This window comes from Camelus dromedarius, chromosome 5 (assembly GCF_036321535.1).
Source record: "Camelus dromedarius isolate mCamDro1 chromosome 5, mCamDro1.pat, whole genome shotgun sequence".
NCBI lineage: Eukaryota > Metazoa > Chordata > Mammalia > Artiodactyla > Camelidae > Camelus > Camelus dromedarius.
Window position 1 is genome coordinate 68,527,791 of NC_087440.1, and position 52,156 is coordinate 68,579,946.

Sequence of the window (52,156 nt, forward strand, 5' to 3'; positions counted from 1 at the left end):
CTCAGGACATGCTTCCAGTCCCTCCCTCATCTGGGCCTCTGCTCCAGCTGTCCTCCACTCGGCTTCATCTATAAAAGGCCAGCTATTAAGTCTCAGCTTCACAGAAACCTCCAGCACTTGCCACAGCCAGACACAGTACACTGAATGAACAATTTCTGCCATCATTACTTCCTTATCATTCTTAGGACCCTATGAAGTAGGTGAAGGTCACTCCAATATACTGAAGAAAAAAACTGAAAAGAAAGCAATTTGCCCAAGGTCATCTACTAGTGAGTGGCAGAGCCGGCAGGGTCTCCGGCTCAAGTCCAAGAATGTATTAGGCCCCTTGTGTTTGACGGAATGGAATTTCTGCTTTTCCTCTGGAAGGAAACAACCTTTTTTTCACTTTATTTTTACTTAACCTCTGGAAGGTTAACATCTCTTCAACGTAATTTTCCTTTCTTCTTTCCTCAAGACCAGCCACTTCTGTCTCCTGCAGGTGACTTCTGGACACATCTCCCTGCTTGTTCCTATCACCCACGCACCTGCACTCCTGGCTTCATTTAAATAAAAGCTGCTGCAAGAGCAGGGAGGACACTGGATGTGCGGGCAAGAAAGGAACTGCCAACGGCTCTGACACTGGGCTACCTCCCCTTCTCTCTACTGGTCTGACCAGCGTAAGGGGGAGAGTTCAGAAAGCTTTTCTGCATCATTCCTATGTGGTCAGGCCAACTCAAATGCCCCCGGACAACAGGACCAGCAGCCAGGCCACCCTGTACACATCCCGCCTCCCCAGACCCTCCCCACCTTGCCCCCCTTGCCCAGAAAATAGAAGAGAAGGACAAGAGGAACAGGAGCAGGAAAGAGAAAGATGGGAGAAAAGATGGGGCACAGAAGGGAGGGGACAGTGACAAAGAGCAGACAGTGGAGAGCGGGGGCTGTTCAACAGGAGGTGGACAGACCAGGCAGGGCAGAGGAGCAAAGAGCGAGTGACAGGGGCAAAGGTGGAAAACAATTTCTCCCCAGTGTTTCCAGAGGTCACTAGTGACACCTAGTCTCTTCTGTGAGAGAGGTCCCCAGGGGATTGAGGTGTTTACAGTTAAAATATTACCGTCTCTCACTTGGCTTTTGCTCTGAGAGCCACCAGCTACTTTCCCATCAATTAGAAAGAGGCAGCAAGATGTGCTGATGGAGGAAAAAGGCAGCAAGTCCACATTCCGCAGAAGATTCCTTTATGACGGCGCGTTTGATAATACACGGTACTAGGGCAGGGCCTCAGCCACTGGGCCATGGGAGGCAGGAAGGGAACAGGTCTGCAGAGGACCGACACATTCCAGGGCTCATGTCACAGTGACACTCACATCAAAAATGACCGCCACATACCTCCCTGAAGCTCGGCCCACCCACCAGTCAACCAAGAACGATGTTGCTTTTAATTCTTCGTTTTTGGCCACTGAAGATAAACTCCACCATGCTCTCAAGACTTCAGCACAACAGTCCTTCCAGTCACGATAGATACGGATGTCCCAGCTCTTGCTGAGAAAAGTTCATTTGACTTCTCTTGCCACGACCAAAGAGAGAATTTTTTCTTAATGATCTGCTGAAATATTTATATATACTATTTAAAAAACCAAACAGCTAACAGTCCATTCTGTGCTCTGTTTCCCTGGAAGATTTCTCATGATCACCCCTCCAATGGCTAGAGGGGCCATGTGTCTGGGAACAAAGAATTAAGACACTTTGAAATAAGCAAAAATCCTAGTGCAACACTCAGTGGATGGTGGGCTCTAGGGGGCTGGAAAGGGAGAGAAGCGGGTGCTCTACGTCAGGGCAGGGAAAGCCAAGTGGTCGCACAGACAGAAGCATCAACAAGCAAGAAACACTGCTGGGGAAGGCCTGTCTCCCGTGATCTCCCCAGGAACAGGATGTCACGTCACCTGCTCCTGGACTCTCGGGGCCGAGGACCCTACCTCTCACCCTCCACCCACCTGTGACCTGCACACTAGGCTGAGGGGTTGCTGACTGAAACAGGCTTAGGCCAAGAATTGGGATCCGCCTCTGGAGGGCCCAGGGAGATCCCCTGCAGGCTGTTCCAAGCAAGAAGTACCTGGCAAGCTCCCTTCCCCCGGCAGCTGAGGGGCACGAAGGCTTCAAAGGCTCGGAGAGAAGCAGCAAAAGGTGACTGACTAGCAACACACAGTGGCTCTGGACCTGGCTCGGTTTTGTGGGGAAGACCTGCTGCCACTGCCACCTTACCCCTGTGCTGGGGACAGACTGCAAGTCTCTGCAGCCAGCAGCAGCCTGAATACACGCCACGTTCCTTTTATATGTCTATACAGGTATATGTATATATATATGTATTATTTTTAACTGACATAAAATGCAACGGATTCGGGTTCATTCCCCTTTGCTATAATATAAGCTGCTCGGTCCCCTGCCCTGAGGGGTTCACACCTTTGGGCCTGCCGCCAGGCTCACCCCAGCTCGCCACCTGCCCACCCCACACTGTGGGAAAGTGGCCTCAAGATGAGGGAGGACACATACCACAAAAGGTGACCAGGAGGAGGGCCTACCTCAACAAGACTTCTGTTTCTAACCCTGAGAACCTAAGGAATTGTGAAGGACTCGGAGAGGGAGCTGGGGTTAAAGGTCACCAGGCTTTTTATTGCAGTTAAAGCAGACTCGGACAGGATGGTCCCAGCCTCGAGAGGGGACAGCCCGGCGGTCATGGGAACACTCGTCACAGAAGCCCTGCCCGCAGGCCCGGCAGTGGTGCTTGGAAAGCTTGACGCTGAACTCCTTCCGGCAGTTGTGACAGTGCAGGATCTCGTGGTCAGGTACCCAGTACGCCGGCCTGGCTGCGTCCTTCACCAGACCTGCAGCAGGGAAGGAACCACGATGGCGGGGGGGACATGCGGAACCCAACACCCCGAGTCCCACCAGGCAAGAAGCCATCCTCGGACACTTCGTTCATTGGCTCCCAGTCTAACTGCACACAGAATCCCCTATGGAGCTTTTAAACGTGCAGACGCCTGACCTTCAGCCCTTCCGCCCAGGTCAGGGCCTCTGGGGCTGGGGCCTAGGCACTGACATTTGTATATGAAGCTCTCCAGGTGATCCTGAAGGGCAGCTGGATTAAAACCACTGGAGTAACGACAAAGATGTCTGGTCTCCGGAGTCAGGACTTATCTTCATCCCAGTTCCACTGAGCTTGAGTTAGTAGCTACGGGATTAAGAGAGGTTCCTTAACTTCTCCGGGCCTTGGTTTACTCATCTTTAACAACCCACCTTCAAAAGAGGTTACAGGATTACAAGAAGTAATGTGTCTGACACACTGGGATCTGACAGCCAGCGAGTGCCCAGCAGGTGAGCACCCGTGAGCAGCACTGGCAGGACTCCTGCCTCTCCCAGTTACCCCTGGGCATCAAACCTGGGCGAATCCACCTATCCCTGCACTCTAGAGTCAAAAGCTCATCATCAGCTCATTCTGTGAGCTACAGTGATGATCCAAGCAGTTTTCATCACAGCCACCCAGAAGCCCTTGGTCTCTCCCCGACAACGGGCTGAAATACCCTGGGCCTGGCCAACACTGCCTAAGCCCTCCGCACGCTGTGGGGTCTCCCCTCTCCCTCTTCCCATCCTGGTTACAAGTACCCCTCACAACCAGAGGGGGGCAGCTCTCTTAAATCCTAAATGAGTAAGAGCTTGGCAGGTATGGCAGAGTAAAGACAGCCACAAAGTCTTTGATACCTGCCTCTCTGTTGAACCTACGCAGACTCCGTGACTGTCGGAGGCTGAGGTACGAGAGCTAGTTTCCAGGCCAAGGCCCGTCTCCGAAAGCCCTGAGCCACCATGTAAGAAGCCCCCTAATGCTGGAAAACCACGTGGAGGGGCCTGGAGAATACAGTGGGTGAGGAGGGGAGGGTCCCCACTGGGCCCAGCCTTCCAGGCACCCTGCCAAGGCAACCAGCATGACAGTGAGACCAGTCCAGCTGCCCTGATGGAAAATCAGGCAGTGACTCCAGGCAGCGCCTCCTGAAGCAGAACAATTACCCTTCCCGTGACACATGATAAAATGAGGGGTTGTTTTAAGCCTTTACATTTGCAGGCAGCTTGTTATGCAGCAGTAGATGGTATCAAAGGATGGCCCCCAGGAATAGACATGAAACCACGAAGGTATTAGCAGAAGCAGCCGACAAATGTAAACTTTCAGTCACCTCCTTGCTGCCCAACTCAACCTAGGTCAGCAAGCCTTTGACAAAATGACAGCCCAGGGCCCTGTGAAAGCCCTCAACCCACACACACCACACCCAAATGAAGCACTGCCAGGCCAGGCCCACCTAGTGGTATGTCAATGGCTGTCACCACGGCTCCCAAAGTGTTCTGCACGGCCTCGCCCACCTTCCGAGCAATCAGCGTCCCACCTTCATCGTCCGCCTGGGCCTCAGTAACATCTGCAGACAAGGAGAAAGGAACAGCCATCTCCTCTCAGTCATTTCCCAGATGGGAAGCTCGGGGGCAGCAGCAGAGCATTCTGGACGCTTCTCCCAGGGTACCACTGTGCTGTTTTGCAGTGATGGCGAGGGTCTGGGCTGTGGGGGGTCAGTCCAGACACCGCAACCAGTGACATCCGTTAGTCCTTTACTTCAACCCTCTGGGGCTACTTTATATCATTCCTTCAAAGTGAGCCAGAAATGTTCTAGGACTGTGACCTAGAACCTCCTCCAGGGAGAAGATGCAGTCTAAGTCTGTGGTAAACACAGGACGGGTTTAACCACCCCCACACCCTGCTCCTGCCAAGGAACAGCATCCCCGGGACTCTGTTAACAAGGAACTTAGAGGAAGACTGGTCAAAACCCGGGGAGCAACTGCTCTCAGAAGACTGATGCGGGGAGGGACAGGGCTGGACAGGGGGGGAGTCCCGTTCCCAACACCCAATGCCACGGAGAGAGGATCCCCCTCCACCCGTGCAGCTCCCGGGCCCCACGTTACCTAACTGGATATTCCTGGCTTCATAGCAGTTGTCACACACCCGCACGGGTGCAGGGCCCCAGCCCCGCTCAGGCACTGGCCGGGTCTTGGACGAACAGCTGTCACAGAAGCCCTCCCCACAGGCCCGGCAGTGATGCTTCGTGTCGTTGTCTTTAAAGGATGTAGCGCACTTGTTGCAGCTCTGTTCCAAGCCCAAAATAACAGAGAGGCAGGTATCATTCACGTCTGCTCAGCTGAGATAGTCAGCAAGACCAGGGGAGGCCCACAGAAGCATCTCACAATGGCAGGACCCTGGAGGGCCCAACAGAGGGAACCTAAGGCCTCCAGCCACACAGAATGCCCCTCCTGAAGCACAACTGTCATTAACATTGTCTTTCAGGAAGTGCCTGGAAAGGTACCTCAGACTCATCTGGCTGAGTCACAGCGTTCTCAGAAGGGACTATGCTAATTCCAGCCAAAAGAGCAATGAGAATTCATTTTCTTTCACAGCTTCCCAAAAGAACCTCTGTGGGGGTGATGAGGAACGAGTTTCCTGTCACAAGTGTTTGGGTCAAAGCTGGGTGCTCCCTTGCTGTGCATGCTATGAGTAAGCTGAAGATGACCCTAATGACCTCTAAAGGCCACTTTTTGTCCAGATTTTGCATGTATGACCTCAGACATCTGACCAATAATAACTGGCCCTTGCCGGGAGGGAAACTAAAATCACCACAATGAAAACACTTGTGTAGTAACACAAAGGGAAATCAGTGAGCACAGAGGACACTGGCTGCCTCAGTGTAGCTCACCCTTTCCAATACTCTGGGAGCTAATCTGACTGGGAGAGAAATTCCGAGCCCCCCTCACAGCACAAGCTTAGGAGAGGGCGAAGCAGCAAGAGCAAAGGGGCCGTGCCAGGGATGCAGGGCACCCCGTCACACCATACCAGGATCTGGGAGTTGGGCCTCCAGTAGGCAGGGGCGATCTGGTCTGTCAGCCAGGACGTCACAGCTTTGGTGGGCCCAAGGCTAAATTCAGATACCGACTGAGCCATGAAGTTCATCCCGTCCAAGAGGCGCTGGGCAGCATTGTTGTTGTCCTTGAGAAATCCATCGGTCTGAAATGAAAATGCAGGCTCCCATCATGCTCTGAGCAAAGGGAGTGAAAGGAAGGAGAGGGGTCTCGGGTGAGTTGTACACTCATCATGGCCAACTCAGAGCTACAAATTTCCCCAGCACAGAAGAATGCAGACAGACCAGGAAGCCTGTCAGGCTGCCCGATACCTTTAGGAATCACCCAGGAAGGGGAACACCAAGGAAAATAAGTCCCCTAGAGAAAGTCACTTATCTTTTTTCCATAAAGGGAGAAAGGTTTTGGATGTGTTGTGATTTATGGGTAATTCCAAGTGTGAACTGTGGTTTAATGCAGAATGAAAGCACTGTATCACTGCCTCATAAACAGATTAGTTTTTCCAACATCTTGAATTCAAAAATCAAATTTAAAAATAATAAAGGTCTATAGTAATTCCACTTCTTAGACTATACATCAAGAAGAATATACTCCAAAACAAAGAAAAGGCTTTCATACATGAAGATAGTCACTACAGCAATTTCTTTGAAAATTTAAAAAAAAAATTATAAACAGCATGAATGTTTAAAAAAAAAGGGGCTAGGGAATCAAACTATAACATGAGACAGAATATTACAGTGATTACAAATAAGAATTAGGAAAAGTGAAAGCAATGTGGAAACAAAACTGTGGTATGAGAAAAATGCAGTTAAGTGGCACATAGTTATAACTGTATCTATACAAACACATGCGTATGGAAAATGAGTGAGGAGAAGATGAAAAAGTCAAGTTTTATTTGCTAAGGCAGTGTAACTATAGATCAATTTTTAGTTTATTTTATTTAAAGCTGTGCTTCTAATATTTATGCAAGAAAGATAAAGAGTGAAGATAAAGAGCAAGAAAGGCTCTCCAGATCATGCCTTCCTAAACCACCAATATACTGAAATTCATGGTTAAGCTAAACTGTAAACAAGTCCCACTTTTCCACATACAGGAACAACTGAACAAGAGAAAGAAGAAAAACAGAACAGCTCTTACTCCAGGCCACACGTGCACAATCTCTGTCCGCACCACCGTATCCACGGGATCTTGGTTCCCAAACCAGTACTGCCGGCTACGGTAGACCACACCGCAGTTGGGACATTCAATTACATACCTACAAGGAAGACAAATAGATGCTGTAACCCCACCAGGTGCCTGGGGAGACAAACACACCGAACAACCAGTCCTTGGAACTCACCCAGACCAGGCATATTTTGCAAGACCCATCCAGGGGGAGTCGGTGGAAGCAGCCGTCTTGGGCACCACGCTGACTTCATTGCCTCTCTCATAGCAGGCCTGAAACATGGAGCAGTCTGCCAGCTGCTTCTCCGAACACCAGGCGCCCTGGCCTCTCCACATCCCTGTCTAGGCCCACTCCCCGCAGACCACACCAGCTGAGGGTTTACAGACCCGAGTTTAGCACATCAGTAGAAAGTTTATTTCTCTAAAGAAGTCAGCACCCTGGATGATTAGAAGCTTAATGTACACCCATCCTGGGCCCCAAAACTGAGCTATAAATTCTATCCCTGTCACAGACAGGAGAAATCCATCAAAACTGGGTTCCTGAGGAGCATTTCTGCTCTCAAGAATGAATAGTCAATGTCAATGACCCTTGTATACAAGCTCAATAGAGTAAGGGGAACATAAGTTTAAAAGAATAAACCAAGGGGCCCTGGCAACAGACATGTATGAGTTCTTTTGGGCAGAGCTGGAGAGAAATTCCAGAGATACTCAATTTGATTTCAAATACTTTGGGATGCAGCAAAGCGTGGTCCCAAGCCAGTCTTTCCAAAAGGAGAGTGTGACCAGCAAGCCAGCTGCTGGAGAAGCGGGGCGGACTCACCTTGCAGGTATAAACGCGGTTGTCATACTGGTGGGAGTATCTGCAGCGGCTCTTGGCTTCATGAGGTACTCCTTCTTTCCCGTGATTCATGCTGTTCTTACATCCAGCTCTAAGGGAAGCCCAAAAGCTGACAATGAGGCAGCTAAAAGGACCCAGTGCCACTTACACAGAAGAGTCTGACCCTGAGCCAGATGCAGGGCCAAAACCAGACCTCCGTTACTAACTGGGCCCTGAATACTGAGCAGAGAGAGGGCAGTTTGTTTCAGAAACCTACATGCCTCTCTTATACTTGCAGTCAACAGCACTACACAGGTAAAGCAACTGTTACCCTTGAACGAGGAGACAGGGCAAGAGGAGGAATCCCTTCTTGGAAAACCACTTGGCCCCTCCGTAGGAATGGAGGAGCCAGAAGACACTACCTTGACAAGAGACAAAACCTGAATGGCCCTCAGAGAACTCAGAAATCCAAACAGCACAAAATGGGAAGTTTAACCCGAACAGGCTGCCAAGATGCAAAACAAAAACCAACCCTCAAAATTTGGCAATGCATTAAGAGGAGGCTTAAGCTGAACCAGAAAACCTTCCAAATGAACAGTGAGCTCTGCCATCCTGACAGTGCAAAAACAGAGATTGGAACATTAGAATTTCACTATGATAGAAGGGAAAGTTCTGGAAACCTGGTGAGGCTCAGTTAGAATGGAAAACCGATGATCCAACAGAGCCTAAGCCTCTCATGCTGGGCTCGTGGGGCAGGCCAAAGGAAGGTAAGTCACACTGGCAACTAACATCCCTCTTTCCTCTCCAAGATAATCCTTAGTTCTCCTTGCTCAGACTGTATAAACCAAGAGCCAAATCCTTTTTCCAAATTCCAAGGTGGTGGCCCACAAGGTTCAATGCAGAAAAGCCACTCATAACAGAAAAGGCTCAGGTCTCCTCTACATGGGCAAATGTGGAGGACAGGAGCAGAGTTCTGATGTGAGCAAAGACAATTCACTGGCGAAACAGGTAGATGGGTTGGGGAGTGACTACAAGACAGCCTGCAATCTGACGCTGGCACACTGCATTTAAATCTCCTGAGCTCCATCAGACAAGTCACTGACTGTGATTTAATAGCCATCAACAGATCAAATTAATCTAGTGAGCCTCAAAGTGTGTCCCTATCCAGCAAAATCAGTATTGCCTGGGAACTTACCAGAAATGCAAACTCTCAGGCCCTAAACTGGAACTACTGAACCAGAAGCTGGGGATGCTAGGCCCAACTATCTGTTTTAACATGTCCTTCAGGATTTTCTGATGCATGCTAAAATTTGAGAATCATCGCTCTGTTCCCCCTATAACAAAGTGTGATCCATGGACCAACAGCACAGGCATCACCTGGGAGCTTGTCAGAAATGCAGAATCTCACAACATTGTAAAATGACTATAACTCAATAAAAAAATGTTTAAAAAATAAAAAAAGAAATGCAGAATCTCACCCAGACCTGCTGATTCAGTATCTGCATTTAACAAAATCCCAAGGTGGTGCACGCACAGATTAAAGTTTGAGAACACTGCCCTAACTTGATTCAGGCTACATATTAGAATTGCCTGATGAGCCTTTGAAGTATACCAGTGGTGAGGCCCCACCCCAGATCTGTTAAATAAGGATCCTTGGTGGTGAGGCCCAGGCCTTGATAATTGTGAAACTCCCTGGATAATTCTAATGTGCTCCAAGCATTTGCCCTCATGGTAAAAGGAATCAGCTAGGATTGATAACCACCCCAGTGCTTTGCACACACTGGGCTATCAAATATTAGCTGAATAGACAACAACTAGAAAGCTCTGGTAGGAGAAACATAGAGAAACAGGCAACCTAACATTTTCTGCGGTAAAAACTACCCAAACCAGAAGCCAGTCAATTTCACATGTAAACTAGGTTGTAACCTTCAAGAGATCCTTCATAACCGTATGCCTTGGAATCCCCAGCAACCTCCAATCAGGATCACTGGGAATTTGTTGGAAATACACCATCTCAGGCCCTACCCGATCCTTAAATCACAATCTAATTTAACCAGACCCCATGTGATCCGCATGCACACTGGAGTCTGCTCAGCATGGTTCTAAGTGCCTTTTCCCAAGGTGGGGAGACAGCTGGCCTCACTTACCCACAGCTGAGGCACAAGGAGGAGCAGGTGAAGTACTCATCTGGAAAAAAGGAGCTGTGCGCCATCTGGTCATCAGGGATCTCACCACTGAAGCGGTCGCTCAGCGCCTGCAGAGGAGGGAAGATGACAGTGAAGCGACTCCGCAGAGAGCCCTGGCTTTGGCCCTCCCTGCTGGCCTTTTGAAGATGCCCTTGCTGCTGGCTTATTTCTCGCAGGCTCCACAGCTAGAAGAGGGAGCCCAGTGACTTCTGCTCCTACCCTCAACCTTCCCGGCCCAACTTGCACCAATCCTCACCACAGGAAACCTCAGAAAGAACCAGCCCATTTCCCAAGAGGTCAGACGTAATAAGCAAACAAACTTACCATTCTCTCCTAGTTATCCTGGAAGTTATAATCACCTCAACACCCTGTCTTTCATTCAAAACCACCAGATATTGACTAATCCCCATTCATCTTTGTGAAGCTGAGACCAAGAACCCGACACTCAAGAAGGTGGCTCGTTTTTGAGTCAGAGTAAGGCCAAACTGAGAAGTGAGCTGGGAGTTTCCTGGGTGTCTCCACCAGTTCTAACCACAGGCACTCGGAGTTTATTTACTAGGCCACAAAACTCTCTCAATGCAGAAAAAGGGTTATCAGCCAAAAAACATGGAGGAATTACTATAGTTTTTGGCAGCCTTTTATCAACTACAGTAACCTAAAAGACAGCAAGTGGCCAAAATAAATGCTAAGAAGAAAGATTAAAGTATTTGCAGAAACAAACGGAAATTTTTATGTTTAAAGGCAGCTTCCATTTCTAATCTTCTGTTTTTTGCTCAATACTTTATATTGAAAGTATTCTTCAGGCTGAAATTTTTCCCTCCAGGCCCTTAGTTATATGCAGATGGGAAAAGTTATACAAATTAAACAGAAATGGGCTTCCAGGCTTTAAAAGTTATTAAATGCTCAAAAGTTCCAAGCTTCTAGCCCTCAATCTCTCAGTCTGAGGCAGCCAGGCACTATGCAGGGGAAAAGAAGGAATAGTAGCCTAAAACAAAAGGACAAGAGGTTATTTCCTTTAGTAGAAAGCCAAAGAAATTTTAAGATGAGATTTGGGAAAAGGATAGATTAGGTCTTAAACTAAGGTTCTCAAGCTCTAAAGGGAATTTCGTTTAATCAGAACTTATTTATTAAAACTCCTTTTCTCTTTTTAATGACGTCTAATACCCTGAGTTGTAAACGTGAGTGTTTACAAGGGCACGTGCTACCAATGTTGAGTCAGGTCAGGTGTAAGACAAGAGTAGTGGCAAAGCAAGTATCAAACTAAGGGAGTGGGACCCACTCACGTGCATTCAAATGCAGCTTCTGGATTTGAAGGATAATGCGGAGGCCCACATAGTACCATCTGCCAGCGATGGCCAACCAAGTGGCAACCCTTGACTTAGACCCCAAAAAACGGTCTAACAATAATATATATACTTTCTATTCTCGTGGGCATAATTTTGTAAAGTGTAACTTAGGGAAAACTGAGATTTTGAAAGAGAATACAAATGAGCATAAACGAGAAGCCAGGCAAGTAGAATTACAAACGCGCCTACACCATCCTCCTCTCTCCTGCTTCTGAATGTGACCCATCCTTCAGGGATTGTCTGGTCTCAGCTCTTCCCAACCACTGTAGAAAACCGGGCTTTGCCTTCTCTGAATACCTGTTGTCCTCAACATCTGAACCAGGTAATGAGAGATTAGGCGATGAGGCAAAGCTATGAGCCTACTGTATGTATTTTACCTCCCAGACTAGTTCATAAACACTGTGAAAGACATTTCCTACATTTATATCCTCCTCTAACTCCTAGCAAAGGTCCTAACAGGTATTTAACTATGCCCTCTGGAGTGAAGTCCCCCAGCACCAGCCCCCATGCACACACCAACCCCTGCACTCCCCTCCTCACCTTGGCTCTACCTCCACGCCAGGCTGCATCCCAGGCCCACAGGCCTTCTCAAATATAAGGCTAACTACTCCCTAATTGGCCAAATTACTGATAATTCTTAAGGCTATAGTTCTCAAACAGTAGTTCCCAGAGAGTGCATAACTCTCTGAGGGGAGTTGGTGGCAAAATACAGCATTAATTCAATGCATCAGTTTACTAAAAGGTTTGGGAAGGAAGTTATTTTTATATTAAAAAAAATGAATATAGTATGAAACTAAAGAAAAATTGCATAAATGAGGCCCCCAAAATCATTTCAGCTTGTAGCTGGCAGCTTCGCGCTCTGTGACTCTATTTCCTTATCTACCAAATGGGGATTAGCAATATCTTCCCCTTAGGGGTCTTCATGGATTACACCGTGCAGATCAAATGAAGTTACCCATGTAGAGCACCTGGCATAGACTGAGAGTTCAGGAAACATTAGCGGCCATCATTAATATCATTTTTGTTTTTTGTGCTGGGAATTTTCTTCTTTTCTTCCTTAGATACCCTCACTCACTAATCAGGTAACACAGCGGATATAAGAACTTTTCTCTTTCCATGATGGCTCACTGGTCTTCAGGGCTACTTGCATTTGTGGGTGAATATTCAGTTGCAAAAAGATGCTTATGTATCTAATGAGGTGTTAAAATAAGAAAGAAAAGGGGGAGGGGTACAGCTCAGTAGTAGAGCACTTGCTTAGCATGAATGAGGTCCTGGGTTCAATCCCCAGTATCTCCATTAAAAAAGAAAAGAAAAGAAAGACATAACTAAGGTATGTAGAAGCTACAGAAGAGGTATAAGGAAATGCAAAGAAGAGCATTTTTAGCCCCAGAGTTTTTCCTTTTAAACAGGTAACTGAAAGGATAACCTAAAGACTAGTTTTCCTTAGGAAAAATACATCAAATTTAGCATGAATTCAACAGCTGGGCTGAATTCAGGAGGCATGCCACTCTCCAGTACATACAAAACTGCAGCCCAGTAACAGTGACAGCACAAGGTTTTTTCTGTTCCAAACCCAAGTGGCCTGGTGCACTTCTCTGAAAGTTCTTCAGAAAAATGGGTGCATTTGTAAGTATCTCAAGGCTTAGCATGAAACAGACTACAGCCTGATTCCCATGGGACAGATCCCCACAGACCCTCCGTCATCAAATTAACTGCTGGCTTATATTAGCCAGGGCAACAGGAACTTCTTATGACATCAGAAAGAGAACTCCTAGACCAACCGCCTCATCACTTGCAGATGCTGTCACCCATCCTCTCAAATGCTGGGTAATACAGTAAGCATCTCACTTCCCTCACAAGTCACTGAAGAGCTGGCAGTCAGTAATGAATCAGACGTTGACAAGCATCAGGAGGACTTGCAGGAATCAAGAGTATGGGAACAGAACAGTAATTGTTAAAAAAAAAAAAAAAAAATCTGATGCTCATGTGTTTTACATAGAGTAAGGAGATACTGCCTCCCTTCCTTTATAACCTGATTGTTCCTTTCCAGCATGGACACTACCACCTAACTGATATACTTTTGTCTTTCAAAAATTCCAAACCTCACATCATTCCAGGGTTTCTTGGGCTCTCCTTCTGGGGTCCCAAAGCTGTAAGAGGCAGGGAAGGACCTTTCCTGAAAAAGCTTGGGAAGCATTTGAGGCCAGTCTGGAAAAGACTACCTGGAGACCAGATGATTTTGAACTTTAGTTGCCTTGGCAACAGAATGGCTCTTTCTATTGAAACTGTTTTAAGGTTAGCCCCAGTCATCAAGGGCTAGCAGTGTACTTTCTGATTCAAAATGGAGACTCAAGTAATCCATGATGCCACCCCCCAACAAATTATAGTAACTTTATAAACACTTAATAGATGCTTCCTGATGTGACAGAATTGGAGAGTCAGAGTTTCTACATTTAGAGATCAGAAGCTAAAGAAGGTATTACGTAAAACCTGTATGAATTCAACTTTAAAATGGTTCTCTCAATTATACAGAACTGTAAATACAGACAATAGTTAATTCAATATTCAGTTCCCTTATTCAGTAGAGACTGAGCATCTCTTTTCTTTAAACAGGCTGACTTCACCAGTGAGAATATGCTCTGCTGGTAGATATCTGGGCTGTTGCTACCATGGAAACTGAGCAAAGGAGTGAGAGGTCAAGAAGTGGGAAATAACCCAACTGGGAAAAAGGGACTGGGGCCTGGACCACAATGTGGCTGAATGGCAGGAAGAGTGATCAGGTCGGCAGGATGAATCGGGAAACATACGGGCAAGCCACCAGAGCAGAAACTGACAGCAGGTCGATCTCAATCAATCCCTCCCTCCCTCTCCCTCTCTCTCTTTTTCTCTCCCTCTCTTTCTCTCACATACACACACACACACACACACACACTCTACAAACTCCTCAATCTTTCTCATTAATCAATCACATTTCCTGTTCAATAATGAACATGAAAAGTAGCACTTCGGTTCCCTTTGAATCTAACCAGGTGGAACCTCATAAATTAAGACAACTAATAAGTTTTAAAAGTATACTAATGGCATTAAAAAGAATGAGGTATGTATTATGAGCTAATACAGAAAGATAACTAAGATGCAAGATAATGTGGAAAAAAGGAAGTTGTAGAGTAGTATGAATGATATCCCATTTATGAGGGGAAAAAAATATACGTGTGTACATTTCTAGAAGCATATCCAAGAAACTATTACTAATGGTTATCTGTAGAATGAAAAGAGAATATGGGGGAGGAAAAAAGGACTTAACTTTTCTATGATCTGCTTCATTTATGGAGAAAACCATAGAGATGATATAAACATACTTCTGTATGAACTTACATAGCACTGAATATTTCTAAAAGCATATACAAGAAAGTACTAGCAGTTATTATATAGTGAGAGAGGGAGAGGAAAGGGACTTAAGTTACACCTTACATGTTTCTATACTATTTGAATTGTTTACCATGAGCACACACTGCTTTTATAATTTAAAAAGTAACTGTTTAAATTACAGTAGCCAAACACTCAAAATACAACTTACAGGAACGCCCTTTGTAAAGGTAGCTGGCAGTAGGCATCAGGAACCTTTAAAGATGGCCACAACTTCTGACCATCTTAAAAGTGGAGTTAACTCCTGAGACTAGGAATATAGCACAGGGTTAAAAGCATAGACTTGGGAGCCAGACCACCTGGTTCAAATTGTCCACCACTTACTTGATAAGTCATCCCAAGCAAATTAATTAACCTCTCTGTGTCTCCGTTTCTCTACCTTAGAGCTTGTATGAGGATTAGATGAATTAATACACGTGCAGTGCAGAGCACAGTACATGGTATACAGTAAACACTCCTGAAAGGATGGCCAGCAGCGGTACTGGGAGCTGTAATTCATCCTAAGGAAGTAGGCAGAATGTGAACAATATCTTTAAATACACAGAAAATATAATAAGGAATAATGGAAACTACTATTAAAATAAGAACAAAATTACTGAATATAAAAAATGACCCATCCATATAAATGAAAAGAATACCTCTGTTTTAAAAACATGTTTTCACAGAATATTTAATGGCATGGAAAAAAATACTGGGTTTCAATGTTCCATTAAAAAAAGCAGGGGAGGGTATAGCTCAAGCAGTAGAGTGCATGCTTAACATGCACAGGGTCCTGAGTTCAATCCCCAGTACCTCCTCTAAAAATAAATAAATCTAATTACCTCCCCCACCACCGCCAAAATAAAATAATGCAATGATAAATAAATTTTTTTAAAAAAGAAAAAAAAGCAAGGTTTACAAATGCACATAAATACATCACGCCCCAATTTTCTTTTTAAAATAAATAGCAAAGGATCATATAATACCCAATTTATTTATTTTTTGCACACTTAATTTGCTTTTTTTCTGCTATTACAAAGAATGCTGCTATTAACATCCTGAGATAGGTCTCTTTGTGTCCCTGTGGAAGTTTCTTTAATGCAAATTCCTAGAAATGATATGGCTAGAATGCACATTATGCACATCTTTATCTATACTAGATATTTCTAAATTGCATTGCAAAGCGGTTATACTAATTTTAATTTCAACTGGCAGTTCGTAAAAGTTTACGTTGCTTTTTGACATTTTATTGCCAAACTTGTCATCGTTTGCCCTTGCATGGTTGCGGTTTTAATTTTCCTTTCTTTGATTACTAGAGAGTTGAGATTTCTTTATTTGTGCATCACAGTTTTGATTGCCTTTCTTAAGTGATTTGTCTCTCCATTTTCCCAAAAGGTTTATATTTTTTTTCCTAACAATATTCCTGCATATTTATGTAAAATAAGGAGAAAATCATATAGGTAACAAAATCATATAAATCATATTAGAATATATCCTGAAGCTTCTTGAAATGTTTACGCAGTGAGTTAATGAGGAACTGGAAAAGGTAAAAAATAAACTCCAAGAGAGAAAGAAAAAAAATGGAAGAAACAGGAAGCCAAACAAGTTATTTTGGCACTGATAATTTATCTGTTTAGGACAATCCCCACTGTTTTATTCCAAAAAGGATTCAAAGCTACTTGTAAAAAACAACAACAACATAAAACAAAATAAAAAATAAGTGGAGGGAAGAGGGAAATAGCTCAGCTGTAGAGCACATGTCTAATATGCAGAATAAGGTCCTGGGTTCAATCCCCTGTACCTCCAATTAAAAAGAAAAGAAATAAAATTAAAAATTTTCTTAAAAATAGGTGAAGAAAAATAAACAGGCACTATATTATACACTTCTATGAACTCTGAGGACTTCTGTTCGAGTGAATTTTAACAGCAATAAAACCCTTCTGGGTCAATTTGCCTAATACAGATCTTACAGGTAGCTTTGTATTAGAATGATTACCAGGAAACTAACAACTTCTAATTTACAGAAGAGGATTAAAAACAAAACAACCACCAGAAAAAGACAAAAACAATTTTTTCGAGGATTTAAGTAAGTTGCAAGAACCCCACAATTCCCTGGGGAGAGCCCAAAACACACGTGTAAACAGACGACTCCTTCCAGCTGACAGAATGGTGGGCCCACAGCTCAGCCCCTACCTCAGAGAATGGAAAATACAGGGTCCATATGAAACTCTGAGGACAGAAGTTACCAAGAATCCTCAAAACTCCACGTGACCAGGCTCAATTTAATCACAGAAAGCTTCATGAATCATATCACCTCATAAGAAAACAGCATAACTATTTTTCTCAAAAGTGCCTAACAAATTGGCTTGGAGTAGGACATCCAAGACTTGCCTGAGGGTAAAATCCCTGAGCACTAATTACTGCTTACAGCACTCGGTGTCCCTGAAGGTCTTATTTAAACATTAAGCTGGGTTAGCTCTGAGAAACCCTGAGGAGCTCTATAACCCAGCCACTGGCCTAGGCATTGATATTCATGCTGATCAGATTTACAGCCCTGTGTGTAACACAGCATGGATTCAGCCTCTTTTAAGAATGCTTGCCATACCTGGGTGTAAATCTTCCACCTGACTACCTTTGAGCCATGACAAGGACACTGGCCAGACTCACAGCTCTCAGACATAGAATACAAACTTGTGGTTGCCAGGGAGGAGATGGGTGGGAAGGGACAGACTGGGAGTTCAAGATTTGTAGATCCTGACAGGTATATATAGAATAGATAAACAAGTTTATGCTGTATAGTGCAGGAAATATATTCAAGATCTTATACTAGTTCATGGCGAAAAAGAATATGAAAATGAATATATGTATATTCATGTATGACTGAAAAATTGTGCTGTACACCAGAAATTGACACAACATTGTAAACTGACCATAACTCAATTTAAAAAAAAAAAGGACACTGGCCAGTAAATCTAAGTACACTTTAACCTCAAATTCTAATTAGAAATATGTATTTCATGAATTATTCAACTATAATCACTTTTCATAGTTTTTTCTTAATATTATTCACAACAGTTAACTCTTACTGAACACTGACTATATACACAGTGCTTTGTTTCTTAAAGTATGTGTTCTTGTTTAACCCCTCAGCTTCGTCAGGAACATTCTACTTCTGCCCCTCTTTCACAGGCAAGGAGAAAGGCTTGAAGAAGCACTATAAGGGCAAAGACTTATTTGCCACTGTACTTCCAGCACTTCAAACTCTACCTGGCACAGAGACGCATTCATTCATTTGTTGAATAAATGAACGAAAGAACAAATTTCCTAAGAACAAGCAGCAGCTAAATGGCAGAACCAGGATTCCAACAGAAGTCAGTCTGACTGCAGAGCCCAAGCTTTTATAGTCCATTCAGGCTGCTGTAACAGAATACCACAGACTGGACAGCTTATAAGCAACAGAAACTTGTTCCTCACAGTTCTGCAGGCTGGAAGTCCAAGATCAGGGTGCCAGCGTGGCTGCCTTCTGGTGAGGGCCCGCCTTCTGGTTCACAGGTGGTACCTTCTCACTGTATCCTCACTTGGTAGAAGGAGCGGGGGAGCTCTCTGGGGCTCCTTTTATAAGGGCGGTAATCTCACTCATGAGGGCTCCATCCTCATGAGCCAATCACCTCCTAAAGGCTCTCCTAATATCATCACATTAGGCATTAGGATTTCAACCTAAGAATTTTGGGAGGATACAAACATCCAGCCTACAGCAACCACTATGCAAAAAACATAAACCTTTTTTGAGGGGTAACTTTTTATATAATTTCCAACGTAGAAAATTTCAAGAACAGTATAAGGAACTCCCTCCCATATGCAATTTACCCAGAATCACAAACTGTTTACATTGTGTCCCACTAAAAAACCTTCTTAACTCAATGGATTAATCAAATCAGCATGTGCCCAAAGTCTGTTCCTCTGAAAAGCAGGGCCAGCCTAGCTTTACACCAAACCCGCTTCTCCTATCCCCTCCAGTCTCAGGCTCTATGCCCTTACCCTTGGAGCATCCTCATAGCCCCAGTTGCAATCTTCAGGTCAACATTTCCGGGTCCTTTCTCCAAATCCCACACTCCCAGCACTGCCCAAAGGCCCTGCTCCCTTCCTATTCCTCTGTCCTCAGCCTGCAGGCATGGTAACACAGAGTGTACACAAAGCAAACTGCAAAAAAGGAAGCAGTATTGGCACGGACTGATTTGATGAATTCATTATAAAGAATAGTAAAATAAAGTTTTTCTCCAAGATGAGGAACTGTCAGTTTTTAACTATCATCCAAGATTCCTCCGTACTAGTGTTCCTGGCAAGATGAGGTCATTCAACAGGTGCAAACTCCACTTTTTTATAAAACTTCTCTTCCCAGCCCAGGTTTCTATCACCAACACTGGCCAAAGCTAGAAAACTGAGTGTTCTCACAACCCACTGGTACCCCAATGAGAAGCACTCAGGGCAGAAGCCCACTGACCTTCAGGGCTTTGAAGATGACCCCTGGGTGCCGGGGAGAACGGGTGGTGTTGTTCTCCAGTTGCTGCTCCAAAGCACGCCGAAGCCCGGAGAAGTCTGTGGGAGGGTTGTAAGTCCTCGTTCCCTTGTAGTGAATAGAACTGAAGGCTTCAGGGAAGCGGCCCAGCTTCCGAAACCGGTCCTGGATGAGCTTCTCGGGTACCTCAGATGGGTGATCTGGACAAACAGAAACAGGTACGTGAACAGTGACCTTTCTTCAAAAAAAAAAAGTTGCCTGTCTTTCACTATAAAAGGAGTATGTAGTCTGACTCCGTATATATAAAGTTCATAAACAGACAGAACTGATCTCTGCTGTTAGAATTCAGGTTACCTTTGCGAAGAAGGGAGCACGAGTGGGGCTTCTATGAAGTGGGTGCTAGAGTGTCATGATCTGGTACTGAATTCACGTATACGCTCAGGATGTGAAAATGCATCATGTATACACTTTTGATGCGATGTGCACTTTTCTGTAGGTACATTATACTTCAAGGAAGTGTCTTTTTTTTTTTAATCTGCTCATTGAGAAAAATTCAAACATGTCAAAGCCTAAAAGAAAAGAAATGTATGTCCTCTGCTCCCTCTTACTCCCCAAAGGTAACTACAGTTCAGTATTTACCCTTTCAGACTTTATTCTTCTACACAATTACCAACACATTATGTGTAACTTGCTTTCATCACTTAATAACATACTGTAAGTATGTGTCCTTGTTGTGATACATTCTGAGAAGTTCCTTATTCTTTCCAGCAGCTACACAGCATTCCATCCTATGGGCATGTTTCACCAGTCACCTACTAATGAGTATTTAAATAAAATAAACAGCTACTGTGAAGATGCTGGTCTTATGCTGGTGAAGCTGCAGACGAAGTGTGAGGGTGTTAGCCTCCCCACAGCTTCACCAACATCTATCCAGAAATTTGGGTGGTAGTAGTATAAACGGATTCAATAAATATTTTAGAGGTGAAACTTGGAAGGACGTTTTATTTAAATTTCCTTTAATATTTTAACAACAAAATCACTCCAATTAACACTGGAGATATGGCTTTAGCTCAAATTTAAAGGTAGTCATCAAAGACAAGTAGCCAAAATTCTGCAGTTAGTCCCTAAACCCATCTCCTCCTGAACTTTTCCTGCAGCAGTCACAGCTGGAGGCAGGAGCAGGCAGTATCTGGGGGCCGGCCATCAGTGGGGGGCTTCTCCCACCGCCGCCCAGGAGCACAGCCTGGCCACCTTCACTTCCTCCCAACGTCATCTCACAGCTTGTCCCTGGACAAGGGATCACTCCCAAGTAATTATGGGAGCTTGATCTGCTCATCTGTAAAACAGAGATAATTCATTTACCTACTAACTCTTACCTAGGAATCCTCTGTCCAGAAAAGGAACAGGATGGAACAAAATCAGAAAGTCTACAGGACAGAGAAATCTAATTATCAATTTGCCCACAATCCTGGGCCCTCACCTTCTGCCCTGCGTAAACTGAGGTTGTCTTGGTTCCATCTCAAGGTTTCAGGAAACAGCGATGGTATTCCAGAAACAAGGATTTAGGAGTTAGAAGACCTGTTCTGAATCCCAATTTTGCAACACATTAGCTGGAACCTCCTTGGTTACATAACTTAAGCTATCTGAGTTCAGTTTCTTCATGTGTAAAATAGGGCTGCTATTGACTGGGCTGAATACCAAAGATACATTATGTTACTATCTATTAAAAATAATATATCTTTGTTATTCAGCACTTATAAAAAATAAACACCTAGCATAGTGCAAGCCTCAAAGCAAAAAAAAAAAAAGTTACTTTTGAAAGGCTGGTTATTTCAAAATCCTAGAAATTAGAAACTGGAAATTAGACCTTCCGTTCACCAAAGTTGTAAAGATCCAAAGTGGCATAAAAATGCTGATCACAGGAGGCATCCTGAAGTCACTATTTCCAACCCCCTCTCCTTACCTTAGAGTCACTTGCTAACGAGGCTCTTCTTCCAGTGCACTTTTCATCTTTCCACTAGACCCATTAGAATCCTTCAGATTCTAACTCCTTAACACGGTCCCAGTCTGTCCACTTCCCTCCCACTGCAGCTGCCCTGGCTCAGCCCCCACCATGTCTCACCTAGGACCTCGATAACCTCCCTGCTGTCTCCCTGCCTCCAGGCATGCCTCTCTGTTCATCCTGCAACAGGCTGCCAGGGATCTTTTGAAAATACAGATCTGATCACATAACTCCCTGCTTAGAATCCTCAGGGGCTCCTGTCATACTTGAGAACTGGGTCCAAGCCATCCATGCATGAACTGATCCCTGACAATCTCCACCATTCCTTCCCATACAATCTATGCTTCAGACACACTAAGCCTCTTCATTCAGCAAACATCTGATGAGAGCCTACTATGTGTCAAGCACTCATCCAGGCTCTTCAGAGGCACCGTGAATAAGTCAGGCAAGGTTCCTGCGTTCATGGGGTTTCCATTCCAAGGGGAAAGGACCCAAAACAAGTGAGCAAACATACAGGATTTCAGACAGCAACAGGTGCCCTGATGCAGATGAACAAGGTGACGCAATAAGAGCGTGACCACCAGGGCACAGGAAGGATCCTTTAAAGGGGCCACACAGGGAAGGCTCCAAGGGGGAAGAGAGCTGAGCTGAATCTGAAAGAGTCTGGGAAGCTGGGGCAAGAGTGTTGCAGGCAGACAGAGCAGCATAGGCAAAGATGGGAACAGAGAAGAGACTTGGCATAGGGAGGGAGAGGGGGGGTGCGGGTGAGCACGCGTGCACACGCGCATGAAGGCGAAAGGGCATTCAGTGGGCCCGGGAGTGGATGAAAGCGGGTAACAAAAGCAGCAGCTCAGAGGCATAGACAGGAGGTAGAGTAAGGACTCTGTAATTAGAAGTCTGGATTTTATTTTAACATAGGAGAAAACCATTCGTAGGTTGTAGGCTGGAGTATGACATGATCTAAATTATAAATTAAGCATCAGGAGTGATGCTTTGGGGAGGACTTGTTGAAGGGGCTAGAATGGAATTCAGGAACTAACAGTGTCACTACCTGCTGGTCCATGGCCACAACAAGCTCCTTCAAACCACTGGCAGTTTGCTCTTCCTAGAGCATCCTTCCTCCCCTCCTCTATCTGGCCAAGTCTCTAGAGCTCAAATGTCACCTCCTCTTTCCTAGATCCCATTAGGAAGTGTAGAGAGTTCCTTTCCCAGAGCTCCAGTACCTGCATCCACTACAGAACACAACACGTGTGGTCTCCCCAACTAGACTATGAGCTATTCGAGGGTGGAAACTGGTTTTTGTTTTTGTTTTATTTCCAGCTTCAGGCCCCAGTGCTCAGCACACGCCATTTAAATAATGTAATTATTTTAGGGGCCAACACTACTGTCCCCACCTGCATCCAATCACTGTCACCGCACCCGCTCCCTCATCATCCTTCCACGCCAGTGACGCTCTTGCTTCCTATTTCTCTAAGAAAATGGAAACAATAAGACAACTTCCACACACATATCCACCACATCTACCTACTTACCTGCAACCGTGTCTGTGTAATCTGCCTTCTCTCCTGATGTTACACATGAACTGTCCACACTCTGAAGGCCAACCCTCCACCTGTGCATCACACTCCAACTGTTCTGCTCTCTCTCTCTCACAGTTGGATTGTTCCATTTCTAATGAATCATTCCCATCAGTACACACATATCTGCAATACCTCATACCTTAAATTTTTAAAAAAGGGAAAATTCCTTGCAATCCCACATCAGCTTCCAGCTATCATTTCATCTGTCTGCCTCCCTTTATAGAACTCTTTGAAAGAGGTGAGTATGCAACTTTCATTCTTCTCCTTCTGTCCTCTCTTGATCCTCTCCTTCTGTCCCCTCTTGAATCAGGCTTTCATGCTCACCATCCCTGGGAAACAGTCTTACCCAGAGCACCAGGACCTCTGTATCACCAAAACCATCAGCAAGTCTCAATCCTCATCCTGACCATAAGCAGATTCTGACACGGTTGATCACTCTGTCATTCTTGAAATACTTCCTTAATGCCTTGCCCAGGCAGAAATTTTTCTGGGCAATGTCACCACCAAGTTGCTACTGCAACCCAATGGCTGCCTCCTCCTACCCAGGAAGGTCAATCTGTGACACAGCACCCCATCTACTCACCAGAGCCCAATAGTTGAGTGTGCACAGTCTCATGGAAAATGATAACAGCAGGGCCCAAGGTGGACAAGGGGACATCCAGGCCACAGCGGGCAGTGGTAGCCTTGAGCTCCTTGGTGAAGTGCTTCAGATAAGCTTCTGAGGCGTCCCCAAGGAACTTGAAGAGGTCATTATGCAGCCGGTCTGCGTGAGTTCGATAGATGACGAGGTCTGAGATGGCCAGGACCTTAAGCAGCAGCCGTGTTCTCTGGCTTAGATTCACTGTAGCCCCCAAGAGCCCTTCCGTGTCTATCACCGCCACCTTGTGGACTGGGTCATAGGCAGCCCATACTCCCACAGTGCAGGACTCCTGGGCAGGAGAGGTTTTGAAGACTTCCCGGCCATAAAAGAAAGTGTGATTGAGTGTATGAGACTTCCCATCCCCAGTATTTCCAAAAATGGAAACCACTTTCAGATGCTGATCAGGTTTGCAGTCCAATTTCCTAATGAATTCCTCTTCATTCGTTACCTTCAAAAAAAAAAAAAAAAAAAAGGCGGAGGGAGACAATGAAATATAGAAACTGCAAAATACCTAAAAAGACCTACAAGAACAAGTGCTTCCCAAGGTCAGGTCCTCTGATTGACTTGTCAAGGTACAAAAGAAGCCCCAGGATAACAGCCTCCTACCCAGCGCTTGGCCCTAGCAAACAGCTAACGGGAACTTTTAAAGCCTCAATCAGTATAAGAGCTTAGTAGTCATGAAAGAGCTAAAACTACAAACTCCTAGAAGAAGACACAGATGCAAATTTTTGTGATTATGGATTAGGCAATGGCTTCTTACAAATGACACCAAAAGCAATACAACAAAAGAAAAGAGATAAAATGGACTTCATCAAAATGGACTTCATCAAAAAACTTTTATTCTGCAAAGGATACCATCAAAGTGAAAAGACAACTCCAAGAATGGGAGAAAATATTTGCAAATCATATATCTGGTAAGGGACTAGTGGTCCAGAATATATAAATAACTCTTCTAACTCAACAAGAAAAAAATAACTTAATTAAATATCAAGCAAAAAATTTGGACAGATATTTCTCCAAAGAAGATATACGAACAGTCAATAAGCACATAAAAAGATACTCAATACCATAGTCTACAGGGAAACATAAATCAAAACCACAATGAGTTATCCCTTCACATCCACTAGGAGAGCTACGATCAAAAAAATAACAGCAAGTGTTGGCGAGGATATGGAGAAATTTCAACACAAGAAACACTGCTGGTAAGAATGTGAAATGGCACACACTCTGGAAAACAGTATGGCAGTTTCTCAAAAAGTGAAACAGAGTTACCATATGTCTCAGTAGATCTACTCCTGGGTATATACCTTAGAGAACTGAAAACACATGTCAACAAAAAAAAGAAAAGAAAAAAAGAAAACACACATCAACACAAAACTTGAATACGAATGCTTGTAGCAGCATTATCCGTAACAGCTAAAGATAGAAACAGCCCACGTGTCCATCATCTGATGGATGGATAAACAAAATGTGGTACAGCCGTACAAAGGAATATTATTCAACCATAAAAGGAAGGAAGTACTGATATATGCAACAACATGGATGAACTCTGAAAACATTACAGTAAGTGAAAGAAGCCAGATACAAAATATTACATATTGTATGATTCCCTTCATATGAAATGTCCACAACAGGTCAACTCAGAGACAGAAAGTGTATTAGTGGTTGCCAGAGGCTGGGGGAAGGAGGGATTAGGGAATGACTGCTAATGGGTACAGGGTTTCTATTTGGGGTGAAGAAAATGTTCTGGAACTAGACAGCGCTAAGGGTTGCACAACTTTATGGATATATTAAAACATTGAATTGTATACTTTAAAAGGACAACAAATACATGGTATGTGAATTACATCCAAATAAAGCTGTTAAAAAAAAAAGAACTTATTGGCTAAACTTCATCCATCCATAATTCCTCTGTTTACAGTTTAAAGAACATTGCAGTGCATATAAAAAGTCAAGCCAGGAAAGAAGAGACTTGGTGCCAGTGAGAGTTCCAGAAAAATGCCCAGGTCCCCTCCTCTCAGAATATAGAGCCCCAGGGTCAAAGCTCCTAATCCAAACAGGCCATGTTCCACTCCTGCTACAGGAGTCATGAACCTTAACACCTCGCATCCTGATTCTCAGGAGTCTGCTGGTTTGATAAAGAGAAGTTAGAAAAATGTAGACAGACCACTGGGTGTGAAATAGGATAAGCCCTTATCTCCCATCATCTCATCAGGACGGTAAAGCACTCATTATTCTATTGATAACATCACTGTTGTTACATTAATAGCCTTAATGTTAATGATAATGTTAATAATTTACCGAATGCCCACCACTGTGACAGTGCCCTTCACTGGATTATGAGGGCAGAACCAAATCTATCTTTACGTCCCTAGCACGTGGGACAGAGCCTAGCACATGGGAGGAGCTCAGTACCTAGTTACTAAGTGAGTGAATGAATGCCAGGCCCCTTGCTAGGTACTTTAATCACCTTCTCCACCCTGCATCTTCCATAGGACTCAATACACAGCAGCATTTGATGAACTTGGTGATGGGCTCACTGATCTCCCAGGCAACTAAGAGGAACAAGAAGTTACACAGAACAGCCCATTTTGGACCAGTGTCGCTCAGCCAGCCTGGTTCCATGCTGCTAACAACTTAGCCATAAGAGAAAGCAAACAAAAGCTCCCTAAACTCTACCAGCAAGGAGTCAGATAAGGTCGAAGTGGCCGGCTACAAGAGCCATCCACCCCGGGAAGATGACAAGGCCTAGGGAATGTCTCCCCTGGAAATCTACTCCATCAGGAATCTGGTAGCCCACGAAACAACTGCTCTCCAAGCGTGGGCACCTGAAGAGGGGCCTGCAGGGGCCATCAGGTACAGATCTAAGTGTCTGAAGATTCATACTGATTATGAAATGATGTACATAGTATACATAAATAACCCGTCCAGGGTGAAAAATAAAACACTCCTGTCAGCATCTGGGGGGGAAATTACTTTGGCACCATGTGTCCCGGGCGTGTTAGGCATACACATTCATGTGTTGGGCGTGTGCAGTTAAGTCCAGCACAAAGAATTCCAGGAGGAGGAGCTCACAGCCTTAGGCTGGTTTTTCTACCAAGGAACCCCACATAATCATTTAACATGCACTGATGGCATTTCTCACATGTAAAATGAGGATATAACCATCTTTGCCTCCCCTGACTGGGTAGTGGTTGCTAATCAAATCAACAGATAAATGAGAACATGCCCATCAAACTGAGAACAGGCTTCATTTTTCCATCATCTGCCTTTCAACATGATTTTGCTTCCTGCTGTACTATTCAATTCACCCTTAACCTGTGAGCATTTTTTCCCCTAAGCCAGAATGAACAGCCTGGGTGGTAGCAAGACTGGTTTTCAGTCGGGAGGAGAAGGTCAAGCAAAGATACGAAGATTCCCTTTGATGAGGGAAGTAAGGGGCCAGACAGGGAACAGGGCTCCTGCTAGACTCGTTCGGCCTGCAGTCAGTGATCCTCTCTGCTCCACTCCTGGAGTTAAACAAGCTACCTGACTTCGAGCCCTGCCAGCTGGCCACCCCACCCAACCCTACATGTTCTAATTGGTCCTGGACCCTTACACAACAGCAAGAGCAGGAACAATACCCCAGAGCCACTCCTCCCCAACTTCTGCCTTCCTTACTCCCTGAGCTGGCTAGACCATCATCTCTTAGACTGCAGGCAGCAACACCCAAATTCCACTGCTGGCTTTGCCACTTTGTGGCCCTGGAAAAGTTACTTAATGACTGAAGCCTCAGAGAAACAAGATACTGAGTCTACAACCCCTAGAGCTACTGAGAGGACTGCCTGCTTGAGGCTCACAATTTGCTCATTCAGGGACTAAATCAGCAATGTAGTAAGATCTGAACTGATGCTACCTAAAAATGAAAGCTCTCACTGCTTGCTTTGGATAACTCCTTTCCCCTCCCTCTAATCAAAACAACACATTACTATTAATACTGACTTTAGAGCTGCCTCTTAGTCAAGGGACTGTCTAATATCATACCGATCCTGAAGATACCAAACAGTACATCTTTCTCTCTGTCTGACCCACCAAGCTTTTCAATTTCCACAGTTCCAAGGAGAGTTTCTAAAATGAAATATAACTACTCAATGATTTCCACTGTTCCAATTTAGAGTTGAGAGCAGTTTACAGTAGTGAACAGTCAACCTCTGGCCCAAGCGGGCAAGGGGGATGATGACATTCTCCCTTAAGAAACTGTCCTCAGCCCTCGGAGATCATTCCAGGAAGAATGAACACATGGACTTTGTTCTGAGGATGCCTGGGAAGGGAAAAGCAAGAGATGGGGAAGGAACTTAAGTAAAATGCCTTGGAAGGAGGGAAGTTCAACAGAGCACAGTCAGAGGCTCTTTAAAAAACACACACAAAAAAATCTCTGAAGACAGCAGAAAAGATTCCAAAGGAAAGAAGCTCAGCATTGAGGTCCTTTCAGTTCTGACCTCTGTAGATGAAGAGGATCTAATTTGCACCGATCATGCAGTTCTCTAAATTTTTATAAAGGTGTTCCTTGTAGCTGAGGGCACAAATCAACTTCTTCCCCAAAGTAATGGGTGCTCCCAAATCACAACCTAACGCTCATAATAAATCCCACTCCTGAGCCAACAAAGATTATCTTCTACCCTTCCATTGAGATTCTAAAACAAACATAAATCGACAAGTTATTCCCAAAGCTAAGCTGCTATTAATTACTTTTATGTGATGGTCTCTGGTTTATTTTGCTTTCATTCCATTTTTGCCTGAGTTCAGAGGAAGAGACAGAACCCAAAGAAACCAAGCCAGATTCTCAATCTTTTCAGAACTGGGACCACTATCCTAGAGGAAACTAGAACTTGATTATTTCATTTAATCTGGACCAAAAAAATGTTGCCTGCCATTTCAGTAAACAGAGAATGTTGCCTACCTTTCTGGCTGCCCCCATCAAGCCATCAGCCACTGCAGCCTCCCCACCCTCCACAGCCCGCTCTGGGGGAATTCAGGATGGAGAAAAACAGGATACTGGCCCTAGAGAGTTAAGATGCATATCAAAGGAATAATTTCAATGAGCCCAGACTCTTGCATCTTCCCACACATATAAAAGCATTAAAATCATTAACTTGAGATGTCTGTTTTTCAAGATTAGTGATAATCTTTAGATGTTTTGCTGGAGAAAAAAAAAAAAGATACATCCCCCACTCCACCCCCGCAAAAACTCCTCTGTATCCTGGCTCCTCCTTCACCCCTTCAAAAGGTTCCTCAGAGCTCCAGTTCTCAGTAAGGTCGCTGAATAAAGCATAATTCTCAACTTTCAGGCAGTGCGGTTTTTTCTCAGTGGACAAATCCACAGACATGTATCAAGCTTCATCCAGTGTCTGGCACTGACCTGATGATGTCAGACCAGCACAGGTACAGAATTTAGGGAACATGTTCCCTCTTCTGTGGGAAGGAAAGCAGAAGAGGGAAGTGAGAGAACTTCTCCTCGAAAAATCCAGAGCGACTTTCATCACATTAAACAGAACTCCAGGCAATGATTTAAGTCCATGGCCTAATTTTCAGACAGGACTTGACTTAAACAATGTCAAACGGATCAGTAGCCAGTCTATTTTTAAAGTCCAAAACCAAAGGAGGATCCATTCCAATAGCAAATCCCTATTGCCTGGAAAGTTCTAGTAAAACCCAGCAAAGTTCAGAAAATTTCCTTTCATTCTATCCTGAAAGGAGTGTATAGCTTTGTGTTTATCCATGTATGTATCAATAGAGTTTCATGTAAAAACGCAATTGTTTCTCAATCAAATGTTTTCTTAAGACCACTGAAGTCACAAGGCTGGCTTCACAAACACATTGAGTACATTTGGTAAGGGCAAAGGTCACTTTCTTCCACTCCAGTGTCCCCAGAGTGTTTCATTACTTGAGAGATCGGGAATCCTCCTCCCATGTCTTCTAACTACCAGTGGTGCTTCTGACGCAGGGCCTCTCAGCACTGCTTGCAGCAACCCTCCTCCTCCAGCAGGAAAGAGAATGTTCCTATACAGAGATGATCCACAAAACAAATTCTTTAAAAAGGATCATTTTTAGCTCCACGGTCAGTTTCTTTGACTTCACCCAACTCACTCAGTTCAGCTCTCCATTTATATCTGAATCAAAAACTTTCCAAAGCAATGCTGAATTCTGAAGACAGACTGGAAAGACTGAGTCATCCTCAAGACCACATCATCCTCGTGGGACCCTTCCAAGCAGCTTCCACCTGGAAGATGCAAGCCCCTCCTTTTAAAAAGTGGCATGGCAGACCCGTATCTGGCCAGCTATAAAAACAGATATAAGCTCGGGTAAAGGCCCTGGGATGCAGGAGTAACAATCACAGGCTAGACAGGAAAGCTAGGTTCAGGTCCACCTCTCCCTGGATCATACCCTGGACAACTTACTCAATCCTTCTCTTGCTCACAGCCTCCATTCCCCACCCACCAGCTCTGTTAACATCTTCCCATTTTCCTGGCTCTGGACTTCCCACTAGAATGTACTCCCTGCTGGCAAGAGTCTGGGCTGTGTTGTCCACCACTGCAGCCCTAGCACAGGGCATGACATAGTAGAAAATCTATACATATTTGCTTAAAAATAAAAAGGAATGAACATAGCACTGAATGTCTAGATGCTATACTCCCTGGGGAAGGGAACAGTGTAGTATGACCATTAAGGGTTCAACCAACCTGCCTCTCCCACTTACTGACTTTAGAATAACCTTAAAGAGGTTATTTAACTTCTTGGGGCCTTCGTTTTCTTACCCACAAAATGAGGATAACAATACAGTCAACTTCACAAGGTCACTGCGAGGATTAAGTGAGATAATGCACTCTGAGCACTCAGCACAGTGGAGGCTCGCAGCAAATGCTAGACAAGTGCGACCCACGTTACTACAGTTGCCCTGGTTTGCCTCGAGGCCACACTCGGCACCACCACCACCACAGAATTTCATTCCATTATGCCCAGTAAAAACCCTCTTGAGAGATGAGGTTTCCAATAGATGCCTCATTAGAGAATTAGGGATAATGGGACAAGGAAGATATTTATTCAACACTTACCACTACTCCCCCTCAAAAGGATGTATATTTTTAATTTTTTTTAAATGCTGTTATAAGATTACATAATATATATATTATGCACAAGAAAGTATTCAGTCTTCAAAAAAATGATGTGACATAATTCCAAAAATTATTACTTCATCAGAGACTCACTAAAGTGCTCATCTCACAGTTTATGTCACAGAACTTAACTGATGACACAGCTTTATAAGGAGGTCTTTGGTGTCTGAGGTAGAGGCTGAAAGGGGCCTGGTTTCTAGTGGAGCCCTGATGAAGTAACAATACGGCATATATTACAAATTTTTTTAATGGAGGTATGGGGGTTTGAACCCACAACCTCGTGCATACTAAGCATGCACTCTACCACTGAGCTATATCCACCCCCCTATTATAACTATTTAAAGCCAATGACAATAGTAACCCTCCTCTGAATTTCCATAATATCCTCTCTACACTGCTCTGACATCATCCACCTTATTTCTATGTATTTATCTTCAATTACTACTAGGCTGCCCTCTCCCCAAACGCAAGTTCAGTGTCTAGCGCCAGTTTCTACCCCCCTCAGCTGTCAGCACATAGTAGGCACTCACTAAATGTTTGATGAATGGTTAAACTGATTAGCACATGTCAAATGAGACACGTGCTGAACACTGTTCTTGATGTGGATGAACAGAAGAGATAAAACAGCATGGGTGACCCTCAAAAACATGACAGTGAGTGAAAGAAAACAGACACAGAACAGTACTTCATTATCCTATTTATATGAAACTCTAAGAAAGTCAAATCTATAGTTACAGAAAACAGATCAGTGATTACTGCAGACTGACTCCCTAGGGGCCCAAGGGAACCTTTCTGGGGGATGGAAATGTTCTAGTTCCTCACTGCTGTGGAAGTGGTCACAGGTGTATATACATTGGTTGAAACTCACAGAACTTACAATGTATACATTATATTATGTGCAAATTATACCACAAGAGTTGATTTTTAAGTACACATGATGTCAAATGGTGCTAAGTGGAATGAAGAAAAGCCAGGAGAGCACTAGGACTGTAAGGTATGGGCAGAGGTTACTCTTTTAAATATGGTGGTCAAGGAGGGCAACTTTATAGTCAAAACCTCTTTAGGTCAATTCTTTTTTTTTTTTTTTAAGTAGCAAACTCAATTTTCTGTAGTAATGAAAGGAAGAGAAAAGTATGAACAATTCAAAGCAGTAGATAAGCCTAAAATCATTTGCATTTAATCCTAGAAAGAAATCTTTTTCCCCTGGCAGTAGTAGATTTAACTTAATTCATGAAGGGGGAGGGGGGAGAAGGAAAGAGGAAAAGAGGGAGAGAAAGAGAGGAAAGGAAGAGAGAGAGGGAAGGGGAGAGAGGAGGATTCAGGAAAGAAGAAAAGGAGAAGGAAGAATAGGGAGGGAGGGAAGGAAAGAGAAGAAAGAGAAAGAAAGGCAAAGCAGGCTATCTTTCTGCCTGTCTGTCTGTCAGATGATCCAGATCCAAATAACAGAGTAAACTGAGACATGGGGGAACAACAGCGCACCCTGTGACCTGCTGGCCACAAAGCTCACAGTCACCAGGACCAGAAAGGGTGTGCAGAAAGAACTGTGGGATCCTCAAACAGCCCCTACTCAGAGACAAACACAAAAGAGAACAGGGTTTTCCCAGGAACAAGGGTTTCTACCATCCCTCCCTTGTCTTGCTTAACCTCTGAATTTTCATTTTGAAACATGTTTCACAGAGATTGCTCAAACTAATAAAGCACATAATTGACGCTCAAGAAATGTTTATGACTGCTGCTGAATGATACATGTAAACTGAATTAAGCTCTTTTTAAAAGACAAGGTTACGAGAAATTAGGGAAAACAGATTATCCATGGAGATGACATATTCACCAAGCAGAAGAGACTGGGCTGAGAAGTAGAGGAATTTCTAGAATACTCTATGATTGCTGAATTGCTGAATTATGTTCTCTCTTAACTTGAACCTGGGGTGTCGGTAACTACATGCCAGAATAAGGCTTTGTCTGTTCAAGTATTCTAACATCTAGAGTCAAATTCCCTGAGAAAGACAGCAATAATCCAGCCACAAGTAGAAGGAAAGTAGGAAGGAGGAAAAAAAAAAAAAGCAGAAGCTACCAGAAAATAGAATCAACCTCCAGTGAAGTCAAGCCAGAAGCCAGGTGCTTGTGTAAGGCACACTTCTCTGCCCAAGAATGCCCGCCACCACCAAGCCAACCTCACAAACCGGTCGAAAAGGGCCTCTTAATTACTGGCCAAAAGCCATTGGAAAGAGGGGCAAAACAAACAAAACAGCCTCCAAGGAAACCTCCACCCTTTCCTGCCTCCAAAAGTCCCTCTGCGCCCCTTCCCATAGGTCTTTCCAATTATTCTTACCTGGAACTTTCTGTATCCTTGCTTTCTTTCCCTTCTTTGTGGTCTCGCCCATTAGCTTTCTTCTGGTTGCCCATCACCAATCAGATGTGCTCACTACAATGAGCAGTTCTAACCTCAGACAGAAATGATCTCATGGGAGCTCCTCCCAAAGCAGGCAGGACTCCCCAGAAAAGTCCAGCCAGCCATCAGAAGGCTTCCAAGCAACAGATACAATCTCCAGGATAAACTCAAGGGCGGTACAGCCAGGAGATGCAGCCACAGGGAAAATACACACTGTCAACTTAATAAGAAATCTGCCTGTTACATTAACCCTGGTTCAAAAAGCCAAATATTTGCCCAATTCCAGAAAAAAAAATCAATCACTTCAAGGAATGCACAGACCAGAAAAAAGTAGAATCACACAAATTAGAGGTAACTTGAAATAGTTAAAGATAGGTTCCCTGAAAAGCTGACTCACAGTAGTTTTAATGACTTGTATGGGTCAAATTTTAAACAGCGCTGTGCTAAACAAAATAGCCTCCCAGGTTAAGTGCCAGGAGCCTGTTGTAACCGAATGAGCCCAAGGCTGAGAAAGCTCAGAAGATGCTGAGCAAAACTGGAGGCACATAATAGGGGCTCTTTCATCCTCTGTTTGTCTGAGTCACCCTCAACCCTGGTTTCCCAGTAACACCACACAATGCCCTCCCCCTACTACCATTACTAAACAAAAGGGCTTTTACTTGGGTTCCTATGAGTAAAAGGCAGTGGAGCAGGAGGGCGCCTCTGCTGCTCATCCAATTATAACTTATTATTTTGACAGACAGCTCCTAAGCAGATCTGTGGGGAATGTTTTTCCTGCATTTTTTTTTTTTTGATGGGGGTAGGTAATTAGGTTTATTTATTTAGTTTTACAGGAGGCACTGGGGATTGAACCCAGGACCTCATGCATGCTAAGCATGTGCTCTATCACTTGAGCTATACCCTCCCTCTCCTGCATTTCTTAATATAGCACCTGACAACCAATAGCGAACACATTCAGATTCTGACCAGAAATTGCCAAAGGGCTAACCAGCCACAGCACCAGAATTAGTCCTTACATTATAATAGTTCAACCATTCGAAGAAAAAAATGGGGAAGTTCCACAATTTAGAAGACTATGCTCCCCAGGCTCCTGACCTACGGAGCAAAGTTAAGACCTGAGGGTGTTCTGCCAGCCTGTCTGAAAGAGAGGTCCTGGAAAGAGCAAGCCCCAGAAAGGTACCCTAGACCAGGAAGCAGAGGACAGGGCCCAGGGGTCAGCAGCAGATGAGGCTCAGACAGAAGGAGCACAGGAATGGGGCAGACCAGCACAGCCAGTCTGTGGTCAAGGATTCCCAACAGTACAAAAACATCCTCTGCTATTTTCCATTCCTGAATCCCACTAGAATAATGTCTCTTTTAGCCAATTAAAAAAAAAAAAAAAAAAAGCCAAGTCACAGTATTTTGAGCCACACTATTCTGGGACTGTAAACAAGGGAAGCAGCCAAACAACGTGATGGGTCTTCTTAAAGCAACGGTCTCAGTGAGATGAGGTCCACCACTGACAACAGAAGGAAGGACAGTGAAGACTCACCTTGGCCTTCCATTTCAGACAGGGCCCAAGGCTATCTATTTCTGACTTCAGGAGGGCCTGCCCCAGGGGACACTTTCTTAGCTTCTCATTGACCCCACTGCTGGGCTACTGGGCTTCCCCATCCCCCTGCATGTTCAGCAGGAGGGGATTTAACTTTAGGAGTCTTTTGGAATGAAAAGCTCCCTGGTTCTCCTGTTGTCAGGGGTCAGTCAGCACGAAGATGAAACAGGTGCAACTGCTGGTCAGGGTGCTGCTCTGGTCCCCTGGAAAGAGGGCAGCTATAGGACGTTCGTAGAAAAGAAACAAAGTGGAGAATGGGGTGGTTGTGAAAAAAAGAGCAACTTGCATGGGGTTTAAATATGTATATATTTATAAAGTGACATATATAAATTACATGCATATAATTTTATTTCATATAAACATGTTTTTCACCTTTTTTCTCTTTGACTAGAAATGTTCTGATAAGACAAGATGTCAGGATCCCTCACAAGACCCAACAGATTGGAAAACACTATCCCCTACGTCCACTGAGAACTCTAATTGTTAGAACTTTATTCCTCTAACCTTTGAGTTATTTGCTAAGGGTGTGGTCTTCAACTTCAAGAGATTATAGATGACTTGTCAGTGTGGATCATTTACCTACTGCGGGCTCTAAATAATGGATCCCTAAGTCCTTTGGTTTTCCAAGTACTGTTGCACTGAGGTCTAGAAAAATCAATGAATACAATGCAGAAAGTCTAACCATTTCACCACAGAGGTTGCAAAATACGCCAAATAAGAATATTGATTTCAGTTAAATTACTTCTGAGGAATGAACAGAACACAAAGAGGGAGGAAAAACTGGTGTATTGGTTGTTTTCCGCTTCACAGGAACCCAGATCACCTATCAGACCAAACCTTCACCTGTTAGATCAGTTCTCAATCTCAGCACTATTGACATTTTGTACCAGGTAGTTCTTTGTGTGGGGGCTGCTCTATGCACTTTCAGACATTTAGCAGCACCCTGGCCTCTACTCACTAGCACACAATCCCCCATCCCCTAGCTGTCACAACCGGAGATGTCGCCTAACCTTGCCAAATGCCCCCTAGGGGAGCAAACTCACTCCCAGAGAGAACTACTGTGTTAGATAGGATCAAAGGAGATTCATCTCTTTATTGTGTGAATTCAGTTCTTAAAGAATTTGTTTTGGGGGAGGGTATGTCTCAAGTGATAGAGCACATGCTTAGCATGCATGAGGCCCTGGGTTCAATCCCCAGTACCTCCTTATAAATAAATAAATAAATAAATAAATAAATAAATAAATAAATAAACAAACAAACAAACAAACAAACAAACAAACAAACAAACCTAATTACCTCCCTCCCCCATTTAAAAATTTGTTTTAGCAATTTAAGTCAATAAAACCTGGAGTATTAAGCAGGTGTTCTTTGCACAAACCAAACACCTAGGAGTCACCACTGAGTTCTCATTCCCTCACCCTTCCACCCTATCAGCACTCCTGCTTGACATCCAAACTTTGTCCCAGATTCATCAATGTCTTTCCATCTCATCGTGTCCACAATCACACCAAATCGAAGCCACGTCTCCCCTCAGCGTCTGTAGCAGCCTCTCAAGTGGTTTCCTTGCTTTCCCTCTCGCCCTCCTATAATCAATAAGATCTAGTCTTCACACCAAAAGTCAAGAGCCATCTCTTAAAAAGTTCTACCCGCTCATGTGAACTTCTAGCATACAGCAGTTTGGGGCTTTCCATTACACTTAAAATCCACACATTCCCGTGGCCTACAAGGCCCCACCTGAACTGACACCCGCTGACCTCTGCACCTCTATCCTTACCACTCTCCGCCAGCTCACTCCGGCCAACTGGCATCCTTCCTGTACTCATATATGCCAACCCACCGGCTCTGGATCCCATTTTTGTCTGGAGGTCTATTTTCCCAGGTAGTAGTAGCCATTAGGTCTCAGCTTAAAAGTCATCTCTACAATAAAAACTTCCCTGACCACCTGGCAAAAGTGGCTTCCCAGGCACTCTTCCTTAATAATACATCTGAACCATCTTTTCGTGTGTTTTACACGTGTGAACTCTTCTTTCCTCACTCGAATGGTAGGCTCTATGACAGCAGGGACCAACTCTTACTATCCATGTGTCCCTGGAACCTAGAAAGTGCCTGGCAACATAACATATACTCAATAAATGTGATGACTGAATGAATGTCTTTGCCTACAAGGGCCAAATGTATCCATTTAAGAGCCACAAATGAGTTCCTGGTTCTGAGAGCAAAAATCAGTTTCTCCTTAAATGTACCACTCTAGCATACACTCAAATGGCAACAGGGTAACGATAAAATTTTCATCTCTAACAGGGAGTTTTTTTGTCCTTTCAGGTTTTCCAAAAGAAACTGAGTAATACTCAAATTGTAAATGATAAATTTTAGAAGATTCTTGGCCATAGCATTTGAGGGAACCACATATAACAGTAACAGCCTACAAGCAGCTAAAATAATCCCTATGTACTAAACTGAAAACAATCAAAACCCACAAATGACTAGAAACATGAAAGAAAAACAAAGCTGGGTCCTAAACCATGGACTCTTCGCTGCTATGAGGAAAGGGCTCTTCAGTGATAACCATCTGGCATTTATGCAGGGCTGTTTCATTGGATCCTCCCAGCAGCGATGAGGAACTGCTAAGCTGGTGCTATTGACCATAAAGTTTGATGAGGAAGTTTAAATGACTTGGTGAGATAGCAGGAGTGTCACAGAGCAAGGATCTTAGATCTCAAATCCTCTGCCACTTCTTGTAACTTGTTCTTGGCAAGTCACTTTGTCTCTCTGTGCTTCAGCGTCCTCCTCATCTATAAAATACAATGCTACGGATAAAATGCTTGTATCCCCCAAAATGCCTATGTTGAGATCGAGCCCTCAATGTGATGGTATCAGGAGGTAAGGACTTTGAGAGGTGATGAGGACACAGGGGTAGAGCTCTCATGAGTAGGATTAGTGTCCTTATAAAAGAGACCCAGAGGCTTCTCTCTGCAATGTGAGGATAGGCTGAGAAGACAGCCGTCATGAAACAGGCCCTCATCAGCCACTGAATCTGTCGTCACCATGATTTTCAACTTCCCAGCCTCTAGAACTGTGAGAAATAAACTTCTGTTGTCTATAAGCCACCCCATCTATGTTATGCTGCCCAGATGACTAAGACATACAACGTCCTTCATGGGGTGTGGTAGGCTGAAATTGCCCACTCCTCACATTCTAATGAACAGAAACTGAGAATATGTCACTTCATGGGGCAAAAAGGCTTTGTAGATGTGAATGAATTAACGACTTTGAGGTGGGGGGATTATGCTGGATTATCCAAGTGGGTCCAATGTGACCACAAGGATCCTCGTAAGAGGCAGGCAGAAGGGCCAGAGACACAGAGGCAATGTGACAACAGAAGAAGAAGACAGAGAAGGACTGGAAGATATTACACTGCTGGCTTTGAAACTGGATGATGCGGCCCCAGAGTACGCCAAAGGCCTCTTGAAGCTAGAAAAGAAAAGGACAAATTCTCCCCTAGAACCTCTAAAAGGAACACAGCCCTATCAACCCATTTTAGGACTTCTGACCTCCAACCTATAAGAGAATAAATTTGCGTTGTCCTAAGCCATTAAATTTGTGCTAATCTGTTACAGCAACAGTAAGAAACTAATACACAAAGTTATCAGGATTAAATGAGCTCAAATGCTAAGAAGAGTGCCAAGCACCACAGTAAGAGCTCTTTAAATTTTAACTACGATGAGCCAAGACCAGAACCCAGGGGAGACTCAGAAGTACTGCAGAAGCTAAGAAAATAAGGTTCAGAAATTTGGTAATATCGATCTAAATTTAAAATGTACATAGCATTTGACAAAATGACTCCATTTCTAAATAGATTTATAGACTATTCAATACATTCCTGGTTGTAATAACTCAAATATCCATTAATAGGCTAAAATTATAGAAAAACCATTCAACAGAGTACTACAGAGTACTAGGCAGCCTTTAAATAATGAGGTAGACCTCAATGTGCTGGTAAATTCTACAAGATGTATTCTGTAGCCAAGGACAGAACAGGAAGCATATTAGGTTCCTTTTTGTTGAAAAATAAAAAGGATGTGTATATATTCATAAATATATGTGAAAAAAATTCTAGAAGGGCATGCAATTAACTGTTTTTGGTTTTTTGCAATTAACGGTTAATGGTGATTGTTCTAACAAAGGAGACTAACGGAATGGAGGAGGGAAACTTGTCACTCTAAGGCAATTTTTATGATTTTAGTTTGTTTGTTTGTTTTAACTAAGTATTGGTGTGATACTCATTTTTACAAAACTGAAGTTGAGATGTGACATCAACCAAACAACAAGTATTTTTCGCTCTGGCAACATGCCTACCATCATACAAGATACAGGGCAGAAGACACGGTCCTGCTCTCCAGGAGTTTACAAAATAGCTTAATTTATCATCAAGATTTCTATCAGACAATCACCGAATTGTTTTGGATATTCACATAGGAAAAGTGAACCTGATATTTTCTCAAAGTATTTTTCCACTTATGACCATGAGAACAAATCACCAGATAAAATTCTATGTATAATCCATTAGTCCCAACCAGTGCTGCTTGCGATTATTAACTGTTATTTCCCACGAAATGGTCTATATTAATGAAGGCAGAAGTCTCTACAAACGACCCAATTGTATACATATTATGTACTACAAGAAAAAAGATGGATGAATATCATCTCTGGGTAGTGGGATCTGTCTTCTTTAATACACTTCCTTATATTTTCCTAATATTCTGCTAAGGAATATGAATCAGTGTTTACAAAAAGAAAACAAGACACACCCTCCTTCCCTCAAAAAATACTTCCTGGTGCTGACACAATACCCATGAGGGTTACTGGTCCATCCCAAATCTGCCTCTCACTTTACTAAGGTGACAACAATCCGAAGTATGACTTTCCAAAGGCTGGCGTTAAAGAGAACTGCTGGCAAAACCAACAAGAATCATCCAAATCCAAGTGTTCCATTTAAAAAATATTTAGTCCACCCTGTCACCAATTAGAGCATAATCCATAATGAAGACATTATTGCTAACAAGGGAGGCAGCATGGGATCTGGGTCACTCTTCCATAACTATTAGTTCCTCTCAGCCAAGAAAGAGAAGTCTGTGTCAGCCAAGTATTCAGCTGACAGTGGAGGTACATAGGAATCATGACGCAATTCATTTCCATCATCTTATCTAAGGAGAAAATAGACAGATGAAAAATATTTAGTGGGAAATTAGAGTTCTCAAATGGTAACTTAGAGAGGTACTCCTCCAATCTGGAGACTTGAGGAGTCATCACAGCTCAAAGTACTGAGTCAGTGTGCCGCAAATCCTCCCCGATACTGACAAATGCAACTAACTGGTGCTGGAGTCTACCCCCCAGGCCCTGTGATAAGGGCCTTTCCATTTCCATTCCTAACCTCTGAATCTTCTCAACTACACAATGAAAAAGTGAAACTGAGGCAGGGAGTTTAACCTGCCCTTGGTTATACAGCCTGTAAGTGAAGTGAACTCACACAGTTTTCACTTGAAAGTAGACATTAATGACATTACCTTCACTGGAAAGTATGAACATTATACCAGCCCTTCCCCAATCACCCCTACCTGCCACACACTTCCATCTCCCCAACCTACTTCTATCACAATCTACCCTCTCCCCAACTCAGAATCAGATCAAATATTCTCTTGTCCTTCTGTAATCCCAGATGCCCTTACTGGCTTCTACTGATCAGAAGCCAGTACATGGAAATGAGAGGCCAACTGGAGAGGGTCCTATGCTTATGGAAAGCCACTTTTCTAAGACCTGCCTCTCTAAATGGAGCTAGCAGGGTTCTAACTTACTGCCTAGCACTCCCATGGGACCCACTGTCAGTGTCTCTTTCCCTGCACACACACAGTCCCTCCTCATTCACATGTATCCACAACTTGCCAAAGTGCTCTCATTCAGAAAACTGTCCCAAATCAGTTCTTCCTAATAATGATCCTAATAATAATAATAGCTACCACATACTGAGCACTTATTATGTAACAGGCTTTATAAACAGTCATTTTATCCTCACTACAACCCAATGAAGGAGGCATTGTCCCCAGTTTACAGATGAGAAAACTAAGGCTCAGAGAGGTAAAGTAATTCAGCCCAAGGTCATGCAGCTGGCAAGTAACTAAATCTGACTCCATGCAACTTAAGCTTTGAGGGGTCTTGCCATTCGTTCAGTGATTACAATGTGAGCACCTCCTGGACTTTCCCTGAGAGCTACCTGCCAACAACAGATCTGCTCCTTTACCACAGGAACCCCGCCATAACCAAGAGCTTACCTGAATTTCTTCATTTTCATCTACTAGGAGGAAACTCACAACCTTCTCAGTCATCTTCTTCCTCTTGGCCTCCTCATCCATCCCCTCTTCCTCCAGGAACTCCTGGACGTCAGGGACGTGGTACACAGTAACGGGGTGTCTCCGTTTGTTACCCCCGGAATGAGTCCTCTTCTGGCACTCCAGGCACAAGTTGATTTTACAGGTCTGGCACCTCACGACTGCCCTCTGCTTCACACCTGGGGAATGCCCATTGGGGCCCTTGCAGGAGTCACAGTAAGGGACGTGGCCTGCTTTGAGCCGGATCCGCTCATGGTTCCTTAGGCGCTCCTGCCGATGGAGCTCCTCCTCACAGCGGACACACTGCAGGCTGCAGCACTCGTCACACTCGAACACGGCTTCCTCAGTCCCGCTGCAGGTGTAGCTCTCCTGGCACATCAGCCCCGGATTCAGGCCCTTCTCTGCTGGGGAAGTCTGGCCACTCATATTCAGACTGGTAAGGAAATCACCCACCATATAACGGTCCTGGGCCTTCCCCAGAAGTGAGGACAAAAGCTGGGAGCCTGAAGACTGCACAGAACTTCCACAGGGTACTGAACACTTTTTTTTTTTAATTATTTTTTAAACCTTCAGTGTCCTATTAGAATTCACACATTCATTAATGTTTAAATGTTTAATTTTCTGCCTCCCACGCTCCTGTATCAGCAGCAACGTTGATTTGGTTTGATAGTTTCATCCTCCATAAAGTGCAGGGAAACACGTGGTCAAAATTAGCTTGAAAGGGTCTTTTATGGCTATCTGAGAGAGAGGTGACGGGTGCACTTAGATGGACTCATGAATTGGGCCTCAGCCACAAGGTCTTGGTAATGAAAGACAGTGGTCAGGAGCTTTGCATTATAATCCAGCCTCAAGTCACTATTTCAGGGGATACCTAGAATAAAAGAAGGAAAAGGATTTCACTCATCTAAAAACAGCAGTGCACCTTAAAAAAAAAAAAAAAAGAAAGAAAGATTGTGATTAAATATGAGGCCAAAACTCCTCAGAGAAATCTCATTCTTGACTGTAAAACTTACGCTGGCTCATTCTGATCCTAGAAATTTCTTCTCAAAATTGTGGTTATGGCTCCTCCTTTTAAAAACAACCACCACCTCTAGGCTCAAGGCATTTAAGAGACTTTGTCGATTTATTTCCCAGACAGAAATTCTCTGTTCATTCAGTTATTAAATTCAGAATCACAAGCACTAATAAGCAAATAGTTTTTGGAGGGACAAACCTCTGCACCCCGACCTGCACCCCATAACTGGGAGAGGTGAAGAAAAACACTTATAAAAAGCTAAAGAAGAGTAATAAATTTTAGCTCCATCAAAGTCCTGGGCAGATACAGTTACCCTTGTAACTGGATTGTTTCGATGCTAGAAAGATGCCTATTAAGGACTCTAAACCTGGAAACAAGAGTCACCATTCCATGTTTAAAAACAATTATTGTACTTCCTTTTGTCCTTTCCTCTAAGTGCAAAAAAAAGGGAGCAACAGGAGACAGAATTCCTCCACTAAGGCCCACAGCAAAGCCAGGCCTGCAGTGAGTTAAAGCAAATAATTTTTCTCTTTGTCATTCAAAATCCAACTTAAAAATAACTTCCAAAAAGAAAGAAAAAAGATAACTGGGGATTTTGTCACTTCTACAATTATATCTCTAATTCCCCTTAGCCTTGACACCCATTCTAACACTCCACAAGGAAATGTAAAGCCTTCCTTTCAGGTATTCACTCTTCCCCTACAGTAATCAATCCACCAATCTTATTTTTAGATAAACAAGGAAGGCTAAGGGAGTGACTAGGAGACCCTATTTACACCCTAACTACAGACGTGCCCAACCAGCTCCCACAACGGAAACGAAAATCAAAATTTGTCACAACTGAAAAAGATATGAAACCAACCTTCAAAAAGATACCTCACCGCCCACCTGACCAAACGAACCATCTGCCCACGCGGGCTCCCAACCCCGACGCCTCTCTCCAGCCGAGGATTCCTCACCCTTCTTTCCTCCCAGGCAACACCACCACAACCCGAGGGGCAGTAGCAGAGTCTAAGAACAAAGAAGGTCCCCCCAAATCCCCCCTACGCTGGCAGAGGCCAGAGCCGAATCCATTGTTTATACCACCCCACCCCCACCCCAGCCGCTCCTGACCCCCCCTTCCTCCCCGGGGCAGAGGGAGCTCCAGGGCTATCGCTGGCCCGGCGCAGGGCCGTGCCCTTCCCTCCCCGCCTGCGGCGGCCGGGGGACCCCACCATGGAGCAGCTCTGCTGCAGCGAGGCGGCGTCGGGGGACCGCAGGGCGCCGGTGGAGGCGGGGGCTGTCCCTCAGGGAACCGGCGGATCCATCCTCATCTCCATCTCCGCCCCCCACCTCCTTCGCTGCCTTCCGGGCTTCCTCTCCTCCTGTTGTCAGTTAGGATCAGCTGATTCGAGTGAACTTCTCCCAGCTCCGACTAACAGGAAGGCGTGAGCGGTGCAGCCCAGAGAGGGAGGAGCGGGAGGGGTGGAGCCTGACGCCAGCGAGGGCGGAGAGTGGCGCGCACAGCTTCCTGGGAATTGTAGTTCTCCGAAGGTGCGTTTTCCCCAACACTCTGGAAGTGAAGCCCCTGAGTAACTACAACTCCCAGTACTAAAGAGGTTGCGCTTGCGAGAAGGCGGCAGAAACAGGCTTTCGAGCATTTTGGGACTTGGAGTTTTTGCCCTGATTGTGTTTTCCGCAGGTTTCTGCGCGTTGTTTTGGGTAGTGGCCTGAGAAGGAGTGGCGCTGTATTAGAGAACTGTTGTAATATGTAGTAGAGGAGGGGCAAGTAACCCTTATTGCACATCATTCTTTTAGAAATGGATAAAAACAGGCAGTGTCCACTTAGCCAGTTTCACCTTCAACTAAGGAAAGACCAGAAAGCATTTAAAAGAGAATGTAAGTAGTCTTGTGAGAGTTTCGTTTTCCCTTCAAAGTATTCTCCAAGCCAACTATTAATTTTTTCTCCATTCATTCATTTATTTTTTCTGACCTTTCCTTACATACTTTAAGAACTTTAGAATTTTAAATCATCTTGGTACATTTATTCAGGTAAGCTTTCAGGCCACAATTCAGGCTAATGGTTAACACTTACCTGGCTTTTTGTAAATGGTCTTATATTTGTTCAGTGCTTTCACTCTTTGTTTGGTTTTGTTTTTTGGTTTTTTCTTTTTTCCGTTTGTTTCTTAGAACAACACTAAAAGAAAGCCTGATGTAATGTAAAGAGCACTGATCTGAGATGCTGAAGACTGGGTGCTTGTTCTAGAAAGCACTTGGGTAAATCACACAAACTCTCCATGAAATAAAAGGATTATATGGTTTAACCTCTGAGGTCCCTACCAATTCTAATATTCTGTAATTCTATCTTGATCATTGTTAACCCAGGAGAGAAAACGAAGGTTAAGTGACTTGCCAAGGTCATGCAGCAAGTTATTTACAAAGCCGGGACAAGAACCGATCCCCTGACTTAAAAAGAGATGATTTTTTACCTTATGATTCAAGGGACATAACTAGACCAATAAGAAAACCAAATCTACATAATAAGGAATAAGCTATGTATGAAGGTAATATTGCTGAAAATTATGTTTTCAAGACTGGGCAGATAGCCAACAGTGGGGCTAACAGCACAACATGGCTGAGAAATGCCACATCACAAACCAGAATATGAAGAGCTAAGCTACCTGTAGCACTTTAAAACTTCAAAGTTTTTAATAGAGAAGAGGAAAAGACTGATTTTAGAAAGGAAGTTAAGACGGGTCTTGGGCTAGGCTCTTGATAGTGGCTAGCATGTCATAAAAGTTTCCTGGAAGGTTTGGTTCCTAACCTACCACTATAACTTTTTGGAGCCTTAATAGTTTGCTTCATACCCCTAATCATAAAATAAGGATACTAATATATCCTGAGAACAAAATGACATTTAATCCTCATTAAAGCCAACGTGCCCATTTTAAGGTACATTTTTTAAGTTAAAATAAGAACCCCTAAAACTATAGAAAATGGTTGTCTCCAAGGAGTGTAACTACGATGAGGAAGAAGAAAGACTTCATTTAAACAACTTATATTCTTGAAATTTTTTACTATTTAAGTGCAATCTGTTAATAATAATTTTAAAAAACTAGTTTACTTTTATTTCTTTAGTAGATCATTGGAATTATCAGATTGTTTGCAAATGGTTTTACTCATTCTCATTTTTTCTGTGCTTAGTTATTTTTCACTATTGGCTACATTTTCCTTGGAAAATTATTTGTGGGAATTATGAAGGCCAGGATAAAAGTTCATTCCTCCAGAGAGGATTTAGTTTTGCTTCTGCCAGTAGAGACCTCTTTAAACTATCATTGTTTGGGATTTTCTTTTAAACCACGAGGAGATGTATATTTAGGCTACATATCCCACCCTGGAAGGGCTGGCTTATGAGTCCAGTACTCCCTGTGCAGCTCCCCACAATCTCCCTTTCTGAGACAACTTTCTTTACAGTCTAAGTCGGGGTGTGTTTACTTGCAATTCACCTCTACACTGAAACAAGAGCCCTCTAAGATCCCAGCTTTAGACTTCTCCCTTCCTTTTTTATTTTTCTTAATTTTTTGGTCAGTTTTTTGAGGGGGAGGTAATTAGATTTATTTATTTATTTGTTTATTTTTAATGGAGGTCCTGGGGATTGAACCCAGTACCTCATGCTTGCTAAGCATGTGCTCTACCACTGATCTACACCCTCCCCTCCCTAGACTTCTCCCTTCTACCAGGCCTTGGACTTAGTCTTCTGTTCCAATTGCCCCATATGCCTAGAAAAAAATGAGTTTAAGTTCTCAAGTGAGACACATACCCTGGGGTAAAAGTTACATCATTGCTCTACTTACTCTCTGGATCCTGCCTTCCCCTAGATTTTGGTGTAATAATTCCTCATCTTCTTGACTCTTCACTATTTTACCAACATTTTTCATTGTTTCCAATAGGATGGGCCAATTTTCCATACTATGAGTCATTACACACAAAAAAGGAACAGCCCAGCTAGCGGTTAGTTCAAGGAGGGAGCCAATATGATCAGGGCACATGGTGGACATCTGGGTATTTGTTGGCAGTATTCTACTCTTGACCTTGGTGGTGATTGCACCAACGTTCACTTGATACTTTAGCTTTAAACCATTTACAATGTCTTTTGTACTTTCCCTTGTATATTTCACCATAAAAAATACAATTTAAAAATTTAAATTAAAAAAAGAATAAAGTAAAAAGTGACATGAAAGTAGAATCTACAACATAAGCAAACCAAGCTCTTGGACTTAATAATTTTCTGAAGTCATTCAACACAGCATTTTAAAGTTCTTAACCACAACAGGACATACAAAACAAGTAGAAGGCAGGTTTCCAGTTTTGCCCCTTCAGCCTCTCCCTTAAAGGAAGTCCTCACTACGAACAGACACACACGCGTGCGCACACACACACACACCATTGGTCTTTAGCTATTAAAATACACACTCCCAAATTCACGTGGCTATATCCAGTTACCCAGTATGGATTAAGCTAAGTCTGTTTCCCAAATGGTGCTGAGGGATAGCACTCATTTCCTCCCTAAATGTGTCAGAGCCCACAGTGGTAGAGTCCATGCTTAGCATGCATGAGTTCCTGAGTTCAATTCCCAGCACGTCCATTAAAAAAAAAAAAAAAAAAAAAAAAAAAAAAAAACCTAATTACATCCCCCAGATAAAAAATAGGAGGAGTGGATTTGTCAGAGCCCAGATCCAACTAGCCTTGCAAACATAGAAATTTGATCGTATTCTAGATGGATCAATTTCTTAGGGGTAGACACCTACTAACTAACTAGGCTTACCAGCCTGGGGATACTAATCCAATAGTTTACAATTAGATATTACTGTTACCCAGACCAGAATGCTCAAAATTAACACAGCATGTTTGTTCCCATGATAATAGTCCTATAGGAGAAGCCTATTGAAAAGGTGCTTGAGGAGTATAGAATCAGAACAAGAGGAAAGCAGTCAAATCAACTGAGTATTTATGGTAAAAGGCTAACATGTATAGAAATGGTCTTTGCCAATGGAGCCAGAATAACTGAATTCCTCTAAAATTACCTTTCTGCTCTACATTACATGGCTATCCACTAAGACAGAGCCTGGAAATTTGCTCTGTATAATTTAAGAAGAAAGTTATTTTATTGGAGGCTATCAGGTATCTTATAATCTTGTTGAGATGTTTGGAAAATCTGGCTCAAAAACTAGTCAAGGGAGGCAATTAGCAAGAATCACAACCAAATTCTCACCATAGGCCGTCAGGGTGGGACAGCATCATTTGGTCTCCACTGAAGACTTTTCCACTCCACTCTCTATGCTGCTGCCATCACTGCACTCTCAGTGATGGCAACTGTGGTAGTTAGAATAATGGTCTCCCAAATATTTCCATATTCTGATCCCTGTGGGGATCCGTACTACTGTTACATTACATGGCAAAAGGGACTTTGCACATGTGACTAAGGGTTAAGGACCTTGAGATAGAAAGACTATCTTGGGTTTTCCAGGTGCGTCCAATCTACTCACAGAGCAGAGAATTTTCCCAGCAGTGGTCAAAGACAGATATAATGAAAGAAAGATTCAGAGTTGCTGACTTTGAAGATGGAGAAAGGGTACCATGAGCCAAGGAATGCCATGAGGCCTCTTGCAGTTAGAAAAGGCAAGGAAACAGATTTTCCCCTATAGGCTTAGAAAGGAACACAGTCTAGCCAACACCTGGATTTTAGCCCAGTGAGGCCTGCATCCTGACCTATAAAACTATAAGATAATAAATCTATTATGTGGTTGTTTAAAGCGACTAAGTTTGTGGTAATTTGTTATAACAGCAACAGAAAACTAATACAGCAGTGGTGCTGTGAATAATTTCTTAACTGTCTCTGCATTTTTATATCACTCTCAAGATTCAAAATTCTGATAAGGAGAATCTACTGTCTCACACGGATCACATATTTATGGCCTGAATATAAGGGAAGTGGAGGGGGAGGATATTTTTCTCTTGAGTTCTGGAGTAGGAGACATGACATACTGGCAGATTATCTCCAAATAGGAAAGGAGGTTGGTTGTTGGACCACAAAATAACAAGTGTCCAAAGCAGGCAATCCTGTATTTTACCAAGAGGACTTTGCTTGTTCCATTTTTGTTTGTTTGTTTTTTTGTCTGATTGGGTTTGGGTTTTTTCAGGGGGGTAGGGTGGTTTGTTTTTTCTATTCTTTTTTTTTCTTCTCCTGAGGGGTGGGTAATTAGGTTTATTTATTTATTTTTATTTATTTCTATTTTTTTTTAATGGAGGTAATGGGGATTGAACCCAGAATGCTAAGTACACACTCTACCACTGAGCTATACCCTCCCTCTTGCTTTTTCTATACTTTGCTTAGTCTTTTTTTGGAGGGGGAGGTAATTACATTTATATATTTATTCTTAATGGAGGTACTGGGGATTGAACCCAGGACCTCATGCATGCTAGTCATGTACTCTACTACTGAGCTATACCCTCCCCCGCTTTTTCTATTCTTAAATGGATGACTTACTCTGCTCTGGTTGGTAGTTTTTTTTTTAATATGATAATATATTTCATCAGATTATATCTGAGTCCACTAACCCATGAGCTATATTCTTCTTCCAGTAGTTAAGGCAGAAATTGCAAATCAGACTACCTTAATTAATGAAAGAAATATAATTTTTGACAAGGAAAATAAATAAAAGTATACTTTTAAAAAAAAGAAGAAAAGTGATGTATTTCATGGGTATAAGTAAAGTTCAAATTCAGCCACAAATAAAAATTAATTAATTAATTTTTAAAAAGTGTATTGCCTCACATAACTGAACAATCTGGAAATTATAGTTTCGGCCAAATCTCAATCTTGGAGTCAAATAACATGCTCAGGGCCTTGTTTCCTTCTTTCCTTCTCAGCTTTGAGAAATCCACGCAACTAATTTTTGACAAAGCTGCAAAAGCAATCCAGTATCAGAAGGATAGTCTCTCCTCTGTCCTAGAGGAAGGATGGTGCTGAAGTAATTGGACAAAAAATAGGCACACAAAAAATTTAACTTCAACCTGAACCTCATACCTTACACAAAGATTAATTCAGAATTGATCATAGATTTAAATGTAAAATGCAAAACCATAAAACCTTAAGAAGAATACATATGAGAAAATTTTCGAGACCTAGGCCAGGTGAAGAGCTCCTAGACAAGACACCAAAGGCATAATTCATAAAAGAGAAAATTGATCAAATTAGACCTCATCAAATTAAAAACTTTTTCTCTGTGAAAAAGGTACTAGAAAGCTCATGTGGACCATTCCGTGAGTTGAGAGAATAAACCAAAAATATGATCAAAAGTTATACTCAACATAGGAATTCAGGAAGTGTTTAAATATTGTCCCTTTATTTTTACTACTAAAGTTAAAACAATTATGTCATTTGGACCTGCATAATGATGAACTCTTTTGAAGCTCTGTAGTAGATAGAAAAGGTAAAATAGATACCTTCCAAAGTATCTTCTCAGTGTATAATTTTCTCTTTCTCTGGAAAAGGCCACTCTAACCCACAGAGATGGGCCCTGACCAATCACATTTGTATTATATCAGCCTGATCCCTAGCTGTGCCAGTCAGAATCTCTGCCCAGGGAATTTAGAATTGACATCCAAAAGCAGTGAATAGAGCAGAATTTGCAACTGAGAGTGTGCTCTACCTGTAATCTCTTTTCTATGTTTAGAGAGATGCCTGTTGTGTAAGTGTTGTTGAGACATTTGTTAAATCAGTGGTTTGACTGTGGACCGAGTCAAGAGTAACAATAAATAAACGAAGGAAGGAAGAAAGAAAGAACAGTTTGGAATTCAGAATGAGACTTCCATTTCCCTAAGTATGCCTGACATGGTATTCTAAAAAGACTTGTGTAGCAGAATACTCAGATGTTGGATCAACTACAACAAATATACATTTAAATGCATTATTAAACTGACAAGAAAATAAGAGGAATCCCCAAGTGTTAAAAAGAGAAAGTAAAGAAAGAAAGTTAAAAACCCCAACGTGGTAAATTAGTGGGGAAGCCCTGAGGAACTATTCTAGATTCTTGATAACTAATAACTATGGAGAAGAACAGGAGACTGGCTAAACTTTGGACAATAAAAGACAGCCCTTGAAAAAGAAAGCTTGAGTCAAAGGGTGGGAAAGAAATTTACCTGCCAGCAAAGGGAGGAAAAAAAGAAACCTGTCAGTGTGTATGACTCTAGGTGGACTATTTTATAATAATGATAATTATCATAAAAGTTTCTTAGAATTTTTAAACATAGTTATATCATCATAGTTTTACCAGTCTGAGGTTTGAATTGAAGTGACCCCAGGCTGGTAGTGCAATTTGGCACACAGCAAGTATAAATGAAATACTCTCTGGAGGAAAGCAACCTCAACCCAAGCTCTTAAGTATTATCACAGATGATCTTAAGCTAAATATAAGCTAGAGAATAAGTCCCAATGAATAAGAATCAGTAAGAAGCAAGAAATTTTTACCTCTGAGACTCTCAGTTATTTTAATTATCAAATATATTAATTATATACAGAGAAACATTGAAATGGTTTGATAAAACTAGCAAGAAATTATGACATGAAAAACGACCAGGCAAAACTTTTAGGGGAAAAAATTACAATAATTAATCTTTAAAATTCAATGATGGCTTTTGGCCATAATGAAGTAACATAAACCAGATTTACCCACCCCACCCCCCAACCTTAAGCAAATAGAAAACTAGGCAAAATATATGAAATGATGATTCTGAGACATTAGACATCAGGCAGCAAAAGACATTGATCTCGGAAAAAAGAGAAACAAATGAGGTGAGCCTTGCCCCAGTGTTACTACCTGGAGAGAGTTTCCAGGTGCAGTGCAGGGAGGGGAAACCCAAAGTGATCCCAGCAGTTTCAGTTTGTCGACGAGACATAGTTCAGAGTATGTGGAGGTTATGAGAACTAGGATTTACAGAGGAAAATGCAAGAGAAGAGAGAACTTCTCAGAACTCAGGAGATCCATAGACAGGTCCTATGCAAGTCTTTGTGTGAGAATATGAGGAAACTACTTGAGGCTGGGAAAAGGAGTCTGGGGGAATAGAACAATTCCTACAACTCACACAGGGCCTGGATATTTTATGTTCCCACCAGCAGAGTGGAAAGACTTTTTAATAACTGAGACATCCAAAAATAAATAAATAAATAATTGAGACATCCAAGAGACTTCAGAAAGATTTTGCCTTAGTAATGAGGTCAAATTAGCCTAGGCTGCCCTGGACCTAGGCTAACAAAGTTTAAAAAGCAACATGAAAAGGATCAAACAAATTCCAAATGACTTAACTGTACCCTATAACAAAGTCCAATGTGCATTAAGAAATCAAACAAAATCCAGTAAGTAACAACATAGGCTATTCACAATATCTGGCATCCAATAAAAAATTACCAGATAGGCAAAGAGGCAAGAAAATCTGAGCTATACGCAGGAGAAAAATCAATCAACAAAAACAGAACCAAACATGACACAGGAGACAGAATTAGCAGACAAGGACATTAAAATAGTTATGACAAATATCCTCCATTCACTCAAGAAGCCAGAGAAAAGCATGAGAAGTATATATAAATACACACACACACACACACACACACACACATATATATATTTTAAGAAAGAGCAAATTGAACTTCTAGAAATTAAAAATACACTATCTCAAATGAAAGATACACCATGTAGGATTAACAATAGATTAAACACTACAGGGCAGAGTCAGGGGAAACATAGCCATAGAAGGTTCTGAAAATGAAACACTGGAAGAAAAATGACTGGAAAAAAATGAAAAGAGCATCAGCAATCTGTGGAACAATATCAAGCAATCTCATGTATTGATATCACAAAAGGAAAGGAGAGAAAGAGAGAGGACAGAAAATATTTCAAGAAATAAATGGCCAAAAGTTTTCCAAATTTATTGAAACCTGTAAACCCACAGAATGTAGTTTGTAGTTTCCATTATCGAAAACAGTATGGAGATTCCTCAGAAAACTGAAAAAAGAC

General features: G+C 43.0%; 1 protein-coding gene across 2 annotated transcripts; it reads right to left on the reverse strand.

Annotated features, from left to right (window-relative positions):
- Positions 1 to 1,194: 1,194 nt before the first annotated feature.
- On the reverse strand, positions 1,195 to 43,541 carry ZFYVE1 (zinc finger FYVE-type containing 1). Of its 2 annotated transcripts, none has more exons than XM_064486092.1 (12): positions 43,437 to 43,541; positions 41,033 to 41,960; positions 23,516 to 24,020; positions 19,336 to 19,550; positions 10,045 to 10,151; positions 7,901 to 8,009; positions 7,256 to 7,353; positions 7,054 to 7,171; positions 5,894 to 6,064; positions 4,972 to 5,152; positions 4,320 to 4,433; positions 1,195 to 2,855 (listed from the first exon to the last, which is right to left on the reverse strand). In XM_064486092.1, exons 2-12 carry the CDS (start codon positions 41,543 to 41,545, stop codon positions 2,623 to 2,625), a joined length of 2,364 nt encoding a protein of 787 aa, XP_064342162.1. In that variant the 5' UTR covers positions 41,546 to 41,960; positions 43,437 to 43,541; the 3' UTR covers positions 1,195 to 2,622. The 2 variants fall into 2 exon arrangements, with proteins under 2 accessions (XP_064342162.1, XP_010974851.1); XM_010976549.3 differs by having other exon boundaries at positions 43,319 to 43,533.
- Positions 43,542 to 52,156: the final 8,615 nt, after the last annotated feature.

What these genes read in the sequence shown, in the direction of transcription:
- ZFYVE1 (XM_064486092.1), bottom strand. Translation starts at nt 41,545, where the DNA reads ATGGTGGGTGATTTCCTTACCAGTCTGAATATGAGTGGCCAGACTTCC. An exon ending in ATGAAAATGAAGAAATTCAG is followed by an intron (nt 24,021 to 41,032) that starts GTAAGCTCTTGG and finishes TTTTTTTTGAAG; the next exon opens with GTAACGAATGAAGAGGAATT. An exon ending in AGCCATTGACATACCACTAG is followed by an intron (nt 2,856 to 4,319) that starts GTGGGCCTGGCC and finishes TCCCTGCTGCAG; the next exon opens with GTCTGGTGAAGGACGCAGCC.